This window comes from Papaver somniferum, chromosome 1 (genome assembly GCF_003573695.1).
Source record: "Papaver somniferum cultivar HN1 chromosome 1, ASM357369v1, whole genome shotgun sequence".
NCBI classification, from domain to species: Eukaryota; Viridiplantae; Streptophyta; class Magnoliopsida; order Ranunculales; family Papaveraceae; genus Papaver; species Papaver somniferum.
This window is the reverse complement of record NC_039358.1, coordinates 160214684-160286772: the sequence shown is the minus strand read 5'-3', so window position 1 is coordinate 160286772 and position 72089 is coordinate 160214684. Positions and strand designations below refer to the sequence as shown.

Here is a 72089-nt window from a genome sequence, read left to right as displayed (position 1 = left end):
ACCCAAAATCGCAGACTTGATAATAAACAAATCTGTCTCACACAGAAAAGTCTATCAAAGGATAAATCTATCTCCCACAGAAAAACCCTAGGTTTTGTTCCGTCTTAAAATATAAAATCAAGGTGAACAAGAACCAATTGATAATCCGGTCTTATATTTCCGAAGAACAACCTAGATTAATCAATTACCTCTCAACAATCCTTCTTGACTACACAATCGGTTTGTCGAAGAATCACAAACATTGAGACGAAGATGTTTGTGACTTCTTTATCTTGCCTATCGGAGAACTCTCACGATCTCAAGCCAATCAATAGATTGTACTCGTACGATAGAAGATGCAAGATCAGATCACACAACTACGATATAAGTAGTATCGGTCTGGCTTCACAATCCCAATGAAGTCTTTAAGTCGTTAACCTGGTTTTAGAGAAGAAAACCAAATGTTAAAGGAGAATCGACTCTAGCGAGCGCACTAGTATCACACAGACGTGTGGGGATTAGTTTTGCACAATGCTAGATGTCTCCTTTATATAGCCTTCAAATCAGGGTTTTGCCTTAGTTACAAAGCAATCCATATTCACCGTTAGATGAAAACCTGATTTAGATTCAAGCTAATATTTATCAACCGTTAGATCGAAAACTTAGCTTATCACACACACTTGGGTAGACGTTTAATGGGTTTGTGAAAACCATGCCCAAACATGTACGTGTATGTTGGTTCAACATAGTAACCCAAAAGGTTAACCATATGAGCAATTTATATTAAACTAGTTCTTCTTCACCATAACTAATTCAATTGACTCAAATGAACTAGTAAGAGAGTTGTTCAATTGCTATGAGATCTTATGTAACTACACAAGACACAATTGAAACAAAGATGATTCGATTCGATGAATCGGCTCATGAACTTTATAGCCACGGTTTGCATAAAGCATTCCTTAGTAATTTAAGTTTAATGTTCAGAGCACATCTTTAGATCATAACCACTTAAGTTCGCAAACAAGTTCGTGTACTTAAGGCAACTGACAAAGTTTTCCAAACTCAGCAGAAAATCTCGGCAAAGAGACTTCCACCATTTTGCGGACCAGGTTCGCGGACTGAATTCGCGGACTAAACACGCAAACGAGTTTTTGGAAAATCCCAGCAGAAATTCTCGGCAAGAGAACTTCCGTCAGTTCGCGGACTGAGTTCGCGGACTGGGTTCGCGGACTTGACAAAGCCAATTCCTCTGGTTTCTCTCAATGAACAAAGTTCGAAAACTTCGGATTAAGGAATACATGGTTATGTAATCTTAACTCTCATTCCAATCATTGAGACATTCTCAGAGGACGTTATATAGCCGTTATTCACAGACCGTTTCACGTCAGAGCAATTTTCAAAGTAATTGAAACTTTTCATGACTTTCATCACTAGGTGAAGATAAACTTTATCAAAGCGAAAATCTTTACCAACACACGATTTCGAGAAAAAGATAAGTAGTGAATACTCAACTCGAAATGTCAAATGTGTATGATCTAGTCTATATAGCATATGACTTTTTGTCTCATAAGAATTAGGAGATAGAATAGATAGACTTTTGAGTGATAGATAAGTTCAAGTCTCCACATACCTTTTTGTTGATGAAGTTCCACGGTTCCTTGAGTAGATCTTCGTCGTTGTATGATGAATCACCATGAAGTCCTTGAGCTCAACTACACTTTTCTATCCTAGTCCGAGACTTAGCTATAATAGACTAGAAATTAAGACTCATAGTTTTGATCACTAACACTGACAAACATGCTTGATATAGCAACGCATGTGAGGTCGACCGAGTTATGCTCGAACAAGTTTCCTCGTTAACAAAATTCTGGTGTCTGTGTTATTTTTTTCGCATTATATTTTGTTATATAACTGAAATATCACAGGTTGTGCGTTGTTCAATCAATTAGAATATCCGACCTTTTGGTTGTTGATTTAAATTGATTGACACTTGTGTAGATGGGGAAAAACGATTTGCTGGTTTTTAAGGAATTGAGGAGAAGACCGTACGGAGGAGACTCCTCGAACCGAGCGAAATGTTAAACCTCACACAGATGCACCGCTGCAAAGGGGGTGCTTTAGATTCGAGAGATCAATCTGTAGTACTCCGGCCGAAATCAAGACAATGACCGTTGCAGAGTAAATTCGGTCACAAGAGAGGATGGGTTGATCTGTAGAAGGGAAGCTGGAAAATGTGTGGAATCAATGGTAATCAAAGATTGTGGGTGTGTGAATTCTGAATATGATAAGCTCTGAATGATTGAAATTGCTCAATTGAGAGTAGTTGCTCAATTGATGAGTTGATGATGTCGTGTTGTCGATGAGACGTGAGATTGATGATACTGTTGATGCTGATGATTCAATCATGATTCAGAGACTTATTTATATTGCTGGAATTTTAGACACCATGACCCCATGAAGTGTGACAGTTTATGGAATCAAGGAGTGGGGAAGTGGAGATCGTGTTTGAAACCAGTTGCTCAACATGTGGAGACTTGGTCGATTTTCCACCCACTACCTCGTGAATTCCTTCAACTGATTGCACGACTTGCTCACATTCCATCGTGTGTTTGAACACACGTGTCGTAGACCGCCAGACCAAGACCCCTAAGTGATATCCCCCCAAAGTGACATGATTGACGTCTCGTGGTATGTTAGTCAATTCATGACATCGTGGTTTGATGGGACGATGAGTCCATGTAGTTGATGAGTTGAACATGATGTTCTGAAACTCATGAGTTGAACATGTCATGAGACATATGTATAGTTCTTACGATGAAGTGAGCAAGTATTGCTCATTCGATGGATCGTTGAATATTGATTTTTGAACCAATATCCCTTGGTTTGAGCAAATATTTATCATCTGAGCAAGTGTTTCTCATGTGATGAATTGTTGAATAATTGATTGTCTGAGCATGTGTTGCTCATCTGATGGGTTATTGGCAGCGTACCAAAAATATTAATTAGAATATTGGTCGTTGAACCAAGCATAATTAATAAAATTAATGACCATGAGGTCGTCGTAAAATTATTAAGGTTGGAATCTGGAATGATGATCCTTGGATTCAGAAACCCTAATTTGATCAATTGATGATCAATTCATGGTTCGTCAGAATTTTAATCATGGGACGAAGGAGGGAGCGACTACATGGGACCATGGATCAACCATGTAGTGTCCATATGCTCACGTGAGCAAATACAAAGAACTCCTGAAGAGTTGACGATTTTTTGGTGAAAGAATGATCAAATGTTGGTTTAATCATTTATTCGAAAATGCTCGTCTGAGCCTTAGGTGAAAAAACCTAATTAATTATGAAGATGTGAGGGACCGACCACGGAGTCATGAAACCGTCCCTGGGTGGTCACGGGATCGAATGACGATCACTTCATGAAAATTCAAAGTGTTTGGAAGAGTTTTGGACCTAATACGTGCAATTGTGCAAATTAAGTCAAAACTGTGAAAATTGATGGGACCGGCTTCTGTAAGCCAAAGAGCCAATCTTGGTCGATCAAGATAACATGCTTGTGTCCCCAAGATTTCCGTGTCTCAGTTCTGAGAATTTTGATATTTTGACGTGCAGTTGAAAATATGCCAAAATTAGGGTTTCGCTGAAACTGAGGAAAACACCATGAGATGGTGGAGAATAATTATAAAATAAAGGAATGAGGAGGCGTGGGACTGTGAAACCAAGGTATGGTCGGCCAGTCGTGACCACGGTCTCGTGGTGCCTATGGATTTAAAGAGTTTTGATGAATTTAGGAAGTTTCCCTGAAGTGAACGAGTTTTCATGAGTTCAAGGAAGCAAAAATATTAAAATAATAAAAACAAGGGCGTGTGGGGCCGCGGGAGGCATGATTTTATATATTTTTTTAATGTATTTTTCATGATTTGAGGGAAATTTTCCTAATTTGAAAGAAATACCATGAAATCAAGGAATTTGATAAATTCAAGGAACATAAAATAAATAATAATAAAATAAAGGGGCGTGTGGGACCGACTAGGGAATGGCCGTCCGGATAGGGCCCGGTCCCACAAGTTTTTCATAATTTTATATTATTTATTTCCTAATTTTTGCAAAATACCATGAAATCAAGGAGTTTTTTCATGAAATTAGAGAAATAATAATAATAATAAAATAATAAGGAACCATAAGGTGTGGGGCCGGCTGGGACCAAGGCATGGTCGGTTGGCCAATGGTCACGCCTCATACTATTTTTCCTTAATTTTATATTATTTTCATGGGTTTGTGAAAACACCATGAAGTCGAGGAGTTTCCTCGAGACGAAGGAGATTTGTTCAAATGAAAGGATTTTCATCAGATGAAGGAAAATAATAAAAATATGATAAAATATAAAACTGGCGTGGGATTGGTCATGGCACGGTCGGCCAGTCAATGAGTCTAATCCCTTGGCGCCTTGGTCAATATTTTGATTATTTATTATTTTCTTCCTATTTCGCAATAGGTTAATCGTTTCGTCGTATTTTGAAATACTCGTTCGTGCGGTGACTGTTAGTGCATTGTCGTTGAATACACTTTCACCATATAAGTCGGGGCTTACTTAGAGGTAGCTCAGATGCCCGGTTGTTGATTATTTATTACTAATTGTGGAATTCACTGGAGAATAATTCACAAAACTGAGTAATAAGATGTTTATTATTAATTCATAGGATCAGCTGAGGATTCAACTACGAATTCAGAATAATAAAGTGAGCATTACCATTCCATGGGATCGTAGATTCGACCATAGAATCAGAGTAATTAAGTTTTATCTATTACCATTTATGAGACCAGTTGTGGATTCGATCATGAAATCGGAGTAATGAGATAATATAGTTATTGTTATTCTATGAGATCAAGTCGTGGATTCGATCATAGAATCAGAACAATTGTTTATTGCCATTCCATGGGACCAGTCGTGGATTCGACCATGGAATAGGAGCAATTATTATTGCCATTCCATGGGACCAGTCGTGGATTCGACCATGGAATAGGAGCAATAATAGATTATTCTGGGAATTCAGTAGTGAATGTCACGGCAGAATTAATCTTAATTAGGAATAATTAACTTTGTGGCTCTATACTAGCAGAGCAAGCTGTCTAGGAGCATTAATTATCCCGATATGAGCTTGTCGGTAAGTCATATCCTTTATATAGTCAGGGTAAACTCGTTGTTTGTTCCTGAAGACGTTATCGCTCTATACTAGCAGAGCAAGCTGTCTAGGAGCCGTCCATCTCGTGATACTATATAGAAATAATCACTGAAAGTGTTCAGTATTCATGAGATATGTCGTTGTCCAGTCGTGAGACTACATATCTACATGTACTCTGAGAGAAAGTACTCTCCGTTGAGAATTCGATGAGAGACCGTGTCTCGATACTCACGTCTGATTGCTGGATCAGAGCTTCGTATAATTATGAGTTTACGATTTTAGCCCTTGTCGAAAATCCACCATCTACATTAAGTCCCCTGCTTACTGAGGAAAGCATGTTCCTCAGTCAGCATTAAATGGTGATTTTCCGGCCATAAATATACAGTAATTGAACTTAGTCGTAAGTTAGACTTACCGATTTAGAATATGAGAAACCACGACTTGATGAAGGCTTCATGTCATGATTGGAGTCATTTGATGAGCATAAATTGGTGTGAACCGCTGGTTTGGACGATGGACTTGGTCGTTTAGGATTGCGGGCGGGCCCAATAAGGAAATCCTTGGAAAATTAGGTTTTGGAAATAAAATTGATAAAAGGAATTAATCCTTTTTTTAATTTTCACGTCCAGCTCTCCATCACCTCTCCTCCTTCACGCCAGCAGCTTGAAGTTCCGCCGCCACCTGATCGCCGCGTCGTGTCGTCGCCGCCGGCCAACTTCCGGCCGACCAGGTGCGTGCGTTTTTTTTTTTTTTTTGTTTTCTGATGTTGTGACCTTCATGAGTTGTTCATTTTGATCATGATGAAACCATATACATGTGTGTATATATGGTATGAGTTTTATGAAAACCCTCGTTTTTGAAAACGTATGTTCGTTCGATCGTTAGTTTTGAAAACTAACTATAATCCCTGATTTAGGAGAGATTTTTTTTTAATATGAACTAGGTCCAGTGATAAAACTTAGTGTATGAGCTTTCATGTGTACCAGGTTTTATCATAAAAGGAGTAAATTTTCACGAAATCGAAATAATCCTTCGTTTTAAAGGCAAATTACGACGACTCGAAGGGAAATTCATATGATGAACTTGTGTCCAGTGATAAAATTTTGCTTATGAGCTTTCATGTAAATACAAAACTTTATCATATGTATGAGATGTGAGCTTTCACAGTATTTTGAAATAAACCTTCGTTTTAAAGACAAATAACGACGATACGAAGGAAAAATAGTTTTTTTTTTATATATGCAGCCGTGACATATATTGTGCAAAATATGATGATATTTTATTTGCATGATTTGTTTCATTAGATAAAATCCTTGAGATTTATGTATGCAAGTTGCATTAATTGTTGTTTTCGAAAAATCAAAGCGTGTGTTTTGAGGAACCTTCGAAGATAGACAATATATTTATGATGAAATATTTTATTGTTATAAACTTCATAGGTCAGTTGTGTGAATGTTCACATTATGAAAATTGTGTCCGTGATTTCATGAAAAATCAGTTTCGGAAATTAAATAAAGTTTCGTTCGTTTTTGCAGTTTTCGAAGAGACGAACGATTTTGAGGTGTTAACTCTTACGGCATAACTACTACCATTAGTAGAATTGTAAAGAGGTAAGAGTTCAGAGTTACCTTTTTTGCTGATGTTGGTTTGTTTACATAGTAGTAATCTTTGATCTTCCGGTTCCAGAAAATGTCGACCAACAATAACAAATTACGATTACTGGTATTCCTCTTCTTCCTCTGCTCTTCTGATGAGGATTCCGACGCTCCTGTAGCGAAATCAAAGGCTAGGGTTACCCATGAAGGGGCGAAGCCTAATGTTCCCTTGGGTGAGCGAAGAGTCTCTTTTGCTGAACTCAAGAAAAGAGAGCTGAAGACAAAAAGGAGGATGCCCGTCAACGTGAGAAAGATCGCACCCGGCGTAAGAGACAGAGGGTTGAGGAGAAGCGTCGATTCTTGGATGGAGTGCCTTCTGATTCTGATGCTGATGCTTCTGAAGAAGAGATCACATGGGAACCATCCGAGCGTTACATTAAGCCTGATCGATATGAAAGAGAGCATCAGAGGATGATGAAGAAAATTGAAGCTGAAGCTGCAGCAGAAGATGACTCGGATTCAATGATGATGATGTTATCTTCCGTCCACCGGACTTCACCAATGATTCTGACAGTGACTCTGAAGAAGATGATTCCGAGAAGGATAGTGACGATGAATCTGACAATTCGGATGAGTCCGAGAGTAGTTTTACTTCCTTTCTTTAGACGTTAGAGCATTCCCTTTTAGTCTTCATAGTGGATATCTTTCTTTTGACTGTTTAAATGACTTTACTTCAATTAGACTTTTCTTCTGAATGATGAACATTTTGTTAACGTCGATTTCTTCTAATCCATGACATGGACCAATGTCCATACATCCAAATTCATCATGACTTGTCGATTTTCATGAGAAGTAACATAACACACGGCTGAGAATTCATGACGTGTACAAGGCCGCGTGGCCTATCCTTTGACCCGTGATGTTCAGTCCCCAGTGCGTTATTTTCCTGCGTCTTCAGTATCGATCTTTGAAGCCTAGGGTTTCAGTGAAACTCGTAACTGAGTTGACTATTCGCGAGTGATGACTATCGCCTGATATATATCTTCAAGACTCCAAATCTATGATCCACGCAAATATTTCTTCCATTCCTGAGTCAGTTTCATCGTGCAGAGAAGTTTTGATCCTACCTCTTGCCGTCATGTCGAGCAAACATTTCTTCTCAAGATGATCTTCAGTCGAAGCGTGAAATAGCAACGTCTATCTCAGTAAGTTGTACACTTCTTCTTCTTCTCCTTTCTTGTCTCTGTTCGATCGAGATTGTTGATCACAAGAGAATGATTTGTCGTAGGACTGTAAGAAGAATGCTACTCCTCATAATGCAAGGCCTAAGCGGACTGTTAGAGCTCCTGCCCGGTATGGATCGGCTCGTGCTGAAGCTGGATCGTCTGTAAGTAAACCTATGACTCTTGAGATTGTACTGAGTCCCGGGATTAACACTCCTTCGTTTCATCATAGGCGGATGTCCGTGTCGTCGTCGATGCTAGACGAAGAAAGAGTGGAAAGTCCGTGACCGTGGTTGAGGTTGAGGAAAGCAGCAACCAGGCATGTGAAGATTCTGCAGGATCCGGAGACTGGAGACAGTGTCCATGTTCGTGAATACCCAACCGCTGGACTCTTATTCGAAGCTCCATTGATTAATACCTTCCCAGACAATGAAGTGGTCGGTGGATTCGTGATTCCCAAATGTCATGCGCCTCTGTACACCAAGATTTGGAAGAGTATGGTCACATTGCTACCACAGAAGTGTGGAAAGGTTTTCTTCCAACTCTTTTAACCACGGTAGCGGGGCTATTGCCGATCATCGAGGAAATGAACAGATGCATTGCGAGACGTCAAAAACCATGAACTGCACAATGGGATGAAATGATCTCGAATTGTGAGATATTGCGATTCAATGTAAGCTGGCTCCGTCGTCGTCTTGAGATAATCAAGGTTCATAAGGCGGCAGAGGCTGCTGATGCAATTTCCATGAATGCAGCTTTACTGGATGAGGAGAGGATACTGGCTCTGGAGTCAGCAAGGGTTGAGAAAGCGGTCGAAGACTTGAAGGCAAAGACCAAGATTTTTCAGAAGAAGCTTGACGAGGCTTCTTACAGGGATTATCCGTTGCTGGATGGTTTGCTCTGAGTGAGCATTTGTGGTTGTTGTTTTTTGAGTAAATCTGAGTTTCTAGTTAGGTGAAACAGTTGATCATGGTATGAACGAATTTTGCTCATTTATGAAATGTTTAATGAACAAAGGAGCATTCGCATGCTCTTTGGAGGAATGAAATTACATTTTTGAAAATGCTTGAAATGATGAAGAGGTAGTTTGTTTCATGGATCAGGCATAATAAGCTTTGAGCCATTTGCCATTGATGATGTTTCCTTCCTTTCCTCCATTGATTGCTAAAATTTTGTAGTATCCGCTAGACACTGCTTTGATAACAACATATGGCCCTTCCCATTTAGGAGAGAACTTAGGAGCGGACATGTCTTGTTGAATGTGCTTTGCCGTCTTTAATACCAAATCTCCTACTTGAAATGTTCGAGGTCTTACCATTTTGTTGTAGGCTCTGGAGATCCTCTGTTTGTAAGCTTCCACATATTTTTCCACCTTGGTTCTCCTTGATTCCAGCATATCTAGCTCAGCGATTCTTGATCTGGAGATTTCGGCCTCATCCCATTGTACACCACTGGATGCTGCAATCCTGGCTGAGGGAACTTTGATTTCTGCTGGAAGTATGGCGTCGGCTCCATAGACAAGGGAATATGGCGAAGTACCGATCGAGCTCCTTGGTGCAGTTCTGTAAGCCCATAGAGCCATGGGTAATTGCTCATGCCATGATCGAGGATTGTCATGAATCGTCCGACTGATAATCCTGACCAAAGTCTTGTTGGTACTTTCTGCTTGACCATTTCCTTGTGGATAGTAAGGCGTGGAGAAGATTTGTTTGATCCCATATTTATTGAGCAGCTTCTCAACATCTTGATTGGCAAAAGGAGTTCCGTTATCTGTGATGATATGCTTAGGAACTCCGAATCTGCATATTATGTGCTCTTTGATGAAGGCGGCAATCGTAACTCCAGTGGTGCTTCGAAGAGGAATAGCTTCGACCCACTTGGTGAAGTACTCTGTCGCAGTGATGATGTATTCATGTTGTTTTGAAGATGCTGGATTGATCTTCCCAATGATATCTAGTCCCCAGCTGTAGAAAGGCACGGACTATTCACAGAATTCAACGGGACAAGGAGTGTGGATGAGATTACCATGGGTTTGGCATTGGTGACACCTCTGAACGTGTGCGGCTGCATCATCTTCCATGGTTGGCCAATAATAATTCTCATGAATTGAAGAAATAGTTTCTTTCCTTGATGTTCTCCATCATGTACTTCTTCAGGATTGTAGGGATTTCATGTTCGGCTAAGCACCTCAGTAAATTCCCACCAAAGCTTTTGCGGTATAAGATCCCATCGAGATAGAGAATCTCTTAGCTTTCTGAATGAGTTTGACTGCTTGCTTCTTTTCCAGTGGTAGTTCGTTATCCCGGAGGTATTTGATGTAAGGCTCCTTCCAGTCCCCAGTGGGTGGACTGTCAAAACCTCCAGGTGATGAGGAGGTGTTTGGCAATCAGGACAAGATCCTTGTAAAGCTCTTGACTGAGCTTCCATGGATGGCCAGTAGTATCCCATTCTTTGAAGCTTTCTGTAAAGTGTTACCACTAACGTTTGCCCGCAGATTTTTCATGTATGCGCTTGAGTTTTCTTCCGCTTCGTGCTCCCAAGACATCGTGATAGAGATCCATCAGGGTTTCGATAGTATAGTCCTCCATGGAGCAAGAAGTAGTTCTTCAATTCTTTGAGGCTGACTTGGCCTTCTGAAACAGAGCTGCTCAATTCATGAATGATGGGTGCTCGCCAATCGTTGCTGGAATGTCTTATCTGAGTGAGCCAAGTTGAAGATAGTACGCCTCTGTACAGTGATCGTTTTCTTGCTCCTTCGAATTGCAGCTTGGAGGCGAGAGTTCTAGGCAATCAGCATGCCTATTGTTAGTCCGTCCAGTATGGACGATCGTTGCGTCAGCAAAATAGGTCAACAGTCGCTGAGCTTCGGTTCTGAATGGAGCAAGTGTGATTTCTTGAGAGAATACGTTCCATTCATCTGGTTGACCAATAATTTTGAATCCCCTTATCTCGAGGTGTGTTGCTCCTGCTTGCTTGGCCAAGGATAATCCTAATAGGAAGGCTTCATATTGCTGAGTTGTTGGTGCAGTGGAAATCCAACTTGAACGAATGTGAGAAAACTTCACCAGATGGAGACACCAGCACTATGCCCGCTCCTCCGGTGTCACTACTAGGGGTGGCAGATCCATCAAAGTATAGAAGCCATGTTTCTTCCTTGATGACCAAGATGTCTGGGAATTCGCCGGGCACTTCTTCATGTAGTGTTGTTGTGTCTTCCCCTGGAAAAGCAGCGAGCAAGTCTGACCGCTTGACCTTTGATGGCTTTAGGTGGCGTGCAAGCTATGTCAAATTCTGACATCTGGAGTAGCCACTTCGCTGGTCTCCTATCAAGGCTGGCTTTGATAGCAAGAACTTTATGGGATCAGCTTTGGAGATGAGTACGACCCTGTTAGATAGTAAGTAATGTCTGAACTTCTGGATTGCATGTACCAATGCCAGGCATGCGCTTTCGGCCTTTGGATATCGGAGTTAAGCATCTCTCATTGTGTGGCTGAAGTAGTAAATCGGTCTTTTAACGCCTTCGTCGTCTTCTTGAGCGAGGAGTGCGCCGATAGCGACGTCACTGGAGGCTGTGTAAAGAATCAGAGGTCGTCCCTGCACTGGAGACCTCATGACGGACGGTGACAATAATATTTGTTGTATTTTATGGAAAGCTTCTTGTTGAACAGCTGTCCAGGTGAAGCTTGCTCCTTTTTCAGCAGAGGTGTGAACGAAGCAATGAGTTGAGCTAATACAGGAATGAAGCTTCGAATATAATTTACCTTGACCATAAATCTATGTAGTTCCTTCACGGTAATAGCTTTTGCCTTGTCTGGGTCGACTTTGATCCCTTCAGCCGTGACCAGGAATCCTAAGAATTTTCCGGAAGAAACTCTGAATGCGCACTTTAAAGGATTCATTTTTAATTTGTATTCTCCGCATCTTTCAAACATCTGCCTTAGAACTTCGAGATGAGATGCTCGAGTCTTCGATTTTACCACCATATCATCAACATAGTCTTCTACTTGATTGTGCATCATGTCGTGGAATGTGGCAGTCATGGCTCGTTGATAGGTGGCACCAGCATTCTTGAATCCAAAGAGCATCACAGTGTAGTGAAAATTCCCAATGGGAGTACGGTACGCAGTCTTGTTGGCGTCATGTTCATACATCTTGATCTGGTTGTACCCACTATAGTTGTCCATGAATGAGAACATACCGTGACCACTGGTTGCATCGACGAGCATGTCAATGTTGGGTAGAGAAAAATCATCCTTTGGACAACATTTATTCAAGTTCTTGAAGTCGACACAACATCTGATTTGACCATTTTTCTTCTTAACAGGTACCACATTTGCTAGCCACGTTGGATGAAGAATAGGCTTGATGAACCCTGCTGCCAACAGTTTCTGAATTTCGACCTTGATTTGCTCCTCGACTTCGTGTCTAAATTGTCTGGGCGGTTGTTAGACAGCTTTGGAACCAGGGACGATGTGCAGGTGATGGGTGACGAGTTTGTCATCCAGACCCGACATTTCTTCGTACGACCAGGCGAAGACATCTTGATATTTTTTCAACAATTTTATCAGCTCGGTCCGCTCCTCTGGTGATAGTGTTGAACTGATCAGGATTGGCCTTGGATCGTCTTCAGTCCTAATGTTGATTGTTTCAAGATCGTCAGTGGTAGAGTCAGTGCAGTCCTATAGTTGTCGCGGGGCATCTTAGACTTCTTCTTCAAGTGATAGATCACTCTGACACGATTCTTCATGGTGGGGAGACTTTTCATCGTTCTCCCCGATTAATTGCTAATCCTTCTGTCGGCGATAAATGACTCTCCCTTCTTCATCTCGATCGGTCGTGAAGTTTGACTCTGGAGTTGAGACTTGATCATTGTGGCGTTTACTCGGTGTGGTAGGTAACTTGATCATTTTAGCAGCTGAGGATGACGGATCGTTATCATCCTTCTCGATAGTCTTCCAGCTTGGAAGTGGAGTACTGTGAATCCTGCTTGGAGGTTCCGGGACGCCTTTTGAGATTCAAGGAACTCAGTATCATAGACGGGAGCATAAGGAGATGATGAATCCGGAATGCGAACGATCTTGTTGTCGAGCAGGGCCTTCATGCATTGATGGTATGTTGAAGGAACCACCTTGTTATCATGGAGCCATGGGCGTCCCAGTATTATGTGGTAGTCAGGTTCTTGCTCGATCACATGAAACTTTGCTTTCGATCGAATCGTCCCAACCCTCAAATCTATGTATGCATATCCATATGTATGACTTTGACTTCCTTCAAATCCTGTCATTAGGATGGGATAGCGAACGATTTTACCTTGTGGGAATCTGGCCATCCTGAGAGTCTTCATAGTGACAATGTTGGTGGAAGTACCGGTGTCGACAAGAGCTCTTCTAAATTCGGTGCCTTTGATGAAACCAGTGACATACAATGCTCGGTTGTGTCATTCATCCGTCATGCGATCTTCTTCTCCAAAAGAGATGTTGTCAATCGAATGCCCAGGCACTAGGGAGACTTTTTCAACTGATGGTGTTGGTGGCGTTATTTGCACGTTGGATGATATCTGGTTGAGTGCTGAAAATGTGTTTGTGCGCTGATCCCTGGAGAAGTGTAGGAGTTCACATAGATTTTCAATCAAATGTGTGACCTCTTGTTCCACCGGCTTCTCGTATGTGGTGAAGCTGTTGATTTGAGGGTCAGATGACGCTTCAGTCCCCGGTGTTGAGGCTTCTGGAGCGGAGATACCGCCTAACTCGGATGTTAATCTGATGAGAAAGTCGAGGATGTGGTTTATCGTCTTCTTCATCAGGTCCATGTTCCTGGTATGGACCTCTAGGATTTGAGCCAATTCTGCTTAAGTCAGGACCCCTCTGCCTTCCATGCCGCCAGGTGTAACATGAGGAATGTTGCCGTTTGAAATATTCTGATCTGAATTAGTTGAATTAGTCCTAAGACCAACCATCTTGTGGAATTGTGAGATTACAACCGAGAGAATGATCTCCCAATATGGTCGCCAATCTGTAGATGGGGAAAAACGATTTGCTGGTTTTTAAGGAATTGAGGAGACGACCGTACGGAGGAGACTCCTCGAACCGAGCGAAATGTTAAACCTCACACAGATGCACCGCTGCAAAGGGGTGCTTTAGATTCGAGAGATCAATCTGTAGTACTCCGGCCGAAATCAAGACATCGTTCCAGAGTAAATTCGGTCACAAGAGAGGATGGGTTGATTTGTAGGAGGGAAGCTAGGAAATGTGTGGAATCAATGGTAATCAAAGATTGTGGGTGTGTGAATTCTGAATATGATAAGCTCTGAATGATTGAAATTGCTCAATTGAGAGTAGTTGCTCAATTTATGAGTTGATGATCCCGTGTTGTCGATGAGACGTGAGATTGATGATACTGTTGATGCTGATGATTCAATCATGATTCAGAGACTTATTTATATTGCTGGAATTTTAGACACCATGACCCCATAAAGTGTGACAGTTGATGGAATCAAGGAGTGGAGAAGTGGAGATCGTGTTTGAAACCAGTTGCTCAACGTGTGGAGACTTGGTCGATTTTCCACCCACTACCTCGTGAATTCCTTCAATTGATTGCACGACTTGCTCACATTCCATCGTGTGTTTGAACACACGTGTCGTAGACCGCCAGACCAAAACCCTAAGTGATATCCCCCCAAAGTGACACGATTGACGTCTCGTGGTATATTAGTCAATTCATGACTTCGTGGTTTGATGGGACGATGAGTCCATGTAGTTGTTGAGTTGAACATGATGTTCTGAAATTCATGAGTTGAACATGTCATGAGACAGAGGTATAGTTCTTACGATGAAGTGAGCAAGTATTGCTCATTCGATGGATCGTGGAATATTGATTGTTGAACCAATATCCCTTGGTTTGAGAAAATATTTATCATCTGAGCAAGTGTTACTCATGTGATGAATTGTTGAAAATTTGATCGTCTGAGCATGTGTTGCTCATCTGATGGGTTACTGGAAGCGTACCAAAAATATTAATTAGAATATTGGTCGTTTAACCGAGCATAATTAATAAAATTAATGACCATGAGGTCATCGTAAAATTATTAAGGTTGGAATCTGGAATGATGATCCTTGGATTCAGAAACCCTAATTTGATCAATTGATGATCAATTCATGGTTCGTCAGAATTTTAATCATGGGACGAAGGAGGGAGCAACTACATGGGACCGTGGATCAACCATGTAGTGTCCATATGCTCACATGAGAAAATACAAAGAACTCCTGAAGAGTTGACGATTTGTTGGTGAAAGAATGATCAAATGTTGGTTTAATCATTTATTCGAAAATGCTCGTCTGAGCCTTAGGTGAAAAAACCTAATTAATTATGAAGAGGTGAGGGATCGACCAAGGAGTCATGAAACCGTCCCTGGGTGGTCACGGGATCGAATGACGATCACTTCATGAAAATTCAAAGTGTTTGGAAGAGTTTTGGACCTAATACGTGCAATTGTGCAAATTAAGTCAAAACTGTGAAAATTGATGGGACCGGCTTCTGTAAGCCAAAGAGCCAATCTTGGTCGATCAACATAACATGCTTGTGTCCCCAAGATGTTCGTGTCTCAGTTCTGAGAATTTTGATATTTTCTGACGTGCAGTTGAAAATATGCCAAAATTAGGGTTTCGCTGAAACTGAGGAAAACACCATGAGATGATGGAGAATAATTATAAAATAAAGGAATGAGGAGGCGTGGGACTGTGAAACCAAGGTATGGTCGGCCAGTTGAAAATCCACCATCTACAACTTGGATATTGGTCTTTGGTACCATCCAAGTTATCTCTCTACTATTTGATAAAGACTCGCAGATTTCTATTTGCTTGAGTATATATCAAATCGAGAGATTGAGATATAAACTCTTTGATATACTTTTTGTCTAGATTGAGTCTGACTGTCTAGTTGATTCTCTAGAAAGTATATTGGAGTTTTTCCATATAGATCGCTAAGCGAAATATTGGGTGTGGTCGTTGTACCCCACTTTTTCACACCCTTTTCCAACAAGCAAGTACGAGAGCTTCTTGAAGAATATGGAGTTAAACAGATTTTCTCTACTCTTTACTACCCTCAAGGGAATGGACAAGCTGAAAGCACTAACAAAACTCTGATTCGAATTCTCAGTCGAACAACGCACGATAATCCCAGGACATGGCACGAGCAACTTCCAATGGCGTTGTGGGCGTATCGAGCGGCGCCTAAGAGCTCTAAGGGAGTCTCTCCTTATTCACTTGTCTATGGCGCGGACGCAATCCTCCCAGCAGAGATTAAAATCCCCTCAACTAGAATTGCAGCAACGAGTGGAGTCCAATGGAATGAGGTCAAAGCATCAAGTTCCAGAATTGTGGAATTGGATACTTTGGACTCCAGGAGAGTTAAAGCGGAAGAACACACTCAAGCATACAGAATCAGGATCTCGAGAGCCTATAATAAATCAGTAAAGCCACGAGTTTTTAAAGTAGGAGATCTGGTGTTGAAGACTACTAAGCACATTCGGCAAGACATGTCCGCACCAAAGTTTTCTCTAAAATGGGAAGGTCCCTACGTGATCACCAAGGCTTATAACAGTGGATACTATAAGATTGTCAAAGAGGATGGAGGTAAATTAGAAGCAGTCATCAACGGAAAGTGGCTCAAGGCATACTACGCCTAACCATTATTTTATCCCTCGCTGCCTTACGACGCAACAATCAGGCATTTTTATTCTTCTCATATCTTAGTTATCAAATTCTTCATTAGTTAAAGCATATTAATGTAAACTCCATTCGTTTACCAAAACCCAATGCAATTCAATTTCCAAAGCAAGGTTCAAAACCCCAAAAAAAAGACGATCAAAACGTTATTATGCCTACTTATTTAAAACAATAAAATGTAAGTACGGCTCAGAAAAGGCCATCCAACAAGTATTAGTTCCTTGAAAGCATCATTTTCAGCCTCTCCTGATACCTTTCAGTCCTACTCTTCAAGTTTTGGATCGCCTGTTCCACCTTCTCAGATTCCGCAGCCAGAGCCTTTTCCTCTTCCAAGATAGATTTCGCAGCAGGAACGACATTGGCGATGATACCGGCTCGGTCAACTTTGATAATGTCAAGGCGTGCCGCAACCATCCCACGTTGAACCCATGGATTCACAGGTAGATATCATGTCTTCCTACCTTTCAACAGTTGATTCAATAACATCACATATGGATGTAACTTTCATCTCGGCAACCATGGGTAGAAGACAGTTCACTGTGGTAACTAAAGCATACGAGCAATGCCGCACCACGTTCCTGGTTGCAATATGGTCGTACCTTCTCCATATTTTTGTGTACAAAGGCACGAACTCCTTCCTCACAAGAAAATCGCCAACAACCCTGTAACTAGAAGATAAACATCTCATGTGAACATCGAAAGTCAAGCTTGCATTGGGGTACTCGTAGGAGGAGATACCCAAATCAGCGTCTTCCAGGTCAGCAGTAGGCATGTTTGAGCTTGAAGGGAGAGGAGTGGTTAAATCGTCGTCGTCAACCACTGTTACACATGTTCCAGACGGATACCTCTACAAAAAAAAGATCTCATTACCTACTGGCCATGACAAACGAATACATATTCACCAGTGAAAAATATACCGGTATGATCTTCTTGACTCGAATGATTCGGACAGGAGAATCTTCACAATGCTCAGGGATTCGACCGCTCTAAAAGAAAAGAATGATTAGACGCCAAAATAAAAAGAAGAATCACCACTTCAAAATCAGAAAAAATTTGTGTTTGGTAGAAGGATCTGTCTGAGTCGAAGAAGATGATCCACTTATGTCTGGCATGATGAAAGCAGATGGGATCGGCAAGAGAGTCCTTATTCTAAAGCGAAGAGAGTTTCTCAGTTTCCCCTGTATATGTATGTGCACGGCGGAAACCCTAAAAGAGGATTGTATGACTGCAACAAGATTTATCCGATAAACGAGGATTCAACACCAAACAAGTCATGTTTCTTGTTGAAACCCTAATTAAGAACCAGGAAAAAACCGTTGGATGGTCAAAGAAAGAATGCATTCATCCCAGCTCCAGGTCTTGGCATGACATAACCGACATATCTGGAGGATTCAAGGCAGTCGTTGTTCCAAATTCAGGGAAACGGTCACTTCCTGGTAATATTTATTTACTTTAACTTGATCATTTTATTGCTTGATTGTCATAATCTAGTGCTTACCCCGCAATAGAGTCACTATTACTTGTTAAGCAGGGGACTTAATGTAGATGGTGGTTTTTAGAATCAGGGTCAAAATTGTAAAACCCTGTATTTAATGCGTTGTCATCCTGCAAAGGAATAAAGGACATTTAAAAGTAATGAGTGTCCAGACCTCTTTACTTACATATGTATTGAGAAATTCAACATATTTATGAAGTTTATTCAGAATGGTGCCTGAAGCAACAACCCCTGATATTCTGTAAACTTTAACCTATTGCATTATGCACTAATGCATGACCTGCCTAGTGTTTTCCTATGCTATGTTCTCAGCTGCACACTCAATATGGGCATGACATGACGATTAATGTTCACTCGCAGCGGAGTAGCATAAATCTCCCGAAGTGTCAGTATTAAGACCTGCATGAAAACACTCACATAGGCTACACCACCCTCTGACAAAGAGATCAGCGTGTTAACACACTTTTTAATTAAAATTTAGCGCGATCGAACGCGTTTTAATTCCTTAAAGAAAATCTAGACTGTCTTTATCATTCTTAAGAAACGATCACGACCACACAATTTGGCCACGCAATTCAATAGGCCTAGCCTACTCCTAGCGGAACTAAGCGATCATCATGATGACCACCGGCGGGCCCACTAATACTCCGACCTATCAGATTCCATCTAGCACACTCGCAACGCTATCGAACGCTAACCCTAACATGGGTGATCGCGATGTTGAAAAAGAGAGCTCAAACGAGCTAAGACATGCCAAAACGGTCTCAGAAACATCATGACCGTCCAACTTAGCTAGCCTAATTGGACGGCTTAGATCTTCCTTCGAATGATTAAAGAAGCGCTAACGTGTTCACCGTTGACCCAACTCCACCCTCGGTCGATCGACTTGCTCATAGCAAGACCAGAGCGCATCAAATCACTTGCCCAAAGTAGGGTGAACGCTCTGTTTGAAAACCTTAAAATTGCTTTGCGGCAACACGCTACTGTCGCAAATCGATCACAACCATCCATCTTTGCCGGCCAGATCGAATGGCTTAGATCCAATTTCAGACGGCCCCGAAGGCATCGGTATGATCATCGGCAACCCACCTTTGCACATGATCGATCGACCTGTTCGAACTAACATTCAGTGCCTTGAATCGGTCGCCCAAAAGAGGGTTGGACGCGCGACCCCTAAACCCTAAATTACATCAACGACAATATATAACTGTCGCAAATCATCTCGTCCCTCCAACTTCGCTAGCCTAGTTGGATAGTGTAGATTTATTTTCAGAAAACCAACAGGATAGCATTGTGGTCACCGACCACCCCTCATCCACGTGGAGCGATCGACCAAGTGATAGCTCGCCCATAGGGTCCTCAAACGATTACCCAAAGGTGTCCGGTCGTGCTACTTTTTTAAGACGCTCAATTCGCGACTGATTCAATCGAGCTCTAAGCAACGATGTTTCCTGCACATCGATTATTTTTCAGTTGCTTGTTTGAAAGTGATGCTTCATATACATTGATTATAAGTGATGTTATGCATATATTGATTTCACAAATAACTTATTATTTAACCTAAAAGCACTATGTGCTGATTTTATCGCGAGTCTCATGACTTGACCCATTCACTCGAGACATCAAACATGTCACAAACTGGGGGATGCTCACTGGGTATTGGTCTGGCGCCTTACAGCGTGCAGCGTGCAACGCGCCATTACGAGAAAGTGTCAGGAAAGAACGGACGGTTAACAGTAATGAGAGTAGTGGGTGAAAGTGTGACCAGTCTTCCCTCATAACGGAAACACGATGATCACCACTTTCCGCACAACTCCACTTCTCCACTACTTAACTTCCTCCACTTCCTATGAGATCAGGGTGCGCTCAATGAATTGTATAAATAGGTTTTCAACCTACTTCAAAAAGAACAACAAGTGTTATCAACACAGGTATCCAGAAACCATATTCTGATACAAGTCATAAAACAGCCACACCTTCATAATTCAACATTCTGATCTCAAACACCTTCTTCGCTTCCTTCTCTAAGATCAACGCTTTTCCTTCACCTTGTGACTGAATTGAATCTGGAACGACCATTTCTTGATTTAGGACAGAGTCTTACAGATTGATCTCTCGAATCTAAAAGTCTCACGTGCAATGCATTTGTTTAGGGTTTGAATTCGTTTCTCATTCAACACACCCCAAATTTACCAAAAACAGCAGAATCAGTTTTTACCCCAAAACAATGATTTAGATCCTTAGTGCCTCTTTATTCAGTTAATCTCTTGGATTAGCCAACTGCTAGCTTTTGGGGCGCTACAGTAATCAACAGATACACATACTTAAATGCATGTGTAATCGGCAATTATCGGCGACTAGAGCAGAATCATTTAAGGAAGTGTAATCAGAAGATACCCATACTTAAATGCATGTGTAATCATCAATTACACATCCAAAATGAAAGTGTAACCAGAAATTACACATCATAATGCATTTGTAACTAAAAAATACACATGCTTTTTTGCATGTGTAACTAGTAGATACACATGTTGATTGCAACACAATTTCATCAAAAGGTGGGTTTCCTACCAACAAAAGGTTCATGACTTTTCCTAAAACTCTATGGAAAGTTTTAAACAAATAGTGATGTAAACATAAGGAGTTTAAAAGAGAGCTTGCCTCAGTAAGTCTACCTTTACCTCCAGTTGGTTGGCACAAAACAGTTTGATAATTTCAACATACAACCACTGTTTGTGAGTGACTGAATACAATAGTTTTGCAGAAGATAATTCAGTCAAACATCTACTTCAGGTAATTTAATCAAGCCATTTCAGCTCCAACTCTAGCTGCAACCAACATCTACTTCAGATAATTCATTCAAGCCATTTCAGCTGCAGCATATACCTCCATTCTTGCCTCCATACCACCAGTACCACAAGCCATTAGCTAGACACGACAATCATTTTAGCTTCACCTCAACTGCAGTTGCAGCTCAACTCTTCCATTCATTCACTCAAGCCTAAATATTCATCTAAAATTTGCAATCCCTGTAAATGCAGCTGTAAACAACCAGCACCAGCCTTCTGCAATCACCTACAAGACCAACTGAGCACCACCTGAACCACCAACTCCATTTATGTATCTTCTGCACACGGCCACACCAACAAACCCTGCAGAAAGCCATTTCTTCCTCTCTTCTACAGTTTTGACAAAAAAAAAACGAAATTGAGATAAAATTGCTCTAAATAATTACATAAAAAATTCAAAAATGCAGAGTAAAAATAATTTTTTCATCGCTTCGAACACATCTTCTTCTTCTAATAACAAATTTATTATCGTTTTTCCAGATCTAAAAGAGCATATGAAAAATAAATCAAATCGATTTCAAACAAGAACAATTCAATCAAATACATGAGATGTCTTTGAATCAACTGAGAAATCCAGATTAAATGACTAGATCAAATTGATCGGTAGATTAAGTTGTTAATCGAATAATTAATCTATAAATCAATAAAAACAAAAAAAAATGTTGGAACTCTGAGATGTAATCTATAGAGAAGAAAGAAAACCCTAGAAAAGAATGAATTAAAATGATTGCAACATAATACATTTACATGTTCATCATTTCCGGTGATGAAGTCTTCTCGATATTTCACTGCTGGTGATTTTCTCGATCTTCTTTAACACAAACAAAGAACTCATTCAAAACAGATCTCCTCGATCATGAAACAAGTCTGATGATTTCCGGTGATGAAATCTTCTCGATCTTTCACTGCTGATGAACGAATCTGAGCTTAAAAAGATGAAAAATCGTTGAATAATTTCGCCGGAGCCGAGATCTGGAGAAGAGAGAGTTAGAATTTCAGTAACAGAGAAATCACTCTGATTATGATTTCAGTAACCGATTTGAACTGAAATCTGACGATTAAAGTTTCCCAAATAATTTTTCAGAAAATAAAAATCGAAATCTAAGAATTAAATCAACCGATTGAATTGAGATTTTACCTGTTCGATTTGATTTTCTAGGAGAATCTTCATATTCAGTTCCCGCTGATAATGATTATCCATTGATTTTCATTGAATCTCCGAAAAACAACTGATGTTGATTTCGAATTTATGTTTAGATAATCATCTTTGTTTGTAAAGCTTAGATCTAAGTTATGAAATCATTTATCACTGAAATTTCGATTAGAAATCGTGTTCTCGGCCTGTTTGTTCGTCTGAGAGAGAGAAAAAGAAAATGAGAGAGAGAAAGAGAGAGAGAAAGTGAAAAAGAAAATGAAACCGAAACCTAGTTTTATTAACTATATATATTAAAGGGCAGTCTTGGTATTATGAAATAAATTTTTTATTAACAAGCTCCCAATTCTAAAATTTTGGGCCTAGAAATATCAAAATGTGAAAAAAAAATGGAACTGATAGTGAAGGATCCATTTTGTGGGGCTTCTAGGAGGTTATAGTAGTTTTCACAATCTCGAATGTGGGGTGCGTTGGAAGCGTGCAACAGATATTACACTCCATCCTTATAAAAACACTAGGATATATGATGTGCACAAACATGACACTCTTTCTTTATTTTAACAATTTACATAGTATTCAGGGATGGTTACGGAGTTTGAGGTTAAGTCCTTTGAGTTTTATTCTTAATTATTGATTTGTAGATACTAATTTCTTATACTTCTCAAGAATCATTTCTGGTGAATAATCAGTAAAATAGCCCTCCTCAACATCCAATCCTTCCTCAGCTGCAAGAAGACCAATTTGGTGCTGCACACGATCAGCTCCGACCCTGTTTGGCTCCAAGAGGTTGCATGCTATTTCAGTTGAATCCTCACCATGAACAAGACCCATAGCCTGGACAGTAGGAAGCCCACCACCTCGAGCACTCACCTTTCGAGCGATTCTTCTTGTGATCGATACATTGGTAGACATGACGGGTACATTGAATGTTCGAACCCAAGGACTTGCACCAATTACTACAATACCTCTAGCTCGAGGTACTTGGGTTGGACCCTCATCAGGATTCTCGTTGAGAACTTCTGGCAATGCCCATCCTGCCCACTGGCTACCCATGTAATTTGGGCGGAAATACCCTAGAACACGTCGGATGGCGTCGAGGGCTTTGCCTGTTGGGTGTGCTGCTTCATAGAGAAATACTGGCACTACAATGCATATATCAAAGCCTTGGTAACTACAAAAGTTATCAGAATCAAAACAATGGTCTGCATTTCAAATTAAATAACTTTTCATGGAAATGCAGGACTACGTTCATCAAAATTAAAAAACATGAGTTGCAGGACTGATAACTTCTCATACGATTCAGACCAAAATAAAGAAATTCATATGAATCAAATTATTTGGCCACTTGATAACTCTGGTTAACTGTTTCATACCCCTAACGTCGTGATTAAGTCAAAATAAAGATAATCAACTTCTAGTCATATTACAACTGATATAAAGGGTAATACCTTGGAGCTGGTTGCCTATATCTCCTGCTACCAATTTAGCAAGCCAAGCTGCTTCTTCCAACTTTTCTCGGCCAAGGGGATGAAAACAGATATGGTCAACAACACCAAGCCGAGGGTGTGCTCCTGAGTGCTGTTCTAGGTTTATGGCTTGGTAGGCAGCCTCAACCATAGCAAGGACAGTTTGTTGCAGCGGGCTGTAGATTGGACTGTCTGTAGTAGTGTCATGAATCACATAGGACACAAGAGTATACCGAACACGGTTATATGCACGATCTTCAAATTTGTCCATTATCACAGTCTCCCGGTGCAGTGCTGCTGCTCGTTCGATTGAGTCGAGGGCGGCCAGGTTTCTTGATTCAGATATGTAGAGCTTACAACAAAGGAGCATGGATTGCTCATCTGTTGTGTTCTTCTTCATCTTCTTGTTTTCCATTGAAATGAAAGAGTTAACAAGAAAATTAGCTCCGGATGGAAATTAAGTTGAAGTTTACAGCAGTTTTTGATCACTTAGTTTACTTCCATTCTAAATCTCATGATAAATTAATCAAAAAGGAGAGCCTGCTGGTTCTTCATGTGGTTAAGACCTAAAGTGCGTGTACCCTGGTCACGGGACAGATTGAAAGTAAAGATGTCCCTTTCATATATAGTCAATTTCGTAAAGAGAAGAAAAAAGATCACAGGGATTTGCATCTCATCTAAGAAATTGTTAACAAAACCAAGTTTATAGTCCAATTAACAGAACCTGTAATCTTCGTTTGTAGAAAATTTAAGTCCATCCATCAAACTAACAAAAATGAAATTAAACACACAATATAAGTTGAGCTGATAATCAAAATCCTTTTTCTACCAATCAAAAGAGTTCACTAAGAATTCTAATATCCAATCTTTTAGTCAGCTGCAAATCATGATTGATATCATAATTTTCCTTTTCTATTCAACTTACACTAAATTACTAATCAATACGTGGTTAGATCCTTACCTTATTAGTACTTGGGTTGAAATCCATTTTTCTCTGCCTTTTCCTTTACAATCTTCTTCTAATTTTATGATCACAAAATTTTCCTTGCTTCTTATAATGAACCATAAGTGGCTCGACTTATGTTTATTGGTTTTGTTTATTCTGAAATCCAACATAAAGCTACTTTCCTCGATACCCAACTTGACATTAATCAAACAACCAGCTAATTAACTGTTGATTGATGTTGATAATTGATAAATGATACCTGCTGTTTTTATTGTGTTCATTTTCTTGTTATCAAACTCTAATCTTCAATGAATTAATATATTAAGTAGTGTATAACGTGGCTTATCTACCAGTTAAGCATGGTGTATGGGTCCCATCATTGATGCTGAATCACAGAATGCTGACAATAAAACTTGTCCTTCTCCTTGTTTCCATTGCTTAATTGTACTATTTGTATCTTCTTCTTATCCAATAATCTCTATTTTAATTTTGTTTGTGTAAGATAACTCATCTTCTTATCTGCTGGTTTGAAAACGATTCCAATCTAACTTATAATAAGATGATTAACGTCCAATTTAACCAACAGGTGGTTTTAGATGTTCATATCAAAAAAACTTTTGATTAGACGCTAGCTTTCCCCGTAGGAACTGCTTTTATTCCAAATGGGATCAAAGATATTTAAGATCGCCACCAGATAAAAAAAGATTTTGGTGTTTCATCTACTTCAAGCTGGTAGTTAGAATTATGCATCCTTCTTTGCACATTGGTGGTGGGGGAATTGATGTTTCCTTAATTTGAACACAGCTAAGCAGACAAATTTTAGACCGAGTTTTATGACTTTTCAGGAATAGTCTTTCGGGAATAATTAGTGAAATAACCATCCCCATCGCAGCGAAACCTCAACTTGCGAAACCTCCAACCTGGTTAGGTGCCAAACGCATACTTACGTATGGTGCGCAAAGTACATGCTGTGGGCGACAGTTTATGTGCACTGCAACTGCAGGTAGTTTTTTTTCTTTTTTTACGGTCCGCGAGTTATAATCCCCATCCTTCCACAAAAAACCCATCAAAACAAAAGTAACACAAAAACCCCATCAAAACAAAATTAACACAAAAACCCCCAAATTTAAATGTTGGTTTCATCAAAAAAGGTTTTTGTACCAATTTTTAAAAAATTAGGGTTTTTGTATTAATTTTGTTTACGATGGAGTTTTAATGGATCCCAACATTTGAGTGGGGTTTTTGTACCACAAGTTTGATCACCTTGGGTTTTTATGACTAGTTTTGTTTTTTTACGCGAAAGTCGGATCCAGGCCCCTATCTGGACCCAGCCAGTTGGATTGGCCCCACCGCCAGATCCAACACCGCTCAACCCACTATACAACTAATCTACCACAAACCTTTACGGTGGCGGGGATTGAACCCCTGACTTCCTCCTTACTGGAGTTGATGGGATACCACTGAGCTATGCTCTTGGACCCGCAACTGCATGTAGTTGCAGCACCTGACCAGGCTCCAACCCTGGTCTATGCCGCTGTATGATCTAGGTGCGGATAAGATATTCCTCCTTTTTTCTCGACCAAATGCACAGGTATCTTATTTCCCTGTGTTACAACGATACGCCTAAAAAAAATCAACCGTATCGATACGTATTTACACGGATACGCGTACTAATACTCCAATACTTCAAGATACAACTCAGTTAGAAAACTTTGACTAAATATTAGATATCAACAACTGTCAAGATAAAATCTCAATACCTTAATATTAGAAAATTTAGATAACGGTTCAAATTCATTCTCTCTCCTTGACCCTGGCCGCCGAGTTTTGACTACTTTTTATCAATAAAGAACTATTTGCATATCACCTACATCATTCTGTTCTTGCTCACAAAAATTCGAGAGAATCATTCTATACACTGAGTGTTAGAACCTTTCATGTCAGTCTTGCTATGTTCATAAGGAAGAAATCTATGCTAGATTTACTGGGATATTGTGTTTCCACTAAGCAGTAAACTTCGGTTATATCGCCCACCTTATTCTCCTTTTTTAATCTATTTCCTCCCCCACCCATTTGAATCACAGCCACCGCGTAAACCACCCAGAGACTCATCGCCACCGAAGCAACCACAACCATCATCACCCCTGCCACCCACCCGCCCCACGCCTGAAAAGCAACCCCCCCAACTTTCGTTCCCTCCAAGGCCATACAATCATGATGCAGCCGTATCACCGCCCGACCCTTTACTTTACCATTCAGAATATCACCTTCTCATCGTCTTCATCATCTTCCACTTCCTCCTTTGTCTCATCTCTACCATCCTTACAAAAAGAACCAAACAATATATACCCACCTCAGGAGAATCTTCAAAAGGGATACCACCAAACTTTACAAGACCAGACAAAGCACCTTTCATCATCTCCAACTTTTACAAACCCCATCATCAACAGAAAAAGTACAAAGACTCTCACCTTTTTCAACTCACCGAAAGGATGCAGAATCTCATGAAAGAAAATAAAAAAAATTGTTTAGCTGTAAAGGTTTTATCAGGAAAGTTCTCTTACTCTACCTTGCATTTTTCTCTAAAACAACTATGGCATCCCATACCCATCAAGCACCTAAAAACTATCCCAAATATGGATGCCAACAAACTGATCATGCACCATGAAAGTGACAAAAACATTGTTCTACCACATCGACCTTGGGTTATATTCGAACAGGTAATATTATTTGAAGACTATGAAAAGTTTATGGCTAACCCATATCAGTGTTTCCTAGTTGCAGTGTTCTGGTTACAGATTTTTCACCTACCACGGTTCCTGGTCGACAAAACCGCCATTGAACAGCTGCTACAAAACATGGGTACAGTTCTCGAAGTTGGCACCATCTCTTCACCCCCAGAGCCAAGATAAAAATGGATCTCCAAAAACCATTCACTTCAGGTATTCCTCTCAACAGTAAAGGAGTAACTTGGATTCAACTGGCCTATGAAAACCTCCCAATGATCTGTTTTCGACGTGGTTTCCTTGGACACATCGCACGAGATTGTACTAGATTTGTTAGCACAGATCAGTCTCTGTTAGACAACCAGTTCCCAAGATTCCCCTATCACCGCCTAAACAGCGGGATGAGGGCTCACTAACCCCAAAACAGAAACCAAAACATGCTACCACCATCAGCCCCAAATAATCCCTCAACTGCATCAACATCCACCAACCCAACTACAATACTAATCATGAAGCCCTCTCAATGTCTTCTCAGACCACAGTCCAACCATCAGCTAGACCAGCTCCACCACCACCACCACCAACTGCCGTGTCAAGACCGATTCCAACCCGCTTATCCTCAGTCATGACTCAGCAGGGACTCAACTGGACCCTAATCCCCCCAAAACAAGGAACTGCTGCTACCTTTCCGAAGAAATCTACGGAGCAACCACAGTCTGAAACTATCCCTGACAGAGAAGCTTCACCAGCTGCTGCTCCTATCTCTGCACCAAGTTCCAAGGACTCTGCAAGACGAAAGAATGTCTCCACTGGTAATTCTATGCTAGGGCCCACGGTAGCGAATCGGGTATTTCACTTGACCCACTAACCCACGGTCATACGGGAAAATCCGCCCATATATATGTACCCACTCCATTGCCAACAGTACCAAATACAGAAACAGTTGATCTTGAGGCTGGGCCTGCTAAAACAACCGAACCACCAAATGACAAAGGCAAAGGCCCAGTGGCGGCTCCGACCCAATCCATGTCACCTTTCAACATCAGAGAGTTGGCACGTGCAACACCAATCATACCAGGGCCGGCTTCGATGCAATTGTTTATTCTCACCACTTATTTTTCTGTCAATTTCTCTTAATTATTAGCCAACTTTTTGCAGAAAAAAGAAGCCACTGTCAACTTGCAGATCACAGCTGTAAATGGAAATCCTCATGTTAAGATGACTCACAGCTACTTGGATGAGACGGCTACCACATCTACAACTCCATCTGTCCCTACTACTCCAACTGTTCCTACTACTGATTGTGATACTACACCCTCGGTGAGCACCCCTGTTAAAACATATAAACGAAAAGAAAGAAGGGAGAGAAAGGGTATTCCAAAACACCTGCTACTTGAACCCACTCCAGACTTTGCAGCAACATCACCACCAACAAAGATCCAAAAATTCAAATCCCGGTATATCCTGGTTTTAGCAACGCTGTGCAACAAATATAGAAGTTGCAGAATATGCAACGTTTACATACGTTGCGCACTTGAGAATCCGTTGCACAAAACGTTTGTGAAACTTGTATATGTGTTGTACATTTTGGCGTTTATGTATGTACGGTATGTTTATGGGATTTTACAGGGGGTTAGTCCACGAGTGAGTTGAGGGGAGTTTAATGTATTTTGGATCTTGGGGATTTTGAGAGAGTGTAAGAGAGTATAGGGAGTTTGATAGAGTTTGGTGTTTTGAGTGTAGGGAGTTTGGAGACTCTCCCAAAATCTCTACTTTTTTGAGAGATTTGGAGTGAGGCAAAAATACACTGTAAACTCCCTAAAACTCTCCTGAACTCCCCAAAAAAAACCCAACTCCCTAGCATTCTAGTTTTTACCACTAACAGAGAGTTTAAGAGTTTCTTTCAAACTCCCCCACGACTAACGGGGTTTTCTAGGGAGTTTGGGAGAATCTTCTAAACTCTCCCACGACTAACGGGGATTTTGAGAGACTCCTTTGAACTCCCCTACGACTAACGAGAAAAAACCCAACTACACCCAACTCCCTTGAGGACTAACACCCTTTTTTTTTTAATTTCTGAAATGTTTTCTTTATTTTCAGGAAAAGAAATATCCTTCAGAGTTACAGACACATTTATTTCCTCACAGCCATTTCTCTCTCTCTCTCTCTTCTATTTTTCAGACAAAGAAGAGAAAAACCCATCTTCATCAAATTTGCTTAAACAAAACCCATCTTCATCAAATGTTAGGGTTCTAGACCTTTTAACACTAGAGAAAGTTGTGAAGATAGTCTTCACATGGGAAAAAAGTTGTGAAGATAGTCTTCACAAGATTGTATTTTAACGAAGAAGAAGAATAGAACCGGATAAACCCTTTGAATTGGGGGTTAGCCACCAGCTTTGAGAAGGAAAAGGAAATAAACTGAATGTTATATTGATTGATGTCTCAATTATAGGACTCGAGCAGTATTTAAAGCTGCATATACTTGCAAATAAAGAAAACTAGTTTGAACTAACTAAGGAAACCAAACTATACTAAATATAGGAAAGCTAAAATAAGTAAACTGTTGTAGATAGGTGTTGGACCGTAACATCCCACCCTGCTTGAAAGAAGGCTTGTCCTCAAGCCTCAAATTTTGGAAATCGGACAAGGAAATCAGCTGCATCTTCCCAAGTTGCTTCATCTTGTGCATGATTTTTCCATTTTATGAGCCATTTGGTACGAGCTCGATTACTATTATACATCATTATGTCCAAAATAGTATCATGCTCCCACTTATCGTAATCGATGATTGCGGGCAAAATCTGTTCCACAGAAGTAGTCATTTCTAACTTAAGTTTAAGCTGCGACACATGAAATACTGGGTGAATGCGACTAGTTGTAGGAAGATTTAATTTGTAAGCAACTGAACCAATTTTCTCCAAGATGCGAAAATGGCCATAAAATCTAGGAGATAGCTTAGAAAAAGTTTGAGTCGGCACTGTTGTTTGTCTGTAGGGTTGTAACCGTAAATAGACCCAATCATTTACTGAAAATTCACGTTATGTACGGTGAGAATCAGCAGATTTCTTCATTCTGGATTGTGCATCATGCAAATGGGATTTCAGTAGCTTGAGAGTATGATCACGAGCCTTTAAATTTAAGTCAACATCATGCACAGAAGTTGAGCCAGGTAAATAAGTTGTAATTGATGACGGAGGGCGACTATACAAAGCTTCATAAGGAGTCATTTGAATAGCTGAGTGAAAGCTTGTATTATACCACCATCCAGCCCATGGTAGTCATTTAATCCAATCGGTTGGCTTTACTCCAGCAAAACACCTCAAATAACACTCCAAAGTGCGATTAGTTACCTCTGTTTGCCCATCGGACTGAGGATTGTACGCTGAACTGCGACATAATTCTGTGTTCTGAAGTGTAAAGTATGCTCCCAGAAATTTCTCATAAAGATTGGGTCGCGATCACTCACTATAGTTCTTGGCATGCCATGGAGTCTGACAACTTCACGCACAAAAATTTCTGCAACAGAACTCGCAGAATATGGGTGAGTGAGAGGTATAAAATGAGCATACTTTGACAAACGATCAACTACCACCAATATAGAGTTTTTTCTGTTTGATGAAGGAAATCCATCGATAAAATCCATAGATATATCGATCCACACATCTGTAGGAATAGGCAAAGTACCTAAAAGGCCTGGAGGTGAAACAACTTCAGATTTGCTTCTTTGGCAAACGTCACAATGAAGAACAAAAGTCTTGACGAACTGCTTAAGCCCTTTCCAATAGAAACTATGTTGCATACGTTTATACGTACGTAGAAATCCTGATTGTCCACAAATTGGTTGAGTATGAAACTCTTCCAATATTTTTGTGCACCAAGAAGAAGTTGAAACTACCACAATTCTTCCTTTGTAACGCAACACACCTTCAACATAAGAAAATTTTGGTTTGTAAGTAGGATCTGCAATTAACTTTTGAATGAGTTCTTTGTATTCAATGTCAGTGTGACATTCTTGCACTATCTCAGTAACTCCACCGAAAATAGGTGCACTTAAGCTATAATGTAAGCTGGACTATCGTGATAGAGCGTCGGATGCAACATTGTCTTTTCCTGGACGAAAAATGATTTCATAATCATAACCTAAGAGCTTAGATAACCACTTTTGTTGCTCTAAAGAAGATAATTTCTGGTATAAAAAATACTTTAGACTCATGTGGTCTGTGTAAATTTTGAAATGCCGCCCAAGTAAGTAACGTCGCCACTTCTGAATTGCAGATATAATAGCCAGCATTTCTTTATCATAAACCGATATATTTCTGTTCTTCTCAGCCAACGGTTTACTGTGATAAGCAATAGGCCTGCCCGATTGTAATAAAACAGCACCCAATCCAAATCCAGACGCATCACACTCAATTGAAAATTCCTTAGAGAAATCAAGAAGAATCAAAACTGGTGTTGTATTTAACGCACGTTGTAACAATTTAAAAGCACCATTAGCCTGATCAGTCCATTCAAAAGCGTCCTTCTTAAGCATCTTAGTTAACGGAGCACTGATCTTACCAAAATCCTTCACAAATTTTCTGTAATATCCTTCTAATCCTAAGAATCCCCTTAATTCTCTGATTGTACTAGAAATAGGCCATGAAACGATACACTCTATCTTATCGTTTTCAACTGAAACACCCTTCTCAGAAATTACATGGCCTAAATAACCAACTGAAGATTGAGCAAATTGGCATTTAGACTCCTTGACAAATAGTTGGTTAGAACGAAGGATTTCAAATACGAATGACAAGTGAACTAAATGATCAGACATGTTCTTGCTATATATTAAAATATCATCAAAAACGACTAGCACGAACTTACGCAGATGTTGTCTGAAAATATGGTTCATCAAGATTTGAAAAGTAGCCGGAGCATTGGAAAGACCAAATGGCATAACTAAGAACTCATAATAACCATCATGAGTTCGAAAGGCTGTCTTAGGAATGTCAGATTTATGCAATCGTATTTGATGATAGCCTGAGCGTAAACCCAATTTAGAGAACACAGTTGCATCATGCAACTCATCAAGTAACTCATCCACAACCGGTATTGGAAATCGATCTTTGATTGTAAGCTTGTTCAAAGCACGGTAATCAACACACATACGCCAAGAGCCGTCTTTTTTGCGCACCATCAAAACTGTAGAAGAGTACGAACTAGAGCTTAGGCAAATAAATCCAGCTAATTGTAGCTCAACAACAATTTTCTCAATCTCAGATTTCTGAAAATAAGGATATCGATATGGTTTCACATTGACCGGAGTAGAACCAGAAACTAGTGGAATACGATGATCGTGTATCCTTTCTGGAGGAAGAGAAGTTGGTGTCTCGAATATATCATAAAACTCATGTAACAACTGTTGAATTTCAGGTGGATGACATACACTTGGAGTGGAAGAAATAACTGAAGTAATCTGGAGAAAAACTGCATAACTTTATTTGCTCAATAACTGTTGCATAGGTGTAGCATCCAATAACCTAATCGAAGCAGAATTAGTGCCCTGCAAGAATACCTCTTTGTCTTGGTTTTGAAAATACATAGTAAGCTTAGAAAAATTCCATGTAATAGGACCTAATGTGCGTAGCCAATGAACACCTAAAACCGCATCGCATCCACTGATATCCAATAGATGAAAATCTGCTGAAAAAGAATAGCCATGTAATGTGAATGGAATGCTATGACAGGAGCCCTTAGTCTGCATCTGACCACCATCTCCTACTGTAACGCATAAGGCAGTATCGTTCACTTGTGGAATGTAACCACATTGCCTAGCCAAGTTGGGGTGCAAAAAGTTATGAGTAGAACCAGATTCGATCAAGAATGTGAGGGGTTGACCCTTCATATAACCCATAATACGCATTGTTCTAGGAAAAGAAGATCCCATAAGTGAAGTAAAGGACATCTTTGGTTCTGATTCTGAAACTTCAGCGTGATCAAAGGAAATAGTTTCTTCAGATTTCTCAGCAGGAATATCAGTGTCTTCCTCATCGATATCCAAGAATGTTAATCTAGGGTTCACACAAACATGAGTAGGTGTGTAAAATTGATCACAGTTAAAACAAAGACCTTGAGCTCGTCTCTCTCGTTGTTCAGCTGGTGACAAACATCTTGCTCCTGGATGTAATGTTGATTTATTGTAAGGAGTAGGTTGTACATTATAGCATCAGTCCTGATATGAGGAGGACGATATGGTTGTCTAGGTATAAACCTAGTAGCTGCATATGCTTCTTCTTGGTGAATTGCTTTGGTAAAAGCCTCGGCTAGGGATTGTGGTGCAAGCAATTTGACCATACAACCAATATGTGGTTTTAATGAACGAATAAAGCAGCTAATCAAATAGTCCTCTGGAAAATCAACGAAATTTAACAATCTCTCAAATTCAGGAATATGTTCTCGTACTGACCCGTTTTGGTTGATTGTGCTAATGGCGAGTCGAGCATCAACAAACTTGGTAGGAGCAAATCTAGCACGAACATGCGAAGAAAATTCTGCCCATGTAACTATCATAACTTTGGCTTGTTTCCAACGATACCAAACATTAGCATCACCTTTCAAACTAGCAGCAGCAATAGTAATCTTGAGGGCATCATCAGTTGTATGCACCGAGAAATATTTATTAGTGTTAAAAATCCAGCCATCAGGATCCTCTCTGTCAAAGTAAGGAAACTTGAGATTAATAACACTAGCTCTGGCAGGCGGAGGTGGAGGTGGGGGTGGAGGAGTTTCACCAGGATTGTTACCATTACCATTGAGGTGAGAAGACAAAGCAGTGGATATACTTGTCGACAGAGTCGTGGACAAAGTAGTTAGAGCTGTGGTTATACTGGTTGTAATGGTATCTGCGAGAACCTTATTATTCTCAGTTGTTTCTTGTGTGCGAGCAACTCGTTCCTCTTCTCTTTGTTGGCGTTTTGCAACAGCTTTGGTCCTGCTCTTTTCTTTATCTTCAAGTTGTTGTCTAGCTAAAGCCGTAATTAGGTTATCAAGGTTTTTAGACATATCAGCAATGCCATCGCTCACGAGTTTCATATTCTCCGTATAATTTTGACCCATTGAAAATTTTTTTGCTAAATTTAGGGTTTGATCTAAACCTGTTCTGATCCAGGTGTTAGGGTTCTAGACCTTTTAACACTAGAGAAAGTTGTGAAGATAGTCTTCACAGGAGAAAAAGGTTGTGAAGATAGTCTTCACAAGATTGTATTTTAACGAAGAAAAAGAATAGAATCGGATAAACCCTTTGAATTGGGGGTTAGCCACCCGCTTTGAGAAGGAAAACGAAATAAACTGAATTGTTATATTGATTGATGTCTCAATTACAGGACTCGAGCAGTATTTAAAGCTGCATATACTTGCAAATAAAGAAAACTAGTTTGAAGTAAGCAAGGAAACCAAACTATACTAAATATAAGAAAGCTAAAATAAGTAAACTGTTGTAGATAGGTGTTGGACCGTAACATCAAATCTGCAATCTGAAATCTCATTAAAACCTTCGTTAAACCCATCTTCAAGAAATGTCGATCTACAACCTAGAAACTTAATCATCCTAAACCCTAGAAAATCAATTTTTCCCTGAAATCTAAAATCAAATCATTCAACACTTGATTCAGCAGCAGTTTTGTGGATTATCATCAGGTATAAACGTTTAACCACTGCTACTACTGGTTAATTTTCATTTTATTTGTATCTGAATTCATCAGTTTGTTGATTGTTTCATTTTACGTGAATAGTATCTGAAAGAGTTAGGGGTCTCGCTTTTGGTGTTCTTTTTTTGTAATGATTTGTGAATAGTATCTGAAAGAGTAGGGGGTTTTGATTTTGGTGTTCTGTTTTTTGTTTAGTGATTTGTTGAAGCTGGTTTGAACGATTCAGTTGTGTGTATAAGGTTGGGTTTGGGGATTTGAGGTAGATTTTGAGTCATCTGGTGCTTTTTTTTTTTGGATCTGTGTTCTCTTTTTGATTTCACTAAGCAACAAATTTCAGTTTCATAGACACCAGTTCTTAGATTTCAATTTTGGTATGTTTTGGTTAAGCAACAAATTTCACTAAGTATAAATTTCAGATTTCAGTTTTGGTATGATTTGAAGATATAGTGCTATAGTTGTCATTGGTGTCTATGTTGGTGCCTATGAACCTAACTTTGATCTCCTCTTAGTGAAATCTGTTAATAGAGCTGTTGATCTTAGAGATTTAGTTGCAAAACTATCCTCCGAGGAAGGAGGAAGTTAAGACCCTTGGTTTGATGGGATTGGCTAAAATGGTTTTGCGTTCTAGAGAAATTGAAAGTCCTAAAGATGTTAGTGCGAGTAATTGGACGCAGAAATACATTACCCGAGAACAGATTATGTATGCCTGTGTTGATGCTTATGCTTAGCTTTTTGGACCTTACTTATGCTTATGTTAGTGCGAGTAATTGGAGGCAGAAATACCTTACTCGCGAACATATATTATGTATGTCTGTGTTAATGCTTATGCTTATGCTTTTGGACCTTATGTTGATAGACGCAATATTTTGGATTGATGGGATGGATGATTGTCATAAAGGTGTTGTTACTTGTGGTTTTATGCTGTTGGTTAGTGGTCTGGTAGAAGAAGTTGAATATTGGGTTACAGTAAGATTTTGCATTGGAGTCTAAGAGGATATCAAAGTTAGGTTCATGATTTATGGTTTGAGTTTTTGTCTCTTTGTTTAGTTATTTGCGTGAAGCCACAAATTCTAAAGTATGGTATTTGTGTATGGATGCAGGGTTGTGGGATTTTTGTATCTGAAGGTTCATCGTATTGATCTTACTTTTCTTCTTGTTTGCTGCTTACGTAGGTGTTGACGTATTGAGCTTGTTGGATCTTCATCGTAGATAGGGGTTTGTTCACTGGATATATGTAGGTTAATATGCCTTTTCATTTTATTAGCATAAAGTATGATGTACTGTTTATTGTTACAGTGGAATGCAAGTATATTTCATGACTGTTTACGGTAAATTTTTTGCTTGCCTGTAGCATCATGTATTTTCTGTTCTTCTTCCAGTTGACACTTAAGCGACATACTTGGCACAGGAAATTGCTGAAGACAAGAGACGTTATCATTGTTTTAATTGGTTAGAGGCGGTACTAGACAACCTCTATATATGCCATGGAGGATCGCAATGAACGGCTTCGAATGCTCAATTACACCCCCGTAGACACGCAGTGTCTTGCAGTGTTTTGGTTCCCTCTTGCATCCCCCAATACTGGAGTTGTTGTTGTACAGTATCTTCCAGACAAAAAGGTTTGATGTGTTCTATTATAAATTAAAAACTAGGCGTCCAAGTGCTTATTTTATGTGTCCATGTTTTCCTGAAAGAAGCTAGTTGGAAATCAGGAAAAACAAAAATTTGATATCTCCCCTAGACCATTAAATTAGTGAAAAATGGGGGACGTGGCCTTTTGACTTAGGTATGTATACCCGATGGTTAAGAGAATTTATGATTTACTTTTGTATGTTTTAATAATCTATAAATAATTGGTTCATGTGATAAGCGTGTAGTCCGCTTTCTCTGAATGGCTTATGTATGGATCCTCAGGCAGCTTTTCGTATTTTAGCAACTGCCGTGGTAGTTGATTTAACGATGCTGCGAAGATATTAAAGAAATGAATGCGGTCTGGAACTCCTTGAAAAATATCTTGGAAGACTGCTCCCATTAAGGATCTGTTCAAATTAGATCATGAAATTGACAGCAACGATAATTACAGTGCTTTATAATTTAGCCCATAGTGTAGCATCTCAACTTGCACAGCAAAGCGAGTTCAAAATCAGAAAACCATCTTCTTTCCATTACGATTTACTTCTTTTAGGATTCCTGGTAAATATCTAATCTCTTCCTTTTCCTGCATTTTTTTTTCATTCTCCGTTTGGTCTCGCACGCAAAATAGACTGTTTCCGTTTGCAGACTCTATTATTCATATCACTTTCTTAAGATTCACAAGCTTACATATTTTCACATTATCTACAGTGACGGGGAGACCTTTATATCAGCTGACCAAGTAATGGGACATGGCAATTTGTCTCTCAAGGTTTGTTATATTCGTCTGTTAACCTATATTCGTTTGGGAACTAAACTTATTGCTATCGTAATTCTCCTATTTTACCTTGCAGAATGAATGGATCAGAAAGTTTCCATCAGAGGTATTCGTGGACTGAAATGTCCTAGTATCAATACTCGATAAGGTTTTGGATCCTTTGTCTCAGAAGCTACACCAGCAAAGTTAAAGTAGGCATATTTTATTGATTCCTCTACTTGTTATCAAATAAATGTTTTTTGTCCTGATATCCTTCACCATCAGATATTTATGTATGCAACTGTTATTTAATAAGCTTCTTGATATTTGCAGGCTCGGTGTAAGCTTCAGCTATATGAAATGTAAATTTCCGATTTTGCAGGTTGTGATTCAAACTCGTTCACTCTTGATGCATTAGCCTTTTTCATCCTTCGTGTGCTTCAACGAGAAAATCACCCTGAATTCATCTTTCACATTGTCTTTTGCCCACTTCTACAATGCGGTGAGTCGATTTTTAATGCATAATTTCTATCTACTTTATACTTTGAAGGGAAATCATGACAAGACGTCTCCTTGTGTTGGTTACGTCCTGCTTGATGTTTTACCATCTTTATGACAGATAGGTAACCTATATTGTTAACTTTTTCTCCCCATTTCCAGAACTGTAGTGAGTTTGAGAGTGAGTTGCTTGAGCGTTTCAGTACTCTTGTGAAAATACCATTACTCAAGTCTGACGTGTACGTCATGTCCATATGTGGTCTAATGCATTCCACTTTTCTTATCAGAGTATTGACTTGTTACTGTTTTATGCCCCCTTTCTTATGGTTCTAATCTTAGCATGTATACAAATTGCTTGTAGAGCTATGCCCAGTACATTCCCCTACCTTTCTAAAGACACCCTCTATATATGTGTTCGACTGCTCAGCTGCAGGAATGATTTTCAATGAGTTTATAGAGGTAAGCAATATGGAGAGAATGTTATCTTACTTCTCATGCCCACTAGAGAAGATATGTGTCACTGTATTAGACATGGAAAGGTGGATTTTTCGCAGTGAGTCCATGTCCTGCAAAGTTTGCTCTTCATTATGCCATTGTAGCTTATTTATAGGTTTCTACTTTATGTTATTATTTCAACAGTTTTTAAGGCGTTTATACTTGCTCATGGATCATTGTTATCCATTTGTAGGTTCAGAAAATGTCTTTGTGGTCTTCTATTCTAGAGAAAGAGCCAAGGCCAAACTCATGAAGATATGTGATGCATTTGGAGCAAACCATTACCCATTGAAATCATAATGTAAGCCCAGATGTTGACAGAGGTGTGTGAAGTCCTGCATTGAATCAGTCATGCAGATCCCAAAGGAGGGTATGCTAAAATTTTGCCATGATCTATTTAAACAGTAACTTTTAGCATTTAATCACTTGTAAAAGTGAATGATTTTTGTAGTTCATTAACTGCCTTAAACTACACTCGGCTAGCTCAATTCGGATAAGTTCATCTATGAAGCAACGTCCAATGCGCAACGCAACGCTGTTTTGCCAACGCTTATTACCGTTGCACAAGTTCTGCGCAACGTTTATAAACGTCACAAAAAGGCTGTTTTGGTGTAGTCTCTCCGACTTGAGGATCGAGTCCAGCAGACACTAGCTACCAACCAACTCATGAAATTCCAATTGTCGGGACAAGTAAACCCCGATCAACCTTATATGTTGGCAGAGCAGCTTAACCAAGTAACGAAAATCAGCACCAGCACAGGACACGGCAACAACAGCTGCATACACCGGGTTCAGTTAACAAAGAAGCAACGTCCACAGCGGGCTGACATCTGTCTCTTGATGATGAGACTGATGTCATCACCAATGCTACTCCACTGCGAGTTGTTGGCCCTGGCCAACACTCGCCTTCATTATGAATTATCTAGGCTGGAATTGTCAAGGTGCCCGCAATGCCTTGACAATTCAGAAATTGCGTGAGTATACACGCAAGTTTAGACCTTCAATCTTGTTTTTATCTGAAACATTGTCATCTGCACATCACATATCTTTTTTGCAATCTTCACTTGGTTATGATAATAGTTTCGCAGTTCCTCGTAATGGTCACAAAGGAGGTCTAAGTGTATTGTGGATTTCAAGTCTAAAGATTAATGTTTTAGTTGCTAACCAAAGTCTTATTCATGCCTATGTTGAACCTGTATCAAATTCACCACCTTGGCTATTCATTGGCATCTATGGACCACCGCAACCACAAGCAAGATGGAATTTTTGGTAAGATTTCAATTTAATCATTCCACAACATAACCTCCCATGGCTGCTAGTGGGGGACTTCAATGAGGTTCTCGACCAATCTGAAAAAATGGGAGGTCGACCAGTTCACTGCAATCAAGCCAGCCAATGTAATCGACACAAATGGACTCATTGATCTTGGATATCAAGGTGACACCTATACTTGGACCAACAAACAAATGGGGGACAACATCATGGAGAGATTGGATAGAGGCCTAAGCAACCAAACTTGGTTGACTCTACACCCCCAACATGGCAATCAAACACCTTATTAGGATAGCCTCTGATCATGCACCAATTCTGCTCCAAGATCAATTCATCAAACGGATGCAAACCAAGAATTTCAGAATGGAACACTTATGGTTTATTCACCCTCAGATGGAAGAAGTGGTCATACAAGCTTGGAACCAATCTCAATCACCATGTTCAACCATCAATCTCCTGAATAAGATGTAAAACACCACTACTGCACTTCAAAACTGGGGTAAAGCCACCTTTGGTCACCTACCAACAATGATTGCGGAAATGGAGCAAACAATAAAACTGGCCCAACATATGTGTGCAAACTCTTCAGGCCAAACTCTGGCATTCTGGCTAAAAACTGAGAGAGACTACAGACACACTCACCTAATGTTGGTCAACTACCACGAAATATATTGGAAGCAACGAGCTCGACTACAATGGCTACAAGAAGGCGACTTGAACACCACCTTCTTCCACACCAAAGCCACTATATATAGGCGTATCAATCATATTTCGCAGATACAGGATGAATTTGGCAGATGGCATAGAGACCCACAATCCATTCTAAGAGTGATTCAACAGTTCTATGCAAGTCAGTATGATGCTCCAACGACAACCATCGATCTGTCCTTATTCACATGCATATCAAACAGGCTCACTCTAACCCAATGCAGCGGACTGACCAAAGAAGTGACAGAAGAGGAGATCGAGAGCGCAATTCACTCCATTGGAACCAACAAAGCCCCGGGACCGGATGGTTTCACAAGTAAGTTTTACATCACCTTTTGGCCTTCAATCAAACCTCAAATTATTGCAATGGTCCAACACTTTTTTGAACACTCACAGCTTGAAAAACCTTTCAACCACACAAACATCACCTTAATCCCAAAAAACCAAAACCCTACAAAACCAAATCACTTTAGACCTATTGGTCTATGCAATGTGGCTTATAAAGTCATAGCCAAGATCCTTGTCAACAGACTCAGACCACTACTTCAATTCATGATCAGCCCATAGCAAAGTGCATTCGTGCCAAACCGAGCAATCCATGACAACATAGCCATTACAACTGAAATTTTTCAAACCATTCGAACCAATACACCATCCAAAACACCAAAAATTGCAATGAAACTAGATATTCAAAAGGCTTATGATAGCCTTGACTGGGGCTTCATACGCATCATTCTCGAGAAGATGGGCTTCCCAACAAGGTTCATAAACTACGTCATGAATTGCATAACTTCGGTCTCATATTCCATCAACTTCAACGGCTCAGCACAGGGGCTCATAAAATCAAAAAGAGGAGCTCGCCAAGGTGACCCTCTTTCACCTTACATTTTCATCCTATGTGCAGAGGTGTTGTCCACTAACTTAGGGGTTCTAGAGAAAAATGGGGAACTGAAAGGGCTAAAGATTGCAAGGAAATCACCACCGATCCTGCACCTCATGTATGCAGATGATCTTCTAATCACATGCTCGGGAGATATGAAATCATGTGCAACACTAAAAGAACTACTACATCGCTACTCAAACTCCATTGGGCAAGCAATCAATCAAGAAAAATCTTCAATTATTCACCACCAAAAACTTGCACCGGAGTTGGTACAACAACTGCAACAATGTTTCAACATAAAGGAAACTACAATTCCCCCCACCTATCTGGGAATCCAATTCAAAAGATAAATGAATCACTCAAATTTGTTTATGGAACTACTAAATAGGCTGGAACGAAAAGCAAAAGGCTGGATAGCAAAGTGTGTCAATCAAGAAGGAACGCTAACTTTGATCAAAACAACGCTGACCCCGACTGTGAACCATGTCATGCAAGCACAACAACTACCTAATGAGGTGCACAACAAAATTGATAGAATAACCAGGAACTTTCTCTGGGGACACGACAACCAAACCAGAAAGCTGCACCCAATTGGATGGGAAACAATCACCAAGCCTATATCAGAGGGAGGACTTGGTATCCGTAAAAGCAAAGAACACAATCAGGCTCTACTCCTCAAACGAGTATGGCATCTACAACAGTTAAAACCGTCAGTATGGAACTCAATATGTATTCCAAAATATGTCAAACCAAACACCAATCCACTTCCAATCCCAAAACCTCAATCATCAACCAGTCCTCTATGGAAGAGTTTAGCTAACATATCTTCTCTTTTGCAGGGTTTAGTTGTTTCGCAGATTGAAGACGGAAATAACACAATGATCAACCAAAACTGGATTCCAAATACCCAGTTCCTTTCAATGCAGAACTTGAACCACAACCTTCCACCAGATACCCCAGTCAGCCACTTCATCGACCACTCAACCAACACTTGGAATCACCACCTAATTTTTTCGACCTTTCCACTCCAAATAGCCCAAAAAATCATCAGTCTTCACCTACCCAAACAACCAAATGTTGACCAGCTGGTATGGCCCTACTCAAAAACAGGCAATTACACACCCAAAACTGGCTACAACAAACTCACCTCCCAAACAACCAATTCCCAAACAAACCAAACACCACCTCAACACCCTGTGGACTACAAATTAATCTGGAAACTCCAATGTTCACCAAAAAATAGACTTTTCTTATGGAAAGTCGCACACCATGGATTACCAACATTCCAACGACTTCACCGGCTTAACATTACGTCAACCAACAACATCCCAAACTGCAACACTAGAAGAATCAGTACAACATCTAATATTTGAATGTCACAATTCAAGGGAGATCTGGCAACTCGTAATCAATCATCTAGCACGAAGTCCAGATACCAACGGTACTCTTCATCGACAACACCGACAACAGGAGGGACATCGGCAACATCGGACTCAGGCAACAACAAACAACCCCATATGTGTCACAAACATACATGACATACAAAACAAAACACACTCGGAACTAACAAGAGTTGTTATTAGGTTTTACAGCGTGGCACATATGGCTGGCAAGGAATGACAATGTGTACAAACGACAACAACAACGTCCAATGCAAACATTTCAACTGATAATGGTAATGTACGACGAGTATCAAGGAGCACTGGAATACATGGCTCCTATCATGACAAATGGACCAATCATCGCAAGACGTCAACAGCACAGAACTGCTACTTCAACTATCTACATACGATGGAAACCACCGGAACTAAATTGGATCAAAATAAACATGGACGGCGCATCAAAAGGAAACGCGAGACCGGCAGGCGCAGGTATCATATGCAGAAACTGTGAAGGAAATCTACTGAAGGCCATGGCGGCACCACTTGGTATAACTATATCAATCCAGGCGGAAACATGGGGATTACTACTTGCAACAAGGATAGCTACACAACATTAATGGCAAAGGATCTGGTTTGAGGTTGATTCACTGGCACTATTACATCTAATACAAAAACAGGAACCACAGCTATGGTATCTAAGAAATATGCTGGCAGAAATCAACTCACTCTTAAGCTACATTCCGAACTACAAAATAACACAAACTTGGAAAGAAGCAAACCAGACAGCTGATGGACTGGCAAACAAGGCAATCGAAGATCAAAATCATAATGCAGCAGCGACAACAACAACAAGCTGGGAATTCGCATGCCAACTACAAGATGTTGTTTTTAATGACAGGATTGGCACAACCTATCCTAGAGTTGTAACCTCCACCTTTTAATAAAATGGTTTACCAATTCAAAAAAAAAAAAAAAGAAAGATATTTTACTAGATTCTATGAGAAGTTTTAACTATAGTGACAAAATATTAGTTCCAAATCTGTCCACCGATCTTGCTCTAGACTTTCTTGCTTCTTATCTATACTTTTATCTCCAATGAGGTTAATCATACATATTATATTTCAATCATGCAAGCACATGTATGTATTTTGTTAAGTTTCTATTTTATATATAATATATTTATGTTAAACTACTGATCAATATTGAGTATGCCGTATCGCGGTATTTTAGTTTTTCAAGTTGGTGTATCATAGTAGCGTATTGGTATCTTGTATCCTATACCAATACTGTATCCGTATCGTTGCAACACAGTTATTTCCAGAAAAGAAGCAAAAACAAAGAGATTACCGAAGGCCCTCAAGGTAAGCTATTTTGACTAGATAATAGACGCAAAACAGAAGTTATTCTGATTGTAATGGCATTTGAACAATCAATTCACATGGAAAAACTTACAGTTTTTAAAAGTGTATCACACAATCGAATTTAGTTTCAAGTAACTTTCAATGATCTTCTCCTGAGAAAAATCTGTGTAATAACCCTTCCCTGCAGTCATCCCTTCTTCAACAGCAAGTCGCTCGACTTCATGTTGAACCTGATCAGCAGTGAATTTACTTGGCTCCAACAAATTGCACGCCACCTCAATAATGTCCTCACCATGAGCAAGTGCCATTGCTTGAACAGACGGAAGCCCTCCTCCTCGCCCACTCACCCGTCTTGAAATTCTACGAACGGCAGCTATGTTATTAGTGAAGATGGGCACGTTATAGTTATCAACCCACTGAGTTGCTCCGACTACTACAACCCCTTTAGTTGGCGTTGCTTTATTTGGACCTTCATCCGGTTTCAAAGGCAAAGAGTCTGACTCAAGAGCTCCTGCCCACTGATTTCCTTCCAAATTGGGCTTGAAATAACCCAGTTGTCTCCTGATTAAATCAAGCTTTCTTCCCTCTTGATGAGCTGCTCCATACAGAAAGGTGGGAACTGCAGATTTTATGTGAAAAATAATTAGCACTTCAACAATGATAAGGTATTAAGAACAAAGAAGTACAAGTTTTTTATATACAAAACAAATACTACTGACATGTTTCTGATCCTTCCTCCTGGAAACTAAAGAATGAATTACATGGGGATTAATTTATGGAAAACAACTTCCATCTATGAGATCAAGAAAACACCGCAAACTTGGGACTAAAAGAGTGTAAGAGTTGTGGTTTGTACCATTGAGATGCTAAGTATAGGCCAACAATAGTGATCCAAATACATTGAGATGTTTAGAAGACTTCAACTTAGGATAGTCATAGTCCTTTTATTTAATCCAAAATTAAATGATTCTATATGTAAAGTGGTTATTTACTGATTAGATAAACAAGGTGTTTATTACAGAACGTAGAAAGAACAGAAGGGGGTGTGTTCTCACTACTTAACAAGAGATAGGTATATACATGAACGATACATCAATGCTGCTGAGTACCTACCAGAAACAGCACATGAAGTGCAACAGAAGATGAGACCTTCAAATGGAACAGATTCTTAGAGGATCATAGAATAACACAGATTTTCTGTTCAGTCGTAATTTTTTAAAAGCTCCTTTAACCTTAATATAATTCGCAACTAATCAAGGATAAAATGACAAACCTTGAAGACTGGAGCCAATGTCAGTTGCCACCGATTTTGCAAGCCTAGCTGTTTCATCCAGAGAAGTCTGCGCTAAAGGGTGGAAGCAAATATGGTCCACAACCCCCAGCCGAGGATGAGTCCCACAATGTAATTCAAGGTCTATAGAATCAAAAGCAGCTCTAACCATTGCCACCACAGCTTTTCTAAAGGCCCCAGATTCCTCGACCGCATTTGGAGTAAACTTAGAAACAATGGTGTATCCAACCCGATTATAAGCTTCATCTTCAAACTTGTTAACAATAGCCACCCCTTGGTATAGTTTGGTAGCTTTCTCAATTGACTCTAGTGCTGCCCTATTACGACTTTCAGATATGTAAACTTTGCAACAACCAAGCATCAACTTCAACATTTCTCTTGATTCCAAATCCACGAACTACAGAAAATAGGTTGTGTAGCAACAGAAAGGTATTAACAAAAAAATTAAATTGAGGATAATATTTCTTTATGATCACATACCAAGCAAAAGTTAAAAATAAATTGCTATTTTACAGACAACAATGTATAATGAAAACATAAATTGTGTAAGTTAATAACTCCAATATTATCACTTCATAGTATTGACATCAATCTACAAACAACATAAATAAAGCTACAGGTAAAATAAGAAGCCAAATCGTACCATATATGAGATAGCGATGATCTCCTCCTCAAAAATCAAGGCTCTCTCCGTGCTCCAATTTCACAGACAATGTAGCTGCAGTAGGTTTAAATTTCAAACTCAAATCATTCATAATCTTCTCTTGAACATTCTTATTCTCGGGATGATATAATTTCAATCTCAAAGCATTCATAATCTCTCGGACCTTCTCGTTCTCAGGATGATATGTTTTGATTAATTCATTCAGCTGTTTAATATTATCTTGAATCCTAGATGAAAAACAATTGGGTTCAATCTTAATAGCTGAGTTCCGAACATCTAAACAACCTTGATAATACCCTAATTCTTCTCCAACTTCGAACCCTGATATTAAGCCTACTTGTTTCCAATCTTCTTTTCCTCCTGATATCAGACCATCTTTATATCCTGCATCAATTCCTTCCCGGCGATGTGTATCATCTAAAGAGTTTATTGAATCCCATGAATCCAAATCATCGTTTATTGGTGAGTTAATAGATAGAGATTCCATGATTTTGTGGTGGAGATGGAAAGGGTGAAGGGAAGAGGGTTTTACACGTCGACTTAAAGTTAGACGCGATTGATTTTGTCGAACAGTGTAACTGTTCTCGCCGCCGGATTCAACTCAGAATAGGTTTTACTTTGGGTACATTATTTATCCCGGCTAAATTGGGCCCATGGTGATTAATTTGACCTATCACTACGTGATAAAATAAAGACATTTTAAAGTAAAATGAAAAATTCCTTAATCAATTATTTTTTAATGACTAATTTACTCCTGATTAATTAGTGTTAATTCGGGTGATTAATGGTTAAACATCTTGTAAGATGTGAAATTAACTTGTATTAATGAATCATTTGAACATGAAAAAATTTGAAATTTGAAATTTTTTGAAAGACACCAACTCAGAATCGGATTATGTTGTCATTGGTATCAACCGATTGTAACTTCGAAAACATATAGAGATTTTTTGAAACTTGATTCTACCCAGAATCGGTTTATATGGACATGAAAATCAACCGATTATCAGAATCGGTTTATATGAGCATGAACATAAATCGATTGTGGGTAAATTTTTTCTTTTTTGTATGTGAATTATGTGTCGTTAAACATCAAATAAAATTAAACTTCATTCTATACCCGAGTTAAAAATGAGTATGACTTCATACTCAATCTCAAATCGTTTAAGATGTTATACTCGTTTTCAATTCGAGTATAAAGTTATACTCGTTTTCAAATTGGGTAAAATCATACAGAACTATTTTCATTTTCATTTGTAATCGAAATGAAATCGAGTATGATTTCATACTCATTTTATGATCAAGTATTAACTGAAAAAAAATGGTTTAACTAGAATCGGTTTACACGATACATATATAAAAACCGATTCCTGACATTGCACAACAGGAATCGGTTTATAAAAATGCTCATGTAATCCGATTCTAACAAAAAAAAAATACAGAAAAATAATTATCTCTCCCATACCATAATCGGGTTATGTGGGCATTAACGTAAACCGATTCTGGTTCCATTTCCTCCAACCAGAATGTCCCATACAAGACAATCGGTCTTTGTGGGCATAAACAACAACCGTTTCTAAATGAAATTGGTTTACAAGTGCATTGACGTAGACCGATTCTTATAAACCCAAAAAACTTTGATTTAAAAAAATTGGATTGTTTGAGTGATTACATGTTATTAAAACCTACTCTAGGGGATTGGGTTAATAGAAAACTACATGATTCGAGCTAAAATTACCTATTTTAGTGAATTTAGTGATTATCGACAATGTTTTCTTTGATTTTGAATTCTTAATTTCGATGGAGATGGAAACGGAAATAAAAATGATTTTGATTTGATTTAGTTTTTTTTTTGTTATTAGGATTTAATTAGGATAAATTGGTAGTATTAAAATTTCATAGAGGGTAAAACGGTAGTTTCATCAAACTTAGACACCCCTTATCATTTTTTATGGGGTGGATGAAGAAATCCATAGGCCCCAATTAATCACCATAGGCCCCAATTTAGTCAGAGTATTTAATTGGGGCCCAGGGTATTTATATCCTGGCTAAATTGGGGCCTAGGTACATTAATTGGGGCATATCACTACATGCCAAAATAAGACATTTTAAAGTAAAATGAGAAACCCCTTAGCCAATTATTTTCTTTAATGACTAATTTGTCCTTGACTAATTAGTGTTTATTAGGGTTATTACTATATATTTAATTAAGGTAATCCAAAATCAACCAACACTTAATACGTTATCAACTTGAAGAAATTTTGATTTTTTTTTTTTTTGACAAAAATCAAGACCAGATTCGGTGAATGTTCATGCATTCTTAAACCGATTATAGGTTGAAGTTTCCATTCACACCTAAAATCGGGTATATTGTCTACTACTCCCTCTGTCCTAAAATTTATGTCCTTTATTCTATTTTCGTTTGTCCTGAAATACTGTCCAGCTTCCGTTTATACTCATACTTTTTAGTAAAACTCTCAAATATATCCTTCCAACTTTTACAATTATAAAATTATTTTAAATATCATCAATCTAAATATTAAATGATATCTTCCTCAATAGGGAAACAAATCTAATAAATTAATCCATAAAGATTTTTATTTTTATCTTCTATTTAAATATTTCTATATATATTATAATTATCAATATATTTTTCTTACATACTCCTTTTAATTTTAGTAAAAATGTATCATATAATAGGGGTAGTTTTGTACTCTCCTACAGTCTCTTTAATATCTTGACTTAGTCAAAGCGGACTAATAATTTAGCACGGAGGGAATATATTGAAATTTTATAGGAATCGGAGTTTTGGTTATACACATTTAGACCGATTATTACACTAGGAATCGGTGTTTTGATTATTCAATTTCACATATAAACCGATTTGTAAACTATTGGAATCGGTGTTTTGGTTACACACATATAGACCGATTAGTACAAGAATCGGAGCATATGATACAAGGGAAATAAGGAATCTGTTTTGTTACTGTATCTAAGCAGGTGAGCTTATGAGTGGACGTGGCCATCTCTCAATCACGTGTCACTTATAACATGGGTGATGTTCAAAGGCGTGGCTAAATCTCCATGACTCCGTCGCATCTCACATATAGTATGGGTAACTGAAAATAATCAACTTTCATGCGACAAAAACAAGGAAATCATATCTCACATAAGCATCTTCATTTCTTATTATTGACTACTAGTGCAACTGCTTCTTCTTCACTACCACCACTTTCAAGATTAATCAATACATCATTTTGTTGTTTTAGATCCATTACAAAATTCGTCTTCAAAAAAATTAAAAAAATTCAATCGAAAAATCAATTGAAACCAACAACAAAAATATCCAAAATCCAAAATCAACCCATAATCCCAAATCCTCTTCTTCTGTTTTCCACTTAGAAACTAATCACATTACTGTAACTACTCTTATGAGATTTGTTCATAAAACAAATGGATAATCTCAAATTTGTCGGTGGTTTCAATATTCTTCTTCTATTCAATCACACAACCAACCTGTAAAGCAACCAAAATAAGAAAAATAGATTCAATTAGTTACACTCACTTGGGCACCGATTCAAAACTGAATCACGAGGTTTCTTTAACATCAAAAACAAGTTTATTCAGATCGAAGCAAATCACGATCCATAAGATGCATTTGTAGAGGCAATCATAAAAATGAGATTGAGAAATAGTAATGTACCTGAAATGACAGGGGCAGAGGAGGAGGAAAGTGTAGATCCAAATAAGGCAAAAGACTGGTGCTTTAATTGAAATTTGAAATTGAAATGAGATGGTTTTTTAAAATTTAGGCAGAAGATTAATAATTAAATGGGCTCTGTAAAATGGAAAAGGGATTTCAAAGCCGTGACCTTTCAAGTAAAATGGAAATGAGATGGAGGCTTCATCATAGATATAGATTAATGGGATTGATGATAATGGTAAGGGCCAGAGCTATTGAATTAGTGATTGAGATAATAGTGATTTGTGTTGTGAACTATTGAATTAGTGATTGAGAAATTATTGGATGGGTTTTGAGATGGAGAATCATATCGGCAACAGTAACAAAAGTGATTGTGGTGGTGTTTGTCTTGAGTTTGTACAATGGTTTTGCTGTGGTTGGAGATTTCTGGATGTGAATTCGAATTGGGTATAAATCGGAGTTCTCGAGAGATGGGACAGTGAAGTGGAGATGTATGTTGGACGGATTTGTTGTGTGTTTAGGTACAGTGAAATGGAGGTGTTGAGATGCCGGTGTTGGTTGAATGAGTTTGCTGTGAGTCTGTATTGAAAAATCTGGGATTTTGATTTTGATTTACAAGGAAATTGAGATGGCAAAGAGTGGTGTTGGAACTGAATTGAGGAGGCGTCGGTGTTGGTTTGTCGTGAAATCCTAATTACTATGAGCTATGGGTTCTGAAGTTGGATTATGGGGTGCTGGATTTTTTTTGTCATGGTTCAACTACTGCTATGAAAGTGGAGCTGCTCGGATAAGCGAATCGATTCCAGCAATTTTATCTTTTTTCTTGTAATCGGCATTTGTTCATGTCAATATAAACCGTTTGTGGGTAGATTGTGAAAATCGGCATTTGTTCATGTCATTATAAACCTATTGTGGGTAGAATAATTGACAGAAGAAATTAAATAAGAATCGGGACTTGCGTTGTGATATGTAAACCGATTCTGGTTTCTCATTTTGAAACTCAAACCCAGAATCGGTATATGTATTCTAACATATCCCCGGATTCTGGGTATTTATGTTCGTCAGTTTTGAAGAAATTCTGGTTTTTTTTTTGATCAAGTTGTTAGTTCTACCCAATCTTATATCCAATTTGAGCTAGTTTGAGTGTAACTTTGGGATAATCAATCCAAGATTGGGTTTCAGGCGTTAAATCTAATTTAAGAGTTTTTTTGTTTTTTTTTCTATAATCGTTGATGATGTGATTCGATAATGGAGTTGGCCGTGAAGAAGACGGTGATTATGGAGATGGCGGCGGTGGTTATCGAGTTTGTTTTAGTGAGGGAGGTTAGTGAAATTAGATCTTAGTATTTTAGAGTAAGGGTTACTTGGTAATTTCATCTAATTTTTAAACACCCCACCATTGCTTGAGGTGGAAATGAGGAGATTTCAAAGGCAACTAAATTTATTCATAATGCAATTCAATCCATTGGTTTGTCAGACCTTTCCTATGAAGGTAATCCCTATACTTGGAGTAACAATAGGGCTGGTGCGGAAAATATAAGTGACCGCATCGGTAGTCCTTGCTAATGCTGGATGGCTTCTTAATTTTCCTAACTTCAAAGTTATGCATCTTACCAGAGTGGGTTCTGATCACGTTCCTTTCTTGTTTGACCCTTGTCCTATAAACAAGAGAAATGACAGACCCTATAGATATTTCATATGTTGGTCCGAACATGTCACTTATTCTAGTGTTATAAATCAGTCATGTGCTAATGCTCATATGGTTCTTGATCAAGGTGATAAGGCTTTGATCAATAAACTTGATTTGATTAGAGTAAACCTTTGTGATTGGAAAGAAAATGTTTTTGGTAATATTTTTAAAAATATAAAAAATATCCTTAGGAAAATAGATGTTGAAAATGCTAAATTTCCTAGTAGTAGAGATGTGGAAAGGGTCAATGTTTTAAAATGTGAGCTTGAAGATTGGTATAGAATAAAACATATCTACTGGCAACAGCTTTCTAGAGACAAATGGATGAGGGACTATGACAAAAATACAAAGTTTTTTCATTCTTTAGCCACTCATAGAAAAAGGCAGAATAACATCCTTTCTCTTAGAGATTCTTATGGAGTTTGGATCAGTGAAAAAAATCAACTGGATCAGCTGCTCAAGAATCACTTTGCTGGTATGTATACTTCTCAATATCACGTTATTCATCCTTTCTTTAATGAAGTTATTCCTTAATGCATCACTACTAATGATAACGAATCTTTGTTAGCATTGCCATCTGCTGAGGAAATATACAAAACCGTGGCCAAAATGAACCCTTGGGGGCACCGGGTCCTGATGGCATCCCCCTGGTTTCATTAAGCAACATTGGAACTTGCTTGGTAATGATGTGATTGCTCTTGTGCATGGTTTTTTGTTAAATAAAAAACTACATGCTGGCATCAATCATACATACATTTCTCTAATACCAAAAGTTTCAAAACCATCTTGTGCATCAGAGTTTAGACCTATTAGCTTAAGTAATGCCACATATAAAATAATATCGAAGATTTTGACTAATAGGCTGAAACCCCTGTTAGACAAATTAATTAGCCCAAACCAATCTGCTTTCATTGCTAAAAGGCAAATTACTGATAATATAATTGTTGCTCACGGACTTTTGCATTCTATGAAAACTAATAGGAAAAAACATGGATCTTTTGCTTTGAAGTTAGATCTTTCAAAAGCTTTCGATATATTAGAAAGGGATTTCATTTTGTTTATGCTGAAAAGTTTTGGGTTTGACAATTCTTTTTGTGATTTAATAGCAGAATGCATTTCCACGATCAGTTTTTCTGTCTTACAGAATGGCTCTCCAGGACCTACTTTTTACCCAACAAGGGGAATTAGACAAGGGGACCCACTGTCCCCTTATCTATTTATTCTATGTGTTGAAGGTATGTCTAGATTACTTGCTAAGTTTGAAGATGAAGGTAAGATTGATGGTCTAAAAGCTGCTCACTCTTCCCCATCCATAACTCATTTGTTGTTTGCGGATGATTGCTTTATTTTTGGAAAAGCTAGCATTGCCCAGGTAAGACAACTACTTGATGTGTTTAACATTTTTTGTTCCTCTAATGGACAAGCCATTAATTTTCAAAAATCTGGTATCTTTTTCTCTCCCAAAGTTCATCATAAACATTGCAAATGTTTTAAAAGTTAAAAGAATATCTAAGGATGACAAGTACTTAGGTACTCCTTTATTTTTCATAGATCCAGAACTTTGAATTTTGAACCTTTATTAAAAAAAACTTATGCTAGGCTAAGAGGTTGGAAAGCAAAATTGCTTTCTCAAACAGGGAGAACGATTTTGATCAATTCTGTTACCTCTGATTTTCCTTCTTTTCAAATGAGTTGCATTGAATTTCCTGACCGAACTTTGGAAAAAATGGATAAATTACAGAGAAATTTCTGGTGGAATAATTCTGATAAAAAAAATCGTATTTATCCCAAATGTTGGAAATCTATCTATATACCTAAGTCACAGGGGGGTTTGGGACTTAGAAATCCAAAAAAAATTTAATGTGTCAATGCTTACTAAGTTAGCCTGAAGAGTCATTTCTAACCCTAATGCTTTGTGGGTTAAAGTGTTAAACTCAAAGTACTTTAAAAATTCAAACCCTCTCATAAAATCTGGAAGCACATCCACTTCTTGGATTTGGTCAAGTATTAGGAAATGTATGGAAATCTTAAGAGTCAATTGCATTTGGGATTTATCTGCTCATTCCAAGTTATACATTTGGACTGAAAGATGGATTCCAAATACTGAGTTTCCTATCACCCCACTGTAATTAAAGAAGAAACACCTGCAAAAATTGATGATTTAATTAATGACAATAGGCAGTGGAATGTGGATGTTTTAAATGATTATTTTGAGCCTGAAATTGTGCAGAAAATTCTTACTCTCCCTGTTCCAGATTCTGCAGTAGATGAACTTAAATGGGTTCATACTAAAGATGGTGTGCCAAGTGTTAAATCTGTTTACAGGGTTTTGACTAGAGATTTGGGTGATTCTAATTCAATATGGAGACAAATATGGAAACTCAAATGCCAACACAGAGTACAAATTTTCATTTGGAAACTGTACTCTAATGCTTTGCCTCTTAATAGCAGACTTGCTATGTTCAATCATAAAGCATCTCCAAACTGTTGCCTTTGCAATGGAAATCAGAGTGAAGATTCTTTGCATCTTTTCTTGAAATGCCCTTTTGTTCTTGCTGTGTGGTTTGCTCTTGGACTAACACCTTTGTTTGCAGGTAGAAATTTCGTCTCAATTCAGGAATGGGTAGATCGCTTATTTAATACCCAAGAGACAAAGTTGATAGAAAAAACATTTTATATTTTATGGTCTGTCTGGAAACATAGGTGCAATGTGATTTTTAAACACCATAGACCTGATCCAGTAAAGTTAGATAGAGACATTTCTTTTCATCCTTATATGGAAAAAACAAATCTATTAAATAATATAGGGTTTGCGGTTGGTAATATCTTTGACTTACAGAGCATTCTTAGAAAGAACAAAAATATTTTACTAATAGATGCTTCTTATGATTATTCCACAGGGAGATATGGATCTGCAACAATCCTCATGGATGAATATGGAGTGTGTCAACATGCCATAGCCTCATCTGGCCAAACTACAGTCCCCGAAGAAGCTGAATGCATTGTGCTCGGAGATACAATCCGTTGGGTTTTAAAGATAAGACTTACATCTGATTTTATCTTTGTTGGAGATTGCATTTCTGCAATAGAGTCACTTAAAGAGTTTAATAGCAATTTAGGATGGAGAGCAAAGAAAATAATGAGAGATTGTCAAGCCTTGTATGGCTGTTTTAAAAATTGTGTTTCATGTTTTCTTAGAAGAGACTTCATAGGAATAGTTGATACTCTTGCAAAGGGTAGTAGGGGTTATAGAGTTCTAGATTTTTCCACTTTAAACATCTCACAGATGGAAAAAAATGCTTTCTTTGAAACTCTTTGTAAAGGGCAGTGCCCTTCTCTAATTTAGTTTTATAAAAGTTTTCTTATTATCAAAAAAAAAATGTACCTAAGCCTCAATTTAGCCAGGATTTATATGTCCTTACTTTTAAAACCCAATAAATATATCCTTATACAACAATAAGTATGTCCCTATGTACCTACTTTTTAATAACCTTATTTATTTAAAATTAGATTACTTTAATACCCTCATCCATATAATATTTTTCTTTATTTCAAAATGGAACAAATTTTCTTCCTCTACCACTTCATCACCACCACTAGCACCACCACTACCATTCAACAACCACCACCTACCAACCGCCACCACCACTAATATTCCACCACCACTCCTTCACCACCCCCAGTCATCCACCACCACTAGTCCGTCGCCGCCACCACCACTAATCCGCCGCCACCGCCCCCATCGCCGCCGCGACCACCAGTAGTTCAGATACTTTTGTATCAACAACAGTAGTTGATCCAAATAAAAATAGAACCAACAGTAGAAGTTGATCCAATTTGAGGGAACAACAATGATAGTTGATCCAAAAAAAAAAGGATCAACAGTAGAAGTTGATCCATGTAAATGGAGTGAACATGGCGTGAGTCGAACACGCATCATCTGACATGAGGTCAGTCATGCTACCATTGCACCAGAAGTTCAACATTGGAAGAAATTTACATGATTTAAACTACAAGCATGATTATACTAATCCAAGGAAATGTTGTCAATAATAGGAGTTGATCGGATCAAGCAGTAGTTGATCCCATAAAAAATTGGGTCAACAACAACAATTGATCCCATAAAACATATAAACAACAACAATTGATCATCACGTGTAGCTTCATAAACAACAACAAATTCAACACCATTAAATCGAGTCATTCATCATCAACACCAGTGCATATCCAGCCATTTTTCCAGAAATCCCATAACAGCACCGCAACAAACACCACTGCAACACACAGATTCACAACACCATATGTTTATTCCCTGCAAACAATCACTACCGCATCTCCATAGTTATCTTGCAGCAAATCAAACCCAGTTACAATCCTTTTAATCACTATATGAAAAAACGAATTCCACATCAACTCAGCAGAAACTCCATGTCCTTGAATCTCCTCCCCAACCACACTGTAATATGTAGCTTCAATCCCACCTGTTGACTCACTTTTATCACTTTATGATACTGTAATATATAGCTTCAGTATTTCAGCCATCTGTACAAGCTTATCCATCTGTACAAGTTTAGAAACTCCATTAAGTGATCTCCTTCATCGATGTTTCATAAAAAACTTCATATTCAAACTCTTCTCGGATCCTGCAAACAACAGCCCTAGAAAAATTGTTTTTTTTTTCGAAATTTTATTACAAAACAAAGATTGAGACGAGATAGTTATAGATCTATGCTTTAATCATGAAAAAAGTTAGAAAATCGATATGAAATCAACGAAATTAGGTTTTCGAAACTCACGAGTGTTTTTATGGAATCTATTTTGAAACCAAAAGATTTCTAATCACTTTATCATAATGGTGGCGGACGTGACGGAGATGGTGGTGCTGGTTCTGGTGGAGATGATCGAGATAATAGTGGTGGAGGAAGCGGCAGAGATGGTGGTGATGGGAACGATTAAAATCTCCTGAGTTGTAAGAAAGAAAAAAGAACGAAAGTTAGAGAGAAGGTCAAATGAGGAATCATATAAATTATGATTTTCTTTAGAAATTTCGATTTCGCCATTAGGGATATTTTTGAAGTTTGTTAGGGATATTTATGAAGGCCCATCAGAATGAGGGACAATAATTCAATTTCCACTTTTACTTTGAAAGGAATTTTGATAAGGGAACATTATCTATATACTCCTACTACGAGGCCCATTGAAATATATCCTTACCAACTTAATTATATTCCTGGGCTTTTAGAAGCCCAATACCCGGATTATTTGATTACTAAAAAGTCCCCATATAAATTCCCAGATCTATTACGACACCTGATTAATACAACAATTTTTTTATTTTATTTTGGCACCATTTCTTTCTCTCTCTCACTTCCAGAAGCAAACCGAAAAAAACTGATTTTTTTTTTTAAATATTGATCAAATCTTCAAAAGTCAAACACACGATCGATTGAAATCAGTAGATCTACATTGTTCTTTGATTTAGAAAATCAAATCTAACTGAAAAGCAAAAAAAAAAAAAAAAAAAAAAAACGAGAAAATTAAGTTTCAGAGATGTTGTGAATCAGCAACAGAACATCGAAGGTAAAACATCGACTTTTTTTTGTTTCGATTGAGTTTAAACTCCATCTTATTTCGAAAAAAAAGTTTCGCAGTGATTTTGTTAAAATTGTTTTTGATTCATTTAGGGTGCTGAATTGGTAGTATAGTTTGTTTCTGATTCATTTAGTGTATGGATTTAGGGTGTTGAATTAGTAGTTTGATAATCTTTAGTTATTGATTCAGTTATTGAAGCATAACTGTTTCATATATGATTTTCAAATTTTCTGCCTCTTCTGTGAGTGTTTGAAGGTTAATGTGTGTTGTAATTCTACTAGTATGTCTCTGTTTTTTGGGTGGTCTTTCTTCATTGAATTGTTCATGGTTTTTGGGTGATTTTTGTTCATTGTTCAACCGTCGAATAATCGATGAACTTCTCAAATTCTAATGGTTCTACTGGAGTGTACGTCAAATATTTTTATAAACTTAGTGATTGTGAGTAAGTTTTTAGAGACAACTGTAGGAAGTAGTTATTCTGGAGTGTATCTCTGCAAACATTCTACAGGAAAAGGTATCTGACTACAGATTTGGAAAACAACATGTACTAGTTGCCATCATATTTGGAGGCGACTTATGCTAGTTGTTCCCAGTTTTGGAAGCAACTGGTACTAGTTGCCTTCATATTTGGAGACAAAACTTGTGCTAGTTGTTCCAAGTTTTGGAGGCAACTTGTGCTACTTAACTCTATATCTGTAGAAACATGGTCTAGTTGGCTCCATTTGTTTTAGCTACTTGTTTCTGTTTGATTTTTGACTTATTCAACTTGCGCTACTTGACTATATTTCTGAACAAAAATTGTGATTTTGACAAAAGTGATTCGACACTAACTATTTTTATTCTTTGAAATGAAATAGGAAAACATGAGAAGATCATCAACAAGAACAAAAGGAAAGGCACCCCAGTCTGTCGATAATGTCCATGTTGACGAAGTTGAAGCAGTAAAAGGTATGAGCAAACATAAGGCTGGTACCATCTATATAAGTCTTTAAATTCTTTCAATACAACAGTTCTGGTAAAATAGTAGAGTCTGATATTTCCTTCAATGTTAATATATTGTAAACAGTAAATACATAAGAAACATAATGTATGTTTGCAGGTAAAGAGAAAAAGCTAGAACAAGCATATAAATATGGATTATTAACTTTGTTATACATGGGTTATTATTTGTTTATAGTGTTGAAAGACAAACATTCTTTAAAAGAATTTCCTTTTTTTTTTGAACCATTCTTTAAATAAGAACCAGAAAATAGGATGCAAAAGATGGCTCTTAGTGGGCGGCGCTTATAATAGAAGCGGCAAGACAGAAGATTTCGGAGTTAAGTCCAGCCTGTCTCTCTTTAGGATTGAATTCGTAAAGATTGAGAGAGGCGTATACACAAATATTTCTCAAGATGTAGATGCTTCTCAATTTCCACGATAGCGTAGTAGTGAAGAAGAAGGTGGAAACTGGATTTGTGTTTAAGAAGAAGGTTTTTGTTCCAACAACAGATGACTTTGTTGTTTTCTTCAACGTGCAAAGAATGCTTTAAGATGCTGAATAGAAGAAGAAATTGAGTAAAGCAACTGCAGAGCACATCAAATTCTTGCACAAACATTTCCCACCAATTAAAGGAAAAAATAATACAAAGTTACAAAGCAACAAATTGATACGGTGTTGAAAGAAGCAGCTACAAATGAAAAGGAACCTAAGTTGTTTCTGATTTTCCTTGGCATGTGGTTGTGCACCGTGTTCTTTTTCAATATTGGTGGAAATTTCTTTACTCAAAGATGGTTGCCACACTTGTTATCCATGTACAGAGTGTCATGCCCAGACCACATAATATTAAAAAACCAAAAGGAAAAAATGGTCTTAGACGTGTACCTGGGTGCACACCACTTTTGTTGGTAAAAAAAATGAAAATTCTTTACAAGTTCAACAATTTAAAAATATTACTCTTGGTCTAAATGTTTTGAGCAACTTAACTAACTTTTTAATGTTTTTTGCATAATTGGTTTTTGAAGCATAACAACTACCACCCCAAGCGAGAAGGATTCGAAAACTTTAATTCGAGATCCACTAGGTGGCACCAGTTGGATTTCTGTAACAAACTTTTTTTATAGAAAAAAGATAAAGACGGCAAAATGGAGTTCTCTCAAGATTTTATTGTAAGTCAAATTTCTTATGTTACTTTAGTCTTTACTATTTAACATTTGGTAGTCTCAATAAAAAATATATGTTCAGGTAATTATGACTTCCATATCTGAAAGCAACTTTCTAAGAGTTTGCTACATAATGAAAGAAACTTGATCAAGTTGACTGCATGTGTTAAAGCAGCTTATCTAAGTTGGCTTCAGATTTGGAAGCAACTTGCCCAAGGTTGTTTCCATGTGTGAAAAGCAACTTGATCTAGTTGTCTCCAGAAGTTGAAGCAACTTGCACAAAGTTGTCTCCATATTCTGGATTGAAGTTGATTAAGTTGTATATATTCATTGCCACAGATTTTAAGAAACCTGCTGACTAATATGTAATTTTGCAGTTCATTGATTCTATATTAGAAGGACTATCAGAACATGAGAAAGGGATGACTAACTTGAAAGAATTGGAAATAGAAAAAGCATTCAACAACCAACTTTACGATAGACTTGTAGAAGAGAAGCTAAATGTCGTGTTTCTTGAAGCTGAAAACTATGCACTCAAAGAGATCTATAATACAAAACAGAATGGGTTTTTGAGCTTGGAAGGTCGGATAACATTTTGAGAGACAAACGTTGCATCCGGCCATCCCAGTCTCATCCCAGCGAAAGAAATCTGATGGTCGTCGTTTCTGTAACCCCTCTCATTATGTCAAATTTATTAATTTTTAATTATTGCATCACCTCTTAACTCAAGATATTCAAAGAAACATTAAATGAAATCATAATATATCACATGTGCATTAATTGGATATAGTGGTGGCATAATGAATCTAATGGAAATGAGATTTATTTATTTCTATTCATAATTCATAAGTGAGATATGCATACACACTATTACTTAAATGATTTTGTGTTCGTTTTTGGATAATGTGTATGAATAATTTTACAATGTATTTATAAACATTATTTTCGCTTAAAACAAAATAGAAAACTATCTTGCAAAGGAACACGATTGAAAGTACGGGAAAAAAAATTACACCAGTCAGATATCATATTAAAGCAGTGCAGTTACGACACGAGCTATCTATAAATAGTTATTAGAACTCTCTGTTAACCTCATGTCGTGCCGTTACGACACGGGTTATTTCTAGTCTATTATAAAATTAAAGGAAGAGATAAAATCTTGAGCAACTTTATCGCCGACAACTACTTCCTTAGAAGCATTTCTGCAGCTAACAAGGACAAGATAAATTTGACAGAGGCTTAAGAGTAACTCATGGATGAGGTTGACAAGAACTTGCAGGATTGAGAAGAATTGAAAAAACAACCACACAACATCTTAGGGGAGTAAAAGTATAAGGAATGAAGTGCAAGGTTTCATGCTGACAGAAACAACCAAAAGTTCTCAGCAGATGAATCTGACGAAAATGTAGGTGAAACTAAAGAAGAACATGAAAAGGAAGTAGTTGATGATAACCAATAATTATCAGCATATGTATATGGCAAAAAGGATGTAGGTGAAACTGAGGAAGAAGAGAAAGCAACAAAGGAAGTTTTTGAAGAAGTAAAGGCGCCAGAGAATGAAAAACAAAATGAAAATCAATCAATGTGGATGAGCCAATAAGAAAATGAGGAAGAAGCTGGAACAGAGAGGGGGGGGGGGGGGTGGTGTTGAGGAAGTCAAAGCGACTAAAAATTAAAAATAAAATGCAATGAGACAATGCAGATGAACGAAGAAGAAAAGAACGATGAAGAAGTTTATGTTGCTGAATCGACAACACCATTAATTGCAGTAAAGGCGTCGATTGACAGGAAAGATTCAGGCGAGGTACGTATGCCTGATAGTTTAGATGAGTTGATACATGAAGTGTACATATATGGTACAACTAGTAAATATTTCGCTAACATAGAGCAAGACAAATGCTTTAAGGAAGAAGAAGAAAATAGAAGTCCAGTTGAAGAAGCAAGGGCAAGTCCAGTTAGAGGAGTGGAATACAAGAGAAGTCCAGTGGAAAATGAGAAGGAAAATACAACTTCAGTTACGATAGATAATGACAATATGAATGAAGTTAACCACAAACTCTTATTGAATACACTTTGCCAAATGATAAGGAAGCATCTTCCAAAGGCAAATCCGATGAGTTTCCAAATTTCAATTTGCATCTTGATTCTCCGGTAGGACCAGTCCCAGCTTCTCAGACAATTGAACACCTAGGAGAAGAAAAAGATGAGGAGGGTGAGGGATCGTAAAATCAAGAGCAGGGAGTTGAAGAGGGTCTCAGCTAACTGATTGTAAGTGTTCCGAATTTGTGAGGTTTTTCATATTTGTCTATTGCAAAGAGATTCCCAAGCATTGATCTAAAGGGAGATCAAATAGGCATATCCGTTAGAGGCAGATTGGTATCAAAAGTTTTAACTTGGGTTGAAGCAAGATGTAAATGACGTCGGCTAAGCTAATCAATTGCGTAAGTCCTAGCGAGGTTCAAGAGACATAAGGAGCACGACTGCTGGAGGGTGAATTCAGTCTCGATTACATTCCAGTCCGAAGTCTGATAGTAAGCGAGTGTCTGTAGCGGCTTAATACACTTCGGTGTTCAAATATGGACAAGGTCCCTGGGTTTTTCTGCAGCTGCAGTTTTCCTCGTTAACAAAACTTCTGGTGTCTTGTGTTTTTCCCTTTCCACATTATATTATTTATCTTTATATAATAGGATTTACACAAGTAGTATGTATTCAGTCTTAGTAGGTACGTCCATATTAATTGTAATCGATTAAAACACTCGTTACTGTAGAATTCATATCTTGAGAGATAAATAACAAGTTTCATACTTGGCAGAATTCCGATTTAGTTATTTGGATACGAATAGATTGATCTTGGATATTGATATTTGAGATCGTCCAAGTACTTTTTGATTGTAATGAGATAGAGATATAAACTTTGGATACATATTATCAAAATCATTAAGTTGATCTACTTGTAATTGTATTAGGTTTTGTCCATAATGGTTGCCAAAAGAAAAAGTTGACGTGTACTTGGTACCATCTTATTTTCATCTTGAATGTAGTTCATGAAGAACCTAGGTTGTAGAGGACTCTACCAAGAAACTATGACACAAGAGTGCCTGGGATTAAAAAAAAATCATGTTGCATGAGTCCCTTTATTTATAGATTTTCATGACTCCGCTTAGTATTGAATTCAATATAAGATAGCTTGACATCCAAGCAGACACTTTCTTAGTTTAGATGATTCTTATTATAAATCCATGTAAACGTGTGATAAGTCCGCCTTGGAATTACACAAAAAAATACACTATGGTCTAAGGTTCTGGAATCGTGTACAATGATAGTTCGGAGTGGCTAAGTAGCCTTTGAACCTTCAAGCATAAGTGGTTCTTAATAACACTTAAGACTTAAACCATCATTCACAAACTCAAGAGACTTCGTGAAAAAAATTGTCTTAAAAATGTTTAAGAGAGTAGTAGCAAATCTAGACATGTTTGTAAACAGTTCGTGAACTTCTGCTTAATTCAGAATTGGGTAGGTATCCGTATCGGGTCTGCATACCAGTGAAAAGTCCGCGAACTCAGGCTCTAAGGGTACGTGTTCTGGGTATGCATACCTTGACCATTCACAATCTCAGATCCTAGGGGTACACATACCTCCTCCGATTCCCAAACTCAGATCGATAGGGTGCGCGTAATGGGTATGCATACCTGCCCTGTACGTGGAATTCAGATGTTCTGAATACCCTCTTTAAACAATTTGAAACTTTCCCAATAGCCATAGATAATAAATATTATTTCTTGGGCAATTATCCAAATGATCAACTTGAAACAAAAATAGATCATCAAAAATAAATTGTTCTTAACCAAGATTGCTAAGGATCTAAAAACATCCATTGCTTGAATCATATTTCGAGAGATTTATCAAGATAAGCTTGATCCGAAATTTCTTCTCTGCATTATTAAATCTACTAAAATCACACGACATAATCCCATAAGATAAAACAGTTATGCCGTGAGTAAATATGATGGTTCAGTCTTCACATACCTTTTTGTTGATGAAGCTCCTGCAAATGTCTTTGTTTGTTCTTTAGTCTTCAATCTTCGAGGGTTATTCTGTAATGTCTGATACTCATCTACCATAATCTAATCTTAGTATGAGATTTGATTTTAGTAGACTATAAATCAAGATATAGTTTTGTGCAACTAACATTAACAACAATCTTGCGATAGCAGAACTTGCAAGTTCGACTGAGTAGTTGTCTAATAGTTGAGCAACACAAATACCTGATCGGGGACTCATCAGAATGGATGTAAAACTTTGGTATTTAAAACACTAGTATAATCAGTAGCAGGAATGTGAATTTAGGAGGAAATTCAGTTAGGATTTAGAAAATCCCATGGACAAATAGTAAAAACCATTGTCGAAGGACTAGAGGAAGATGAAACTTTGGCTTAATATGGACAACAAGTGGTATCCTCTCTCAAGGAAGCAGAAACTTATGCTATTTGATTTATGATTGAAATTCATTTTTTTTTGTTGTTTGAAAATTTACTTTTGCTCACAGAGATGGTGATATTGTTACATACTTTTTAATTCACTTGGAAAAAGTGAATAACTTCTCCATGTTTTGGTCCAGACTCTCGACCTCCGGTGATTGCGGCCGACTTGTAAGCCTTCTGGAACCTTTGCATACAAAAGATATAAAAAGTGAGCTCATCTGTTACCTGGCTAAATTGGGGCCTATATGACTTAATTGGGGCCTATAGCTAGATGACAAAAAAGGTCACTAGAAATCACTTCACACCATCCCTTATCAAAATAATTACCAAACTACCTATTTTACCCTGATTAATTAACACTAATTAATCATATTAGGGTTTAATTTTGTTTTGGATGTGAGATTAACTAATGTTAGAGAGTTCATCAAAACATAAACATTTTGATTTTTTTTTTCTCGTAAAAGTTACACAGAATCGGTTTATGTTCATCCACTTGTAAACCGATTCTGGATTGGTGTTTAGAATTACCAGAGGACATCCAAAATCGGTTTACTTTGACATGATTTATAATCCGATTATGAAAATCGGTTTTTTCTTATGACACATATAAACCGATTGTTTCTTTTCATTACCAAATTTTCATTCATTGCATTATTATTGTAGGATGCATTTAGCAAATGCATCAAGCCTTTAAACCCCCAGGCGACCTTAGTGGACGAGTTATAGTCTCGTGAGGGTTTACATAGAGATCTACCCACAAAACCTACACTAAAACTTCTAAAGCCATCAATATTCCTCCGAAGAAGACGATACATCATCCAAGTAGTGCGGGTTATCCACCTGGATTCTATCTGCCAAGAAGTGATAGCTTGCATCGAACACAAATGGTTCCCCCTTTACCTCCAAGTAGCGTGTTTTCACGGCTTCGTGCTACAAAAACAAACTTACATTTGTTAGTGGTGTTTCATTGGAAGATAAAACAACATGGGTTACGTAAAAAAACCCACAAAATTACTCACAAATTGCGCAATGGACAAGGTGAAGGGCCGAGTGTTAAAAATCCGAGGTTGGAGAGCTAAAAAATCAAGTATCGCATTTTCGATGACAAGGTGCCTATCGTGCACTTGTTGAACACTTCTTGCGTTAGGATTCCCAAACTCTTGGCTAAATTTGTTGTGTACCCTAGACCAAAAGGTTGTGGAATCCACCCTTTCGGAGGATTGACGTCTAAGTCGTTTTTCCGCATACCTAGCTTTGGTGATTGCCAAACCTTCATTTGAATCAATGAAGTCATTCTTGTGTGTGGATGTATGAAATGAGTATTTGTGGAGTATATGGAGTGAGGGGGAGTAAAATGATCAATTTTGGGGCAAATGGGATCCAAGGGTGAGGTATCCATTTATGGAGAAAGTCCCAAACGACTATTTTTTTTGAAAAACGTGAAATAATTTGAAATAATCGGTCTTTTAGAAGGACTGTAAACCCCGATTGTGTTTGCATGACACTAGGAATCGGACTTTCTTGAGACCAATATAAACCGATTAAAGACGATTAAAACTTTCATTTTTCACCGACACCAATCGGTTTATATATTTCCATATGTGATCTGATTCTAAAACATCCAGAAAGATTGGCATGCTTAATCGGTTTATATATTTCCATATGTGATCCGATTTTATAATATCCAGAAATATTGGCCTGCACAATCGGTTTTTAAATCCATATCGAGTAAACCGATTGTTGGCATGTCAGGCTAGAATCAATTTAAACATTAAGTTCAACACAAGATCATCCAAAATAAAAACATAAACCACACCAATATCATCCAAAATACAAACATCAACCATCCCAAAGACTTAAAACAACCAGAAGTCTTATAAACTTAAAGTTTTAGAATTTAAAAGTGAAACTTAAAAACTTAAGGAGCACCAGGAGCATTTGCAGCAGCACCAGCATCAGGACCATTTGCATCAGCACCAGCATCAGGAGCATTTGCAGCAGCACCAGCATCAGGAACAGCTGCAGCACCACCACCAGCAGCATCATCATCAAGAGCAGCAACTTCTGCATCATCCATGGCCATAAATTCAACCATTTCTTCAAACATACCTTCCAATTCTTGATGGGCATTCCTACCAGCTGAAATAATCTTTCTCCTCATCCTGGCAAACGTCATGACCTCAACAAGCTCTTCAAGTGAAATCATATCAATCAATGCAAGGGCTTGTTCAAGACGGGTCTCAGCTCCGTAAGCAAACTTATATAGGCTTCTCACTGGAACTCTTTGTGGTTTCCTCATAATATCTTCCAAGGTTAACTCTCGATTGTAAAATGGTAGGTGTCCGAAGTCCATTCTACACAAAAAATAAAAAAAAAATCAAGTTAACAATCGGTTCATAAAGAATTATATGTAACCTGATTCTGAAGAAACAACCAAAATCGGATTATACATATTACATATAAACCGATTCTGGCTATGTATTTTCATATTTCATTTCTAAGCCAGAATCGGATAATGTTAATCCTAATGTAACCCGATTGCGGTGCATGCTTTTCATGGTCGGGAAAAAAATCCAGAATCGGTTTATTCGATAGGTCAATAAAAACCGATTCTGGATTGAATCAGAGTTTTGATTTGTCAAAAACAATGATTTAAAGATGTAAATCAATAAGATAAGAAGATGGGTTGATGGAGATTACCTTCTTCTTGGTTGGATTGAAGATCGTCGGATTAGAGGATGAAAAAAAATTGATTAGGGTTTTGAGAATTTGGAAAGTTTATGATAGAAATGGAAAGATTTTTTAGGTTTAGTTTTTTTGGATTTTGGATTTACTAAAAATAGAAAGATTAGAATATATATGAGTGAGATTTAGAAATTAATGTGGGGGTAAATTAATATTTTTAATAAGATTTAGATGACTAAAGTAATTTGGGGTGTGAAAAGGAAAAACCTATAGGCCTCAATTAAGTCATATAGACCCCAATTTAGCCAGATATGTTAAAGAGGTAAAACTGTTTAGATCCCACGGGATACACATTTTAATTCACTATTATATCTCGACCAGTCAACTTCCTCTCTTTGTACGTGGAACTTCATTTAATTGTACGTACCACCACCTCAGATCTCACCAATCTTTCCCTCCTTCCCATCACCCCTCAATAATGATACTTACTTGACATGACATGACATGACATGTTTTTCTTCTTCATAAAAGTGTGAACCTCTCCACTTCTTTCAACATTTTCTCTTCTCTTTTCAACTAACCTCTCTCGTATAAGTCGATCTGGAATAGTTTCATTCTTGTTTCATCGGCAGCACCAAAATCCAGGTATCTCCACAACTACATACTCTTTTCAATGTTCTAAATTTTAGCTGAAATTTCCGATCAAACCCTCTCTATTTACTGCGAAAATTGTGTAGATATATGGTTCGTTTTAGGGTTTGCTTTTTCTTTTAACAGTCGACGATATCTTAGTACGGATGAAATCCATTGTTCTTAAAACTCAACGTAATTCTAGTCAACGTTAATGTATATAAGCAATTCCACAAATCTGGAATCAGGTGGAGGAATGTGGTCTAATTTTGTGAAATCTGATGATTTCTTAGAAATTGACTACATTTGTATATATGTTTTTCTTGATATAGGATAGTTCACAAATGCCCTCATTCAACTGCTGTTAACATTCTGGAGATTCATAAGAAATGATTACTTTACTTAGTTTACCCGTACTTTTGATCTCAAGCATAACTTTTGGTGGTTGATTTAGGGACAAACTTTATATGATTTGTGCTGCTAAAATGTGGATGACAGCAAGTAAAGCAGTTGAGCAAAACATTAATATCACAAAACATTCCTTAGCACTTCTCTTTCTACGGATTTTAGCTTGAAGTTTGTAGGTATGGTTTAATTTAAGAATTATGCTGTTTTCTGAATTCCGAAACATTATCAGATCACTTGTCAATTTTTGAGCCGACATATATCCAGTGTAGCCTTTGAACTTGTTCTATTTGCCACAAGTAGAAAATAGAAGCTGGAATATGAACTTTGATGAATAACATGGCCACTAGGCCCATAAAGTTATTCATACTGTCTTATATAGACAATTTGGAATGAGTTTGGTACATGTTGATGTATGGTTTTATCAAATATGTATTTGGTTTATGTTTTATTTACCTGCAGTTTTTCTTTTTCGTGTAGTTGTATTTGCGTGCACCCTTCTGTTGTATATCTCTTTGTATTTCCTGAATTTTGTTGGTTATGCTTGGACTGTCACTTTCCTCTTTATTTGAAGCCAATTTTGGCATGCTTCACTCCATAGATCTTGAAGAGATTTCAGTACTACGTTGCAGGTTCCGCCTCCGTGGAAAAATGGATATTTGGAATAAAGTGGATATAACTACAATGGATAGGAGACAAATCACTTTGCTAGGGACTGGATCATGTGTAGTGCTTACTGTTCTCTTTACTGTAAAGCTCCTAATGCAGCATCTTTCACAGTGGAAAAACCCCAAGGAGCAGACGGCTATATTGATCATCATATCCATGGCCCCATTGTATGCCATTGTTTCATTTGTAGGTTTAGTAGATTTCCTAGGGAGCAAAACATTTTTCCTGACCTTGGAGTCTATCAAAGAATGCTACGAGGCACTTGTAAGTAGTTTCTTCTACTCGATCTTGAAAGAGTACTTAATTTCTGATACGTGTTATATTTACTCTGGATCATTTAAGTTATTGGCCTTGTTAATGGAGTGCAGGTTCTTGCGAAGTTCTTGGCTCTGATGTATAGTTACTTGAACATATCTATTAGTAAAAACATTGTACCCGATGAAGTCAAAGGAAGAGAAATTCACCATTCATTCCCGATGACTCTGTTTACGGTGCGGAACAAATTTCTCTCTTAGTTTCTAATTTTTATTTTACCCTGTGAGATAGATAACGAGATTAGTGTTCTTATCCACGCTAATGGAGAATTTCCATTTAAGTACTGATATATATATATGTACTTGCAAATGGCAGCCTCACACCGTCCGCCTCGACCATAATACACTGAAACTCCTTAAGTACTGGACATGGCAATTTGTCGTCATCCGTCCTGTTTGCTCCATTTTGATGATAGCACTACAACTTCTCCATATATATCCTAGTTGGGTCAGCTGGACTTTCACCATGATTCTGAATGTTTCTGTTTCCCTAGCTCTTTATTCCCTAGTGGCGTTTTTCCATGTCTTCACCAAAGAGTTGGCACCTCACAAGCCTCTTTCTAAGTTCTTGTGCATCAAAGGGGTTGTTTTCTTCTGCTTCTGGCAGGTAATTTCTTCTCGCCAAGTCAGTCTATAGACAAACTTAAATCTGTTAGACAGATGGTTTCTAGAATTGGATTTTGCAAAATCCACATAAGCAGCAGCCCATAACTCGAAAGCTTGGGATTTTCCAAAATTGTTTAATAGGTAAGAACAATGTTGCTTCCTAATGTGCATTATTCATGATTGAAGTTTTATTTCTTCTATTGCAGGGGATTGTGTTGAGTATGATGGTTTCAATGGGAATAATTAAATCTCATCACATATGGTTAGATGTAGAGCACATTCAAGAAGCCTATCAAAACATTTTAGTTTGTGTGGAGATGGTCTTGTTTGCGTTTATTCAGCAGTATGCATATCCTGTTGCACCTTACATTGCCACCAAGGAAAAGAAGAACAAATGATTAATAGGATCTTTGGATATATATCGACACAATATCAATAAATGTTCTGTATTTTCCATATAATAGACGGTAGTATTCTTCAGTTTTGCTTATTCTATGAGAACTTATAGCTATGCGATGGTTCGGTTATATTGCGGCTACTTCTATTGCCATTGCTATTTGTATTGGACACTACCTAGCTAAAAAATATTTGTATGGGACACTTATTCCAAGTTGCTGCTTTTTCACCCTGAAAGTCTCTTGTGAGGAAAACAAGAAGTTTGGATTAGACCTGTTTCCGGAGCCCAATGCGATACTCTAGTTAACACTTAACACTGGGATTTCGTTTTCATTGGATCCCCTCGGCACACCTTGACCTCATTTTCCAATCCGTACATCCTATATAAAATATGCGTTGGTGGTGCAAATCATGTTACACTGTTATTTTACCTGGCTTGATTGGGTATACTCAAACTAATTGGGGTATACCCAATTTTAGAGGGACTCTTTTTGAGGGTTTTTGGGGGAGTCCTAATGGGTAAGTTACAAAACTATCCTTATTCTTTAAAAATCTATTATCCTAGATCAGTTTTAATCTTTTCATTTCATCTTGTTCTTCTTCTCCTCCACAATCCTACCGGCTCCATCATCCCCACCACCACCAAAACTCGTCGATCAATTCGTTAAAATTGTCGATTCGAAAACTCCGATTAATCTTCATCAATGGATCCACCACGGCGGAGGGAAACTCGTATGAAAGAAGCTAATCGAAAACCCAATAAGTATAACCCTGGAATTGCAAGTTTGGTTGTTAAGAAAGTGAAGAAAAAAACGGTTGAAGAAGGAGAAATTGAACCCGCTCAAAACGAAGAAATGGTGCGATTAAGAAAGTAAGGGCCTACTTAAACTCACTCTAGTACTTCGATTTGATGTTTGCATGTTAAATTAGGGCAGAAAAATCGAAAATGTGAATTGGCAGTTGCGACACCGACAAGGTACTATGTTATCGACCTTGCCGGCTTTTCATAGTTAGGGTTTGGCCGGCAAGCTCTTAGGTTGAAGAACTTGCCGGCTGTTTAGTATCTGTAACTGCTACTAGCATGGCCGACAGGTTATTCAAATGTAGACCTTGCCGACGTCAGTTTTTTAATGAAGCCGGCATGTTATTATTTTTTACCATGTCGGTCCCTTGTTTTGAATATTTGGTTCCTGATGCCTAGAATTTATAAAACCGGAAAAGTATTTATATAAGACCATGCCGGTTGTTAGTTGGCTGGCAGTGTATGGGTAATGGACCTTGCCGACCTGTAATGTGAAAAATTCATGTTCTACTGTGTTCATATTTGTCATCAACCGGCAGGCTATTTTGATGATACCCTGCGGCTATACTTTAGCCGGCACGTATGTTTTAGTCGACCCTTCCGGCCATTGTTCCGTCGGATTGGTTAAACATGTCGACCCTGCCGACCTGTAATTTTTTTCTTAATTGTTCTTGTTCAGGTTGGAAAAGGTAAAGCAAAAGGCTCTGAAAGCTCTTAGTCCTCCTTCAAGACCTCCTCGTGTTGGTGAAAAACTATTGACTTTAACACATCGAGGGACATACGTTGGAATCAGGTTCAGACGGAGTCTGTTCTTGAGATGAAGGATGGTCGTCTAACCAAGAAGTTTAATCTGAAGAAGATGAGGGACACATTATGGGATACACAAACAATCTTTGATAAGGAAGGAAGGGTGAACCCGATGCGAATCAATGCTACCGCGTCAGCTTATTTTTTATACATCCTGGGCAAATGTATCTTCCCCGACAGTTCCGGAAACCAAGTCGAGGCCAGTTACTTGCAACTATTGGATCCCTTAGATAAGATGCGTGAGTATTCTTGGGGTACTGCGGTGGTCGCCTTCTTGAACAATGAGTTGACAAAATGTTCTAGGGCACTCACTAAAAAAGTTAACGGAAACACATGTCTCTTCCAGGTAATTTTATTGTCTAAATCATTTATATTTGCAAAATTCTCGTAAGATAAGATTCTTACTAAACTTTGTGTTTGCATATGTTTGGATATATTTGCACTTCCCTACCTTGTTCAAAGGCAACTCCTACATGAAAGTGGATGAGAGTGTTGCGGTTGATAATCCAAGAGCGCAAAGGTACAGTTTTAAAGGTACTCAGGATAAGGAAATGCCGCAAAATCTTATGAAACTCCGAGACACCATCGACAAATTGACTGCGGAGGAGGTGATATTTGATCCGTATCGAGATGATAAAAATCAAGGTTTAATCCAAAGGAGAAATGAAGTTGTTGCATTATACTATGGACCCTTGATGACTACGTTTGATGGGTTTTCAATGTACGATCCACATCGGCTAATGCGACAATTGGGTTACGTCCAAGAAGAACCTCATTTCGATGAAGCAAAGCCGTTCTTTACTGTGGATATGACTGATTGCAGTACTTCCCAAAAAAGTATGAACGTCGCTTACCTTCCAGCACCAACTCAAGAACATTGGAAAGATAGACGTCGCCGTAAAATCGATGTGACTCTTTTGGACGACGTGACCACCGGTCATGAAGCTACTGATAGATACATGACATGGTACTTGGTTTGGGCTCGTCCTACTGTGATTAGGAAAATGACTGCTGAAGAACTGGCTCGTAAGAAGAAGATGGAATCGAAAGACCCAGCAACAATGCTTAAGTTCTTTGTAAGTATTTTAGAGTTGCTCTTACTATTTTAAGATTGATTGCATTACCGAATCATTCTATTATTTTTTTTGTTTAATTGAAAATAGAAGGACCAGTTGAAGACCTTTGTGAGGG

At 38.2% G+C, this 72089-nt stretch overlaps 5 protein-coding genes and 1 long non-coding RNA gene across 16 annotated transcripts; 2 read left to right on the top strand and 4 right to left on the bottom strand.

Moving 5' to 3' along the window:
- Window positions 1-22730: 22730 nt before the first annotated feature.
- Window positions 22731-25003, bottom strand: LOC113305829 (glutamate formimidoyltransferase-like). Of its 2 annotated transcripts, none has more exons than XM_026554829.1 (3): window positions 24636-25003; window positions 23657-24077; window positions 22731-23350 (listed from the first exon to the last, which is right to left on the bottom strand). In XM_026554829.1, the coding sequence occupies exons 1-3, from the start codon at window positions 24660-24662 to the stop codon at window positions 22836-22838; spliced, it is 963 nt and encodes a 320-aa protein (XP_026410614.1). In that variant the 5' UTR covers window positions 24663-25003; the 3' UTR covers window positions 22731-22835. The 2 variants fall into 2 exon arrangements, with proteins under 2 accessions (XP_026410614.1, XP_026410618.1); XM_026554833.1 differs by having other exon boundaries at window positions 23657-24074; window positions 24636-24943.
- Window positions 25004-29966: 4963 nt separating this feature from the next.
- LOC113352960 lies at window positions 29967-34446 on the bottom strand. The gene is made up of 6 exons (XM_026596702.1): window positions 33548-34446; window positions 32906-33401; window positions 31551-32806; window positions 30699-31403; window positions 30395-30549; window positions 29967-30250 (listed from the first exon to the last, which is right to left on the bottom strand). The coding sequence occupies exons 1-6, from the start codon at window positions 34444-34446 to the stop codon at window positions 29967-29969; spliced, it is 3795 nt and encodes a 1264-aa protein (XP_026452487.1).
- Window positions 34447-34686: 240 nt separating this feature from the next.
- LOC113305811 lies at window positions 34687-39596 on the top strand. 9 transcript variants are annotated; one of them, XR_003338549.1, is made up of 10 exons: window positions 34691-35025; window positions 36137-36270; window positions 36445-36822; window positions 36951-37229; window positions 37380-37440; window positions 37523-37637; window positions 37759-37927; window positions 38285-38382; window positions 38612-38788; window positions 38870-39596. It is a non-coding gene; the product is annotated as an uncharacterized LOC113305811 (long non-coding RNA). The 9 variants fall into 9 exon arrangements; XR_003338548.1 differs by having other exon boundaries at window positions 34697-35025; window positions 36445-36655; XR_003338547.1 differs by having other exon boundaries at window positions 34687-35025; window positions 36416-37229.
- Window positions 39597-44006: 4410 nt separating this feature from the next.
- On the bottom strand, window positions 44007-46138 carry LOC113305799 (formimidoyltransferase-cyclodeaminase-like). The gene is made up of 3 exons (XM_026554802.1): window positions 45959-46138; window positions 45298-45712; window positions 44007-44643 (listed from the first exon to the last, which is right to left on the bottom strand). The coding sequence occupies exons 1-3, from the start codon at window positions 45959-45961 to the stop codon at window positions 44132-44134; spliced, it is 930 nt and encodes a 309-aa protein (XP_026410587.1). The 5' UTR covers window positions 45962-46138; the 3' UTR covers window positions 44007-44131.
- LOC113305807 (protein ORAOV1 homolog) lies at window positions 45959-46484 on the bottom strand. Its single transcript, XM_026554810.1, has one exon. The coding sequence runs from the start codon at window positions 46464-46466 to the stop codon at window positions 45987-45989; it is 480 nt and encodes a 159-aa protein (XP_026410595.1). The 5' UTR covers window positions 46467-46484; the 3' UTR covers window positions 45959-45986.
- A 20281-nt stretch (window positions 46485-66765) lies between these two features.
- On the top strand, window positions 66766-69526 carry LOC113305789 (transmembrane protein 184C-like). 2 transcript variants are annotated; one of them, XM_026554790.1, is made up of 5 exons: window positions 66766-66914; window positions 67924-68237; window positions 68342-68464; window positions 68604-68894; window positions 69100-69503. In XM_026554790.1, exons 2-5 carry the CDS (start codon window positions 67956-67958, stop codon window positions 69289-69291), a joined length of 888 nt encoding a protein of 295 aa, XP_026410575.1. In that variant the 5' UTR covers window positions 66766-66914; window positions 67924-67955; the 3' UTR covers window positions 69292-69503. The 2 variants fall into 2 exon arrangements, with proteins under 2 accessions (XP_026410575.1, XP_026410579.1); XM_026554794.1 differs by having other exon boundaries at window positions 66769-66914; window positions 67937-68237; window positions 69100-69526.
- The last annotated feature ends 2563 nt before the right edge of the window (window positions 69527-72089 follow it).

Coding starts and splice junctions, on each gene's coding strand:
- LOC113305799 (XM_026554802.1), bottom strand. Junction 44,644..45,297: donor CATTGGCTCCAGTCTTCAAG/GTTTGTCATTTT, acceptor TAAAATCTGCAG/TTCCCACCTTTCTGTATGGA.
- LOC113305829 (XM_026554829.1), bottom strand. CDS start 24,662: ATGGATTTCAACCCAAGTACTAATAAG. Junction 24,078..24,635: donor TCAACCCAAGTACTAATAAG/GTAAGGATCTAA, acceptor ATGGAAAACAAG/AAGATGAAGAAGAACACAAC. Junction 23,351..23,656: donor TATAGGCAACCAGCTCCAAG/GTATTACCCTTT, acceptor TATGCATTGTAG/TGCCAGTATTTCTCTATGAA.
- LOC113352960 (XM_026596702.1), bottom strand. CDS start 34,446: ATGGGTCAAAATTATACGGAGAATATGAAACTCGTGAGCGATGGCATT. Junction 31,404..31,550: donor ACAGACCACATGAGTCTAAA/GTATTTTTTATA, acceptor CTTACATTATAG/CTTAAGTGCACCTATTTTCG. Junction 30,251..30,394: donor GAAATCTGCTGATTCTCACC/GTACATAACGTG, acceptor AAATTGGTTCAG/TTGCTTACAAATTAAATCTT.
- LOC113305807 (XM_026554810.1), bottom strand. CDS start 46,466: ATGGAATCTCTATCTATTAACTCACCAATAAACGATGATTTGGATTCA.
- LOC113305789 (XM_026554794.1), top strand. CDS start 67,956: ATGGATATTTGGAATAAAGTGGATATAACTACAATGGATAGGAGACAA. Junction 68,465..68,603: donor TCCCGATGACTCTGTTTACG/GTGCGGAACAAA, acceptor TGCAAATGGCAG/CCTCACACCGTCCGCCTCGA. Junction 68,895..69,099: donor TTTTCTTCTGCTTCTGGCAG/GTAATTTCTTCT, acceptor CTTCTATTGCAG/GGGATTGTGTTGAGTATGAT.